The sequence below is a fragment of the Aedes aegypti genome, unplaced genomic scaffold (assembly GCF_002204515.2).
Source record: "Aedes aegypti strain LVP_AGWG unplaced genomic scaffold, AaegL5.0 Primary Assembly AGWG_AaegL5_hic_scaff_1747_PBJ_arrow, whole genome shotgun sequence".
NCBI classification, from domain to species: Eukaryota; Metazoa; Arthropoda; class Insecta; order Diptera; family Culicidae; genus Aedes; species Aedes aegypti.
Window position 1 is genome coordinate 1 of NW_018735209.1, and position 56,146 is coordinate 56,146.

Below are 56,146 nucleotides of genomic sequence, written 5' to 3' on the forward strand. Positions count from 1 at the left end.
AAAAGATAGAGAGATTATCATAGTATTAGTGTTGTCACTTATTCTGTGCAGGCAAGTTTTAATAGTAGAAACATGATACGGTTTCCAATCTCTTAGCGAAAACGGACATTCTTTTACAAAACTGGGACCATGTTTGTACAGTAGCCAGTCAGAAATTACCATATAGGCGTTTAAACGCCTAGAAATATGCGAACTTTCAGAACGAGGCCGCCGCCTATAGAAATGGTTCCCGGTCATAATCTACACCTCAATTTTGTTCGAATTATGTTTTCAAAGATTTACACTCGTCGTTGCAGGCGCTCTCTCAAAACAGAAAACCGGATCTATTCGATTATATGAAAAATATACACATGCCCCTTTCAGGAATAAATCTTTTGCAATGCTCTATCAAGAGCAAAGAATTGCGGGGAATAGCTAGGGGTCCAGTAACTCTGAGATTATTCCTAAAGTAATTTTGCTAATTCTTTGACACGGTAACTGTGCATAGTTGACTTGGTTTCTCTTTCCGAAACACACTAATCAAAGTGCTACGCCGTTTTGCCGCGGGTTTTAACTACGAGCGGGTAGTGTCATCTTAACCACTCTAATATATCTAGTTTGGATAAGAAGGTTTCGAACAAAATTACGCATAAGGTAAATCCTTGCTTAACTTTTGAAGATGAAATTCTCAACTTTATTAGCTTATGATAATAGCCTAGCAGATAAGGAGGAACGCACCATATCATCGGATGTGGAAATGTTTATCAAATATGATAATACGGCAATCGTAATATTTGTATGACGGTACTGCTCTTCGCCGGAGTAATTTCAGGTTACCGGCGGCCTGCCCGCCGCTTGACTAGCCTTGGATTTCTTCCTCGCTGATCAACGTTTGATGCACCTTCGACCCGGGATGCTGCGTACCCCTCGAAATTTATCCTTCCTTGACTTCTGGATTTTCTGAAACTTCTATCAAAAAAGCGTCTAGGAAATTTCGGTTCCCTCATATCGCACCACTGGTCATATTTCAAAACAAAATATTCGGGATTTCTGTATAATAATTGGGTAAAATTATTTTAAAGAAGTGTGTAGGAAGATAATACAAATTTTTCTTTATGAATACTTTAATAAATCTTTTCCCCTCCCAATTATTTTGGCTATTATGTTTCTTAACAGCTTCGTTTACCACTGTGTTAATTTAGAAATTTGGAAGTCACAGAAGTTTTTCCCTGGGTTTTTTTTTTTTAACAAATTGTCCATTTGAGATTCGAAGGCAGAAGACATGTTCCAAAACAAATTCTTTCGCTTCTCGAACGTTTCAAACCGTCGTAGTCGTAATCCGAGTCTCCGCCTTCCGGGTCGTCCAGATCATCATCATTCAGGGCCATCTCATCGTAGTACCAATCCTTGGGTAGAGGCTCTTCCTTAGGGGCGGGTTGATTCTGGTGGCTATCCTTGCTGTCGGCGTCCATAGTCGCTCCCAGCGAAGATTTCCTCCAGAAGTGATGCATTGAAGTCTGGCTCGGTAGTCGCTGCCACCTCTACAGTATCCCCTAAGGTATGCTGGAGGTTCCGCTTGTTTAAAATTGCTAAACGGCCGCAGGTTTTGGATTTTGGTCAGATACTTCGCTTGGACTTTCCGCCACCGTGATGATGGATATGTGTAGAGTTGACCTTCCGGTGCCCGGGCATCCGTCTACAGTGCTTCATGTACAGAGTACTGTGATTCTGCGCTACCCCAGTTTGCGAATCGAAGAATGGTAACCGCATCCTCCGTTCTAGGCATAATCTGGTGTTGAACGATGCACTGACTTCTAACGTTTCCCGATAGGTCGAATCTCGCATATAGTTTTCAATTTTCTGCAGGTTTGGCATCGATACTATTTGAATATCCACTCCACCTGACGAAGCCATCCTGAATAACTCCTCACTTGTTTGCGCTAACGATCTCTCCCTCCTAAAACTAGACTATATCCTACACTGCACTGCACCTTCTTCTAATCACCCAAACGACTATCAATTGCGCTGGAATTCTGATTTTGCCTACGTCTTGCTTTGAAGTGATTATCTCAATGACGGCAATGGCCACTGCGATAGGTTTCTATTTTTCGACTTTTTTCCCTCTGAACTGGCCTGCTTTGATTCGCTTTGCTCTCGCTCTCTCGCGTTAGATCCATTCAGCGGTCCAGCGCTAATAACATCATCATCAGCAGCAGTCTGTGTTGCATTCAAACGCTACGGAGAGTAGGATGAAGGAGGATGCAACGAAGAGAGTACGGGGGGCAAGGCGTTGTATTGAACAGCCAGCAATAGCGATCTGCGGCGGTGGCGGCGGCGGTAGCAATCCGAGTACCGTTCAAAACATAGAGGTACAAGTTTTTTTCTCCTTTACCGATTTTGCTGGTATTTGTGTGCGGAAAAAAGCAGCAGAAAATTACCGAGCCGTCGCCACCTTGGATGATTGGTGATAGCTTTTCTTCTGGTTTGAATTCAGGAACTCTCCAACCGGGACTTCACACTCGATCGATGTACCATAGCGGCCGGTTTGCGGTACTTCCGGTGTAAGATAAATATTTTTATCCGATTTTCCTATGAGATCGGTTTCTTCTTGGAACACACAGCCAAATGCCACTGTTACTCACTAAGAACGATTGACGGTTCTCTCTCTCGCTTTGAAGTCGCGAAACTCTTCTAGGGACCTTTTTCTTCTACCTATTTTCGTTGGTATTTGACAGATTTGTTGATAGCAAACTGCCTACAGTGAAGGAGCGAAGGCGACGGGTGTATAATGCAGATTCTCTGCTGAGAGAAAGTGAAGAAAGTCTAGGTAGGGAGCGAAGAGAAATAACTCCTGTCACGACAGTGGCGGCATCTAGGTAAAAAGATTCCAATCAAGAAGGCGTTGCTTCATCATCGAAGCTTCGCTCTCAAAAGAGACTTTCAAAATGGCGGTTTGACATTTCGGACCGTTCAAAACAAATTCCACTGGTACTATTTTCTTTAATGAAACACAAAACGTACAAATGGCAGCCCTTCCCGTTCCTTCGGAACTGATGCCAGATCCTATCGAATCAAAGCTTTCCAATCCAAACTCCACGTGTCGCAGCAGAGTTGAGCCTGATCCTCGACTGCACTGGCTACTGTCGCTTGTGCCTTCGCCGTCGCCCTGTTCGTCCCCAAATCCATTTCCGACCAGCTGCGATGGCTGAGCCATCAGGCATGGTTGTCGAGTGTTTCCTGAAATTTGTGGACTATTGGTCTAGTTTCCCAAAACAGCAAGGCATTTTTTCACTCACCTGTTATCAGTACAGCTATCAGATGAGAGATGTAGCTTTTTGCCAATCGGAGTGTTTCGATCTTTGGGAAAGCTTGCGATTCTTAGGTTCTGTGGGAATCAACAGTCGTAGATTGTTGAACGCTGAGTTGACACTGGAATTTAGAAATATATACATTTTTTAAGTTATAAAGTAATTTGAAACCATTGGATTTTGCAAATGAATTTTATGTGAAATTCAGATGACAGTTATTGATATTGTTAGTTGATTTTTATTACACCCTAAAATAAGTTGGAGATGATTCTTTTTTCAGTTTTTTGTCAGTATAATAATTGATGAAAAATATTATCATCATATATAACATGTTTGTGTAAGTTTAGTTAAAATGCAATGAATGTGTGAATATCAAGTTGATGTTTCCTGTAAAGTCATGTCCACAAGAACTCATTAACATTTTTTTTGTTTATGAATATTTGACTTACCCTTCTTTAACTATCCACATAAGATTCCATAATTCACGTCGCTTCGATTTTTTGAGGGTCAAACTCGTTATCACGAAAATACCGTTATATAATTCAATATTCTGTAGTATTCATCAGGTTAAATACATGACATTTGTTTATATACATTTCACAGTGTTGATAAATTAATATTAGGAAGCATCATAATGACTTTTATGTGTTCTTAACATGAATCAGGTATCAGAAAACCAATTGTGTTTGCTGCAATTTGTCCAACAATTTTGTAATAATTCGTTTGGATTTGTTTTGAACCGGACTCGCTTGAGCTTCTGCGATTAAATGCCTCGTAATATTGAGTAAGATGCGTTTACAAATTTTAGCAGAATTTGCATGGATGCAGGATTTATTTAGAATTCTAAACTAGATTTGTCGGTATCCTGCCCAAAAAAATGTCTGCTTCTCAGCTTCAATTTCGTTGTTTTTTTACATGTAAGGAGTGTATCGAAAGTAGTCGCAAACATTTAAAACGGTATATCTCAAGCATAGTTCATCTTTTTGAAAGCTTTTTTCACGCAAATCTTCATCATGTCATCAAAAATTGAAGCAGCTAAAAAAATATTGAATAACTAGCTTACCCAGCGTGGCTAGCCACGCTCTAACAAAATTTTACTGCGGAAAGCTATGTATAAAATCTTCCAAAGATTGAAAATGTTAATGTTTAACTGCAAAATGACAACATGGATTAATAAATTTCTCTGTTGATAACTGTGAAAGTGCTCTATAAATAATAAGCTGAGAAACATACTTCGTCAAAGTGGAGGTGTAACGTTAGAAGTAAAGGATAATGGTTATTATTTTTTTTTAACATGACCCGACAGTGCCACGCATGATAATAATGACCGCGAAATCGCCTAAATTTATGCTCTGACCTTACTTCATTGTGCACGTGGCCTTAATGCTGTTGTAATGTTCTAATCTAGAATAATTACATCTCTTATGCTGTTGTAGCGTTCCTTCAATTGTGAAACATTTCGAAAATTCCAGAACATTCTATGAATGAGAGAGAATAACATTGTCGAATATTCTACTGAATAGTTTTTGCAGTGTTCCATATGTATTGTTTTCTTTCAAAATCACAGTTGTTATGACGCATGGAAATATCGACTCATATAACAGGAATGCTTTGGAAAGCTGTTATGGGGGACCATCCTAGCAACTATGAAATTTTGTTTTTAGTATGTTTTTATTTTAACTGTAATTAAAATAAAAACTCGATTTGGCAAACAATTATCTGATTCATGTGTATATTGCTTTTCTACCTGTCACAACTCGTGTTTATAGGTTGGAACTGTTGAAATCCCTTCTGAATCACATATTTAATCCCAACCCAATCCAAGTTCGACCGAACTACAATTTGCTTGAAGTTGGTTTATTTACGATTTGATCACCGAACAACACGTTTAATCGAAGTCACACAAAATCTAGAACGATTCAAGCAAAATCGAGCGTTTTAACCAACCCATCATGTGTGTAATATCAATACATTCTGGAAAACTGCTCTTTTGTTGATTTCTTTCGCTTTGCAATGTGTAGCTTTTCAACGCAACATGAAATTTTTGAAATATATAAGCTTATATCTGCACTTGACTTTGTTCAACTTTTTTTTAACAGAAGTTCCCAAAAATGAAAACAACAATTATGAAAAATTCTAGAACAATCTACGAATAAGGAAGACATGTGTTCCATAAAATTCTAGAACATTCTGTCATATACATGTTGTAATGCTCTACAATTTGAAATTGTAATGTTCTGACAATCAAATTTACTGTTGTAATGCTCTAGAATTGCTGTTGTAGTGCTCAATGAAACTTTTCGGCGAAACATTCAAAGCGTTACTGACAGACAGACAACTCTGGGATTTTATATATATGATATGCAGTCTTAATATAAAAACAAAAAGGTTTATAAAGCATGGAAAATAAAATCTTGCACAAAATTACATTTTTGAAGTGTCTTCTGGAGATTCGATGATTTGTATTGAACAAAATGTATATCAAACAAAATAGGATGAAAAGCTTATTCTATCGGAAAATATGTTTACTGCACACAGCACGTAAAAAGAAATTCAAAAAAAAAAATAAATTATTGCTCTAAAAAAGCTCAATAATTGGAACAAGGTCGGTTTTAGAAAGTCACTTTTGTTTAATCAACTTTTGAAGCTCTGTCATATACAGCGGTAATTATATAGAGTAACATTTTTTGCTTACGTTACTTCATAAATATGCAAAGAAACTTTTCCAATCAAAAAACAATTTTTTATTCATTACAATCATTCGATATTAACATTAACGTGTAGAAAGAAAAAAATCAAAAAACGAGGTCCTTAAAAATCGACTTTTTTCGATTTTTGTATTTGCTTTTAAATGCTTGTTAATGATTTTCTCAACATATTGTTTACACGATGTCATGAGAGTTGTGGCACAGAATATATTAGCATAACCAAAAACATTTTTTTCTTAAAATTTAACACATTTATTATCATATCAATTTTTTCAGAGGTGTGCAAGATTTTCATCGACGTCTGTTAGTAATTTGCAAAATTATCATGCAAAATGCCACTTTCTTGAAACAATATCACCGCATCATCATTTTTAAATACATTGTAAAGCATTTCTGATCAAAACATTGTTTGTAGGTTCAACCCATTATTTTTGAAACTGTTTTGAACGTTTGCGACTACTTTTCGATACACTCCTTATGTGTACCTATGGCGCCCTGGTGTCAGCGAGAATTGCTCATTAGCTGCATTGCACAAAATTGGAAAATAATTTCAAAGTGTAGATAAAGCTGGTGTGCTACTCTTCCCCGAATGTAGATTCTCCGGATGTCGTTACCTCGAACGGCCTACTTCTCCGAAAAGTTTTTGGCATTTATACTGCCGTCATACGCATAATTGTCCCATGTTACATTTGGTGCATTTTGACTTTTTGTCATTAAACAGTTTATTTTTACGTATAGTTTTAGAAAACACTCACCAAAAATTAACTTTGTTCGGAAACTAAATGAAAAGCAAGCCAAGTCAATTTGTCCCATTGTTGAATTTCCACGCATAACTGTCCCACTACTGTATTTCTACGCATAACTGTCACACTATACAATTCGCTGCGCTGAACTCGAGCAAAATATTCAGTAGGCAGTTTTGAATTAGCTGGTGTTTGGGAACATTGTTTTGAACATCTTCTTATGTTGGCTTTACATCCCATGTGGAACACAACCCGTTTTATGTGTTTGAATTATCGGGATGCATTCATCATTCATGCGAGCCTGACGTCAAATTTGATTAAAATTTTCAATATCAAAATATTATTTCTCATCCGTTTTTCAATGAATTTCAGTTAAATTTTCAGGGTCGATCACAAAATTCTTCTAGTTTTTGGAACCGTGGTCATCGATTAGAAATTTATCGTAATTTTGGATTCATCACGGGAAGTACTGAAATATTCCCACTTGAAGAATCAGTAACCACTTTAATTTCGAGTGGCTGGCTTGCGACAAACCAACTTCATGATTTAGCAAACGAAATCTAAATAAAAATAGTTCGACCGATATTGGATGACTTGGCCACATGCTGGGTTGTTCCGTATACCGGTATACTGGTGGAAGTGGCCATTATATTGGCGACTCTGAAACCTGGCTTGCGACATATCAATTTCAAAGGTGGTTCAAATCAAGTCTTAATGTGGTTCAAATGTATTTGAATGACTTAACCACATGTCGGATTGTTCCGAATTCCCGGTTTCCTGGGGAAAATGGCCACTAAACTGTCGGTTCTAGCTGGCAACATTAAACTTCATAAATTCCCAAATCAAGACTAAAGAAGTGTAACTCAAAGGTTCTTGGATGACGTGATAACATGCCAGGTTGTTTTGGATACCCTGTTCCCCAGAGAAAGTGGCCATTACATTGGCGGTTCTGAGACTTGCGACATATCAAACGTGATCAATTTGCAAATCAAGTCAAAGGAAGAATAGTTCAAGAGGTTTCAGATACCTGACCACATACTGGGTTATTACGGATAACTGGTTCTTCGGCGCAAGTGGCAAATATGTTGGCGGTTCTTAAACTTAATTTGCGATGTTTCAAATATCATGATATTGAAAACCAAGTCCAAAGAAATGTCAAATCGTGTGATGATTTGTATCGTGAATTTTGAGTTAAATATTAATTCCGCAGAATAACCTTGGTGGTGGTTGGTCCCTAGTGATAAATCCTACCTCCGTTCTGGTCACGATCTTCAGATTATCGTGATTCGTCAACATTCTTATTGATAAAGTGGGGGGACAGGCTTGAAATGGGGTTTGAAAGAAAAGAATGTCAGAACAGGTATCCACCGGCGACGCCAAACGGAGCAACGTAATGTGGTGGGATTTGTGGATTGAATACTGATATTTTTTGCCAAGCATCAATATGGGTGACTTCCGAGGATAGCGAAACGTAAGAGGGGTTATGACAAGGGTTGTGGGTAAATCCATCACATTGGGGTTGTGACTCTGTGTCTTGTCAGGAATAGGGTCTGATTGATATCGTAGTATGCAATAGAGTTCGGAATTGATAGACAGACTTTGAGGAAAGAAGTTTTGAACGTAAGGCAGCAGCACCTTGGATCTTGAAGGGCGTTGGTCTGGAGAGTTGGGCAGCTGTTTATGCTGGGTTACATTACGTAGAAGTGGAATCTGTTTTGCTTCGCATAAAATATGGGAAGTATTTGAAAATGGTTTCTTGTTCAGATTGTGTAACGCTAGAAGAATCTTTAGCTCGGCGTTATATTAGGAGGTTATTATAGTGCAGGGTCGAAGAGAGGATGAATATTTGATCACTTAAACTTTACGCTGCAAGATATTCGTAGTCGTTTTTTCGTTTTTTTTCTGATGTACAGGTATAAACAGGTATATTTAGCCTAAATAATGAACAATCATACGCGTAGAGCCTACGGGTCATGAAGTTAGGATTGAAATCAAATAATATTGCGCATTTCTTTCACACCACAGGATTATCGCAGAAGTTTTTACATGTGCGGAGGTGCCGGTAGAGGTGCGCAATTGCGTCGAGTCGTGTCGGTGTTTTCAGCGGACTCATATTTCGCAAATCGAAGAATGAGTGCTCTGAGGGCATCAACATGATTCGATGCGGTCTCACACTTTTATTTGTGCTTTTGCACTTGTCTTATTAAATAGGAATACTTTGTGTTAGGGAAAGTGGAGGAGAATAAATTATGATTTATTAGAATTTTCTAATAGAGGCAGAGTTCACATGTTACTTAGGTATTTGAAAGCAAATGAGAACCACATTAAATAATAGATAAACACTAATGCTCATATTTTTATATTTTTATAATTTTCATTTCATCACGGTCCTCATTGCCCGAGCGGAGTCGACAAAACTCGAGGTGGATAGAATCGACGGAACTACGATACGGAAAAGAAACAGATGAGAAACTATCGATACATTTATTAAACTATAAAAATCACGTTTTAACGTAATAACTTTATTTCTTTCTTCTCGTTCCAGCAATCCAACAGCCAAACCATTTCTACTATCTTTTCATTTCCTCTTCGTTACATTTATAGTCCCTCTGGTACTGAATCGAATGGCGCATTCCGCTTTTATTAGCGCTGTCTTTGCTGTACGTTGAGCATGGTGTCGGAGGTGGTGTGCTCTGTAGAACATCTGATGTGCTACACGGCACGCCACTTCCGACATTTTGTTTGGTGTGCGGGATGGGCAGTGCTGGTGATGAGGTGGAGGCGCTATTCGGTTTAGTGGCAGAGGGACTATATCTATTTAATGTATCTGAAACTTGTGGGACCGCTTTAATTCCGGCGCCTGCTTGTGGAAGAACCCGGTGTGCTAAACATGTCCTATGTTAACGGGAGAGGCTTGGTAGGTCCTCATCCAGCCCGTGTCTAGATTGGCGGATAATTGTCTGCCAGGGGTGTGGATTGAGCAATTACAATTACAATTACAAATATTAATTCCGCAGAATAACCTTGAATTCGCAGATGAGTTTCTGTCAAGCCTGTAGCTGGGAAGAGTCGATGTAGGAATTTATTACATCTTATAAACTCTCTAACTTACTCATCCACTCTTTCTATCACTAACTCATACATTGTCTCATTATCACACATACAGAAAACTTTGTTTTCCATCTCATACTATAAAATCGTATTTCTTCACTTCCCCACACGTGGCTCCGTTTGGCACATGTCACTTGAGCCTTCATTAGGTTGCCATAAACATAGTCTTGAGGTTATACGTCCTCTTCATTCGGTACAATATATATACGTAAGAAACGGTCATCTACAGCAGTATGCTTAGCACATAATTGGTCACTACTATCAGTGGGACTGTTATGCGTAGAAATTCACCAAAAAACCTCGTATTTATAGGCATAACAGTCCCACTTTGAATTTCGTAGCTAAATTTACTTTTTTCCAGTAACACAAACTCTTGACTTTAATAAACACGCTATTTTTATACTATTGTAAAGATTTTAATTTAATTTACCACACACCTGGTCAATACGAGGCCTAAATGAGTTAAAATCTTTAAACGCGTTTTTCTCGATTGCATGTTTTAGAACATGGGACAATTATGCGTATAACGGCAGTATAATTGTCATAGCATTGTACATTGCAATGAATGGAATTGGCCATCATATAGGCGTCCTTGGCGCGGTAAATGGCTGGGCATGGCGTACCATTGGTACCTCGCGTACCTGCAGGAATAAAATAGACCCCTTTGTGCGGTCCTTAGCCTCTTGCCCAGCAACTCCTATCCCTACCTCCTCGTGGTACTGGCCGGGGTACGAGTAACCTTGGGGAAGATCGGGTAACCAACCCCCGGTGGGAACTTTGGTCGTATGCTGACAGGGAAGGGGGGGTTTGCTTTTTGCAAACCTGGAGCGTCTGTACTCCACGTTAGGAGCGGCTCACAACAGCGTCTGTTCCCCATGTCAGGGGCGGCTGATCATCGTCCGAGTGCCAGAGAAGGACTCTAAGCTAAACTGCGCACTATGGCCCTCCGAACATTTAGGGGGAATGGTCCTCCGGAAATCTAGGGGGTTGGTGTCAGGCCCTGCAGCCAACCGTAAAAACACATCAGCACAGGAACGTCAACGAGAGAATACGGACCGGAACAATCGGCAAAGACCACAGCGACGAAAATGGACTAGCGATTGGAAACTCGGTACGTGGAACTGCAAATCTCTCAACTTCATTGGAAGTACTCGCATACTCTCCGATGTACTGAAGACCCGCGGTTTTCGACATCGTAGCGCTGCAGGAGGTGTGCTGGACAGGAGCATTGGTGCGAACGTTTAGAGGTAATCATACCATCTACCAGAGCTGCGGCAACACACGCGAGCTGGGAACAGCTTTTATAGTGATGGGTGATATGCAAAGGCGCGTGATCGGGTGGTGGCCGATCAATGAACGAATGTGCAAGTTAAGAATCAAAGGGCCGATTCTTAACTTCAGCATAATCAACGTGCATAGCCCACACTCCGGAAGCACTGATGATGACAAGGACGCATTTTACCGCGCAGCTCGAACGCGAGTACGACCGCTGCCCAAGCCACGACGTCAAGATCATCATAGGAGATTTGAACGCTCAGGTTGGCCAGGAGGAGGAGTTCAGACCGACGATTGGAAAGTTCAGCGCCCACCGGCTGACGAACGAGAACGGCCTACGACTGATAGATTTTGCCGCCTCCAAGAACATGGCCATTCGTAGCACCTATTTCCAGCACAGCCTCCCGTATCGGTACACCTGGAGATCACCTCAGCAGACAGAATCGCAAATCGACCACGTTTTGATCGATGGACGGCACTTCTCCGACATAACCGACGTCAGAACCTATCGTGGCGCCAACATTGACTCCGACCACTACCTGGTGATGGTGAAACTGCGCCCAAAACTATCCGTCATCAAACAATGTACGGTACCGACGCCCGCCCCGGTACAATCTCGAGCGGCTGAAACAACCGGATGTCGCCAATGCGTACGCGCAGCATCTTGAGGCAGCGTTGCCGGATGAGGGCGAGCTCGATAGGGCCCCTCTTGAGGACTGCTGGAGGACAGTCAAAGCAGCCATTAACGACGCTGCCGAAAGCGTTGTCGGATATGTGGAACGGAGCTCAAGAAACGATTGGTTCGACGAGGAGTGCCAGGAGGTTTTAGAGGAGAAGAATGCAGCGCGGGCTGCAATGCTGCAGCATGGTACGCGGCAAAACGTGGAACGATACAGACTGAAGCGGAAACAGCAAACCCGCCTATTCCGGGACAAAAAGCGCCGCCTGGAAGAGGTGGAATGCCAAGAGATGGAGTTGCTGTACCGTTCTCAAAGAAACGCGGAAGTTCTATCAGAAGCTCAACACATCCCGCAAAGGCTTCGTGCCGCGAGCTGAGATGTGCCGGGATAAGGATGGGAGCATCTTGACGGACGGACGCGAGGTGATCGAAAGGTGGAAGCAGCACTACGATGAACACCTGAATGGCGCAGAGAACACAGGCACAGAAGGTCAGGACAGCGAAGGCGATGGCTACGTCAGCACAGCGGACAGCGGAAATCAACCAGCTCCCACGATGGGGGAAGTTAAGGATGCCATTCAACAGCTCAAGAACAACAAAGCCGCTGGCAAGGATGGTATCGGAGCCGAACTCATCAAGATGGGCCCGGACAGGTTGGCCGCTTGTCTGCATCGGCTGATAGTCAGAATCTGGGAAACGGAACAGCTACCGGAGGAGTGGAAGCAAGGCGTTATATGCCCTATCTACAAAAAGGGCGACAAACTGGAGTGTGAAAATTATCGTGCAATCACCATCCTAAACGCCGCCTATAAAGTGCTATCCCAGATTCTCTTCCGTCGTCTATCACCTATAGCAAACGAGTTCGTGGGAAGTTATCAAGCAGGTTTCATCGACGGCCGCTCGACAACGGACCAGATCTTTTCCGTGCGGCAAATCCTCCAGAAATGCCGTGAGTACCAGGTCCCTACGCACCATTTGTTCATCGATTTCAAGGCGGCATACGATAGTATCGACCGCATAGAGCTATGGAAAATCATGGACGAGAACAGCTTTCCCGGGAAGCTCACAAGATTGATCAGAGCAACGATGGACGGTGTGCAAAACTGCGTGAAGATCTCGGGCGAACACTCCAGTTCGTTCGAGTCTCGGCGGGGACTACGACAGGGCGACGGACTTTCGTGCCTGTTGTTCAATATTGCGCTTGAAGGTGTCATGCGGAGAGCCGGACTTAACATTCGAGGCACGATTTTCACGAGATCCGGACAATTTGTTTGCTTCGCGGACGACATGGATATTATTGGGAGAAAATTTGAAACGGTGGCAGATTTGTTCACCCGCCTGAAACGCGAAGCAACAAGAGTCGGGCTAATGGTGAATGCGTCGAAAACAAAGTACATGCTGGTTGGCGGAACTGAGCGCGACAGGACCCGCCTAGGAAGCAGTGTTACGATAGACGGGGATACCTTCGAGGTGGTGGACGAGTTCGTCTACCTCGGATCCTTGTTGACGGCTGACAACAATGTTAGTCGGGAAATACGAAGGCGCATCATCAGCGGAAGTCGTGCCTACTATGGGCTCCAGAAGAAACTGCGGTCAAGAAAGATTCACCCCCGCACCAAATGCACGATGTACAAAACGCTCATAAGACCGGTAGTCCTCTATGGGCATGAGGCGTGGACTATGCTCGAGGAGGACTTGCAAGCTCTTGGGGTTTTCGAACGCCGAGTGCTAAGGACGATCTTCGGCGGCGTGCAGGAGAACGGCGTGTGGCGGCGAAGGATGAACCACGAGCTCGCTCAACTCTACGGCGAACCCAGTATCGTGAAGGTAGCTAAAGCTGGAAGGATACGCTGGGCAGGGCATGTTGCAAGAATGCCGGACAACAACCCTGTAAAGATGGTGTTCGCCACGAATCCGGTCGGAACAAGAAGGCGTGGGGCGCAGCGAGCTAGGTGGATTGATCAGGTACACCAGGACCTGGAGAGCGTGGGTCACAGTCGAGGATGGAGAGAAGCGGCCATGAACCGAGGGAATTGGCGAAATATTGTTGGCGAGGCTTTATCAAGATAATTGATGTAAAGCCAAATAAGTAAGTAAGTATAGGCGTCCTTCTTTATTTGATTGGAGGTTCTTTCAAGTTTCTCAGCATTTTGGCAGCATGTGTTTAGTCGAGAATCAATCGATCACGTTTTTCGGATAAACAAATGTTTGGTTTAAATTTGCTCTCTTGAAAATAAGAGGCATAATTTAATTTCATCTCACAGGGCTGTTAATGGTCAGACAGCAAAATAATAGTGACTTTAGTGACCAAAATTATTATAATGGTGACCAAAAAGTGACCTAAAAGTGACTTCAAAACTACAAGTATTAGTCATAAATATGACTAGAAATGAAAATACGTTCTAGGGTGTATATTAACCAACCTACATTTTATGTGAATTTAGAATGTAGAGAACTGCAGTTATTGAAATATTTCTTAACAGTTATCTGTCCAGGATAAGAGTTGATTATCATAAATAGTCAAAAAGATGATGAATCGGAGCATTCAACCAATCATTTTTTTATGAGACGAACATTAGCTTGATATAGGTTACTATTTTATGTTTCAGATTTCAGTAAAAATAAAAAGTAAATCATCGTATATAGAATGTCCATTTACCGGTCATTTTGCTTGTCCCGGGAAATAGCGGGATTTCTAAAAATTTTAATAAAAACTAGTATTTTTGTTGGAATTGAAATATAATTTTAACTTTACAACTAAATTAAAACAGCGAGATTTTTTTTTCAGAATAAACAATTTAAATATAAATCTAATACAACAAATTTAGGGAAATTTACCTGTAATTTTAAATTACCTCAGGGTCCTCAGCCCAAGGCAAGGTTGTTGAATAAATGCAGTAAAAGAGTTTTGCAATCAAACATTTTTTTTAACATAGAGGTTTTAAACCTTGTAACTAGACTAATTAAAATATGTTTTACTTACTTCGTAATCCAGCCTGTTCATAAAAATAATTACCCATTTATTCTCTTTCCCTTTATGATGCTTTTCTATTGCACAATTATATTTGTCTGAGAAAAACAATTGTTTTGCATTGAAATTTACGGATTTTTCTTCAAATTTTACATTAATCTCGGGGATCCTGGGATTTTCGGGCTGGTATGCTTTATATCCCGGGAAACGGAAAATCCCGAAATATCTCAAATCCCGGTTTTTTTTTGTCCCGGGATGGACACTCTAATCACATACATGAACTCCGGAAAACAAACTATCATAGTTTTTATTAGCATAATTCCTTCCTTTTTAGCGTAATTGGCAAAAAATACTGAAGAGTTTAAAGTAGAGATACAAACTAAACGAATTATTTGAAGCATTTCTTAAACAAATCTGTGAAATAAATCAAAAGGAAAATTGTTGGTTGTACACAAAATTGTGGCAAAAATCGAGAATGAATTGCAGAACATTCTGATAAAAATTCATGTGAATTGTGGCAGAATTTCTGTGAAATTGAACTTATTCTTCTAAATAAACAACTCCAGAATATAGTTGACAAATGAGAATGTCGTGCATAAAGAATTAAAAAATGATTTCATGCGTATACTTAAAACATTTGTAATTCAAATGAACGTACGTTTCAATAAATGAATTATTGAAAACAATCAGATCGCTCAGTGGCGACTCTTAACCTCACGTTTTATCTATATACTATATATACGACCCTGAAAATGACGAACTTTGCACACATTTGAAATTCATGAACAGGTGGATTTGACGGGGAATAGCCACTGATATAACTATTGATGATTTATTATCGTTAAACAATGTTCAAGCATTCATTCTCACGTAACTTTTTGAAAGGACCTATCTAATATCGAGAAGCTCTCTTTGTTTACTTTCTCTTCAATCAATAACAGAGCCATATAAACCTCTTCTGTTACATTTTTGTATGAAACAATAGCCAAGGACATTGTTTTTTGATCGATTGTGAAAAACCTCCCAAAAGAATTGCACTGTTGTAATCGAAAAAAGAGAGATGGGAGAGAATATCTTATTGTGACATACGATGTTTAGAAAAGTTCAGCGAACATTATTAAAAAGTTTTTTTTTGTTTGGAAATAGTTAACCAACGTCGTGTAAAAAAGCAGTGTCAAGGGTTAGTCATTGGAAAAAAGTATAGTTTATTTGTTCGAATTTCTAATGCAATTCCTGAAATGATTTCTATCAAAACTAGTACAAGCTCCTGGATGAATTTCTGTAAACACTTTGAACTTGGTTGGTGTTACTCCTAATGCTTATCTTCCGGAGGACTTTGGATAATGTTCTTTCATAAGGCAGGTTTAGGATTCCTTCTATAGCCGTAGATTAGTGCAGCAAGTCCACTAATAATTTATTCAGCAGATCTGTCAGATATTGGTCCTGGTTTTCGTCAAAGTGTATTAAAATATTTCGGACTAAATATTCATTCCAAAGTCGCTTTCCAAGTTTTGCCAGAATCTTATACAAATCTTTTCCCAGAAAATTTTTACAATTTTCATTGGGAATGGTTACGGAATATTCATCTGAATTCTTCCACATAGTAAGCTGATAGTCTCTATTTTTCTCGAGTCAATAATCTTGACACTTTGATTTCTAAATCACAGTTGTCTTTATAATACCAAATATCTATTTCTTGCTGTTTGTATTTGAAAAGCTAACACAGTTGAAATTTCTTCATCATCAGATCATCATCAGTGGCTTAAGTGACAATTTTTCTGAAAAAAAGTGACTCTGATTACTAATTGACCAAGTTGGTCATTACAACTGCCATTTTGTAAGCCGACCATTATACTGTAGGGTGTTTCTATTAAACCACAACTACTACGTCACTACTCTGCCCATAACTGCATATTTGTAACATTCGACAAAAGTAGGCATTGAGTAAATTGAATACCAAGTGTGCATTTTATGGCAGTATGGGAGGAAACTAAAATTTAAAAAAATTACCGGGAACTCAAAAGTGCTTATTTGAGGCTAATATTTTGTACAACTCATATCACATACTAGGTGAATAGTCAGAAAATAATTCTGCTATAAATTTCATTGCTATTACATTACGAGGCTCATTTATAATCTCAATGTGACTGTTATGCGATTATAATTACCAATGTGACAAAACAACTTGGTATTTTTTTCGAATTTTCTAAAACAATCTCACAGATTTCAATAAGTTGATCGAAAGTATTTATCATTTGATGACTCTCCATGGTGTTAACTCCAATTTGTCAAAAATGTCGAATGTGACTGTTATGCAGTTATGGGCAGTACTGTCACCCCAAAGTTATTACCTAAGGGTAATTTTCAGAACAAAATATGATTTATAATCGCAGTGACGCTGCACAGCACCGTACTGCCCTTCTGTCCCGCGGTCCATAACGTTTCCATAGAACATGGTACAAGTAGGCGTTGTCCCCATTGGCGTAGGAACAGGGGGCCAGGGGGCCTGGCCCCCTCCAGAGTCATCCAGGCCCCCCCAGAATTTTTGATGATAATAAAAAAAATAACATGAAGCAAAATCTTCTGTTGTTCTAGTTGTTTGGGAGGGACTTTAACGCAAAGGTCATTCGTCCCTTCCAAAATCTAGATGACTCTTTTTATTCACAAAAATCTCTTTTCAGTAATTACGTTATTTCATGTTGTACTATAGTGAGAAAACCTCGCTTGTCTTACACAGCATCAGCGTGGCTGTTTTGACCTAGGTGAATCGCGCGACAACCGAAAGCTTAACCGTCCGGTTGTCGATGGATTGGTTACTATTAGAACTAGTTTCTTGTTGTTCGACATCTCCGTTGCAGAAAATACCGCGGTACAAAATAGCGTCAATATTTCGGAAATTTGATTTCCCAAAATTCTTTTTTTCTGAATAATGCTGTTTCAGCATAAAGCAACATATTCACTGCATTCTGATATCTCATGTTTTTCAAGGATATCCTGATTGAGACGTCCGGTGACCAATGATTTTCGATATGAGAAATTACTAAAGAAATCCAAACATTAGCTTCAAGCTGTATAATGTCCGAAAGAAAATGAAAAAAATAGACAAAATTATCAAAGGAATTTTTCAGACAACACATAGGGTTACCAATATATTTTAAACCCCTATATATTTTGGACCCCCCTGGGACATTTTCCTGCAAATTTACCAGTCGAAAGATCAACTCAATTCGCATGCCATTTGGAAAGATAGGACAATTCCGCACTTGCATCAAGCATTTGTACATAGCAAATGTGTTTATTCTATCTGAAATTAATTTAATTTAATCAGTTTATCCATGCAACCGTTACAACACGTTACCACACATAAATCGAAGCCGCCAGAAATTTTTCAAATATAAACAAAAACTATTCTCAAATTTCTGAACTAAAACCGTAGAATTTCTTCGGTTTTCCATAGTCAATTGGTTGATTAGACTATGGGCAAGCATATTATACAACCAGTGTCGTGGACTTTGTCACCAAACGATGAAAAATGCCGGGGGTCCAAAATATATTCGATTAGGGTCCAAAATGTATTGGTGTGTCCAAAATAATGACAAACAGTGCTTTCAATTATTTTCGACGTTTTTCGGATCCTACAGTATGGCCCATAAAAAAATGCGAAAATGGTCATATCATGTTTTATGGTAGTTTTTACATAGAAAATGTGAATGAAACATAAATATTATTCATTACTTGTATTGTTTGATCCATTTAGACTCAGTTTTTCGCTTTGGATATGATTTTTATCTGTTACTTTCACCTTACCAGAGAGGAATTGGAAGCATACCTTCAAATTTTATCATGCGGACGTCGAGTTCAATATCTGTGTGATGAAAGCTTCTAAAACATCAACGATGGCGTGGGATTCTTCCCAGGCCTTGTCTCCAGCATACGCCCATATTAAATGACAGAATTGGTTCATACCTGGGTAATTGGAGACAAACATATTTTCGAAAAAACGGCTCATTTTGCAGAGCTTTGATTGAACCTTCATATAAGTGTGATAAGCGGCTCCGTTTTGCTCAAAACCTATGAGCTAGTATTGATATAAGTTGTATCTAACCGATGGAACAAATTTCATCCTCAAAAATCTATTATAGGCCTCTGTATTTATTTTTTATTCAACCTTAACAAAAATAAAGACATATCAAACCTATAAGACGCAAATGCCCTCAAAACTATGACCCTGGCAAAATATTTTATTGTGATCATGAAAAACACGTTGTCTAAGAACTCCTCCATCTTCTGATACCAAACAAACTAAAATTTTCAACAATAAAGTGTGATTTTTGATGGTGGAAAGTTTATCACCAGAGTATACGACAGTCAGACGCTGTTTCTAGCTTTGGGCGGACAAAACCTTTGAACTTATTTGCTTTATAACATTATTTAGGACAGTAAGAAAAATATGACAAAAATTGTCCTGGATAGCGAAGCTGTGTCAGAATATACTACATTGGCCAGAAATTACATTCAGTATCAAAAACAATGAAAATAACGCTTGTGGATGCTATATTCACGTTCAAACAATTTTCGCATTTTTTTATGGGCCATACTGTACATGACTGTATGGGAATTGTTATCTCGTAGAAAAAGCTTTTCGCTACATTTTGGCATGTTCTGTGACTTGGTTACGCTGTGCAATTTATTAATTGGAACAAAAAACTAAAATCACTGCCTTAGGGGGTCCAAAATACGACCGTTACCCCTAGCGTGAATTTTTGTCGAAAAATAATGCTTAAGTTTCAAGGAATATCGGCATGGCATGAATGGCTGAAAAAATGTAACCAAATCGACTATGATCGATTTATCTCAACAATAATTTCTTTTGATTTTTGTTTTGATATTTTTAACATTTTTTGCATGAATAAATTTATTGCTTAAACTATATTTTTCAACAAACTTATTATATCATAAATTATTTGATTAATTTCCAACAGAGGTTGAGGTGAAATTTTTCGAAAAAAAAAAAATCGATATTTTTTATAGGAATTTGAGAAGGATGGCTTGAGAATTTTTCGCAAATCTCTTGGAAGTTAATCAAATAATTTTGCGGGACTTGTTCATTACTTTCAAAGCGATTTCCTCCTGGTGACAATCCATTCATTCTTTGTCCCTTTTTTATTAGCAAGTTGATTTTTTCAATATTTTTCCTAAAAATGTTATTACAAATTCTTTCCGCGAAGTTCATTTAAAAATGCTTTAGAAACGTTTCCAAAATACAAACAAATTGCGTCAAATGTCTTTCTATGTTTTTTTTTCCTAGAAATTTTGCATCAAAACCCCGGTTTATTCATGAAATTGGAAAAGAATTTGTTTTGGAAATGTCTCTTCCTTCGAATCTCCAAGGAAATTTGTTAAAAAAAACCTCAGGAAAACTTTTGCTTCCAAAAATTTCTAAATTAACACATGTGTAAACGAAGCTGTTAAGAAACATATAGCAAATAATTGGGAAGGGGGAAAGGATTTATTAAGATATTCATAAAGAAATTTGTATTGATCTTCCTTTACACACTTCTTTAGAAATAATTTTTACCAATTATTATCAGAATCGATATTCTGTTTTGAATATTTTGTGCGATATGAGGGCGGAATTTCTAGACGCTTTCTGATAGAATTCTAGAAATCCAGAAGTCAAGGAAGGATAAATTTCGAGGGTACCCGTAATCCGGGGTATCATTGATCAGCGGGGTAACATTGATCGGAATGACTTACCTCATCAAAAAGTTCGTATTATCATTTATTGATGAAACATTTCCAAATCATGAATGGTGCTTCTCTTTCTTATATTCATAAGCTAATAAACGTTAATATTTTTTGTGAAAATTGCGATTACCTTATGCGTAAATTTGTCAACTTTTCGAAATAATGATATTAATTGTTAAGGATGACACTACCGTAAAACGGGGTAACTTTGATAGTTTTTTCGGAGAAAAACTTCAATATTATGCATTCTGTGTCAAAGAATTACAATTTATATTTTTAAAACAAGTACTGACACCCTAGCTATCGATTGCTCTTGATAGATTGCCAAAAGATTTATTCTGAATGGGATGTATTATTTTTATATAATCGAAAGTCGGTTTTCTGTTTTGGGGTAACTTTGAAAATCGAACAAAATTGAATGAATTTCGGAACATTTATAGGGTGTTGCATACTTCTAGGCGTTTAACGCTATATGGAAATTTCTGACTTAGATTACAAAATGGTCCCAGTTTGTAAAAATGCTTTTCGCTAAGAGATTTGAGACCGAATTCATGTTCTACTATAACTTGGCTGTCAAGAATAAGTGACAACCTTATTATGACTTTTGGCGTAACACAGCTATGCTCCTCAATCACTCAATCATACCACACACACTCCAAATCATTCCACTCATTCTCACAATTGTAATACACAGTAGCTACACTCATCTCTTTTAGAGGCTCATTAAAGAGCATATGATCGATCCAATGTAAATTATATTTTAAGTAATAAATTGACCATAGTAACGACCACACGCATCCCTTCAATCGGAAAGCTAAGGAATACCCCAAATTTTGGTGACCCGACGTGATCGGTACCATAAAGTCGCGAGTTTCTTCTGCCCGTAGCAGAAAGTTCGTAAAATCCGCCGCGTTTGCGAAAATTCAGAGCCACTTTTGTGAACCAAAATCCACTAGTGTGTGAACTTTTTGCCGTCGTCGACAATTCTGAAGACGAATAAACAAAGCCTTCCCGGTTCGTCGTCGATCGCGACAAAGTGAGTGAACCCACTATAATCGCAAAAATGGATATCCGGAATTCGACGCGATGACATCGACACCTGGTTCATGTGCTTAGAAGCGCCTTCAGCGTCAACCAGTGAAAGTGGACAAACAAAAATCAACGCCATCATGTTGCACTCCGGTCCGCGCGCCAAGTTTGTGTATAGCACAATAGCGCAGTGTAATGACGCCAACAACCAACGATCGCTATGAAACATCAAAAGCCGCGGTGATCGCTCACTTCCAACCATCGGAAGCACAAAGGGTTAACCAGCTTGCTATCTGGAATCAACACCCGGTGATCAAAAAGCCCAGCATCCTTTTGTCCGAAATGCGGTCGACTTGGCGGGAAAGGATGCACTGATAGCGTGCTGATGAATTGTGGTTACGTGCTTTGCCTACAACAGTGCGTTCTATCATCGCCGCCATGCCAACCGCCACCCTGGACGAACAAGCGAAGGTTGCCGACAAAATCATGGAAGCCCCGAGGAATGAAATTTCGGCAGTCCAGTCATCTACTACCCCGCCAGCGCTGCCGACCTGGAGCAGCGCATCGAAGCATTATCCCAACGCTTGGAACAAGTCCTTTCTGGAAACTTCCAACATCGTCAGCGAAACCGAAATCGCTCACACAGACCGATCCTCTGGACGCCATAGATCATCGACGCCATCGCAGCCGAAGAATCAACGATGGATTTGTTGGTTCCACTATCGTCATTGCGCCCAAGCCAAGAAAGTGTGAGAACAAAAAGGCGATAACCCAAATGTTGCCTGCATTTTTTATGACGGAAAAATCCCTGTGTACGTTTCGCCAAGAAAAAAATTAAAATGCGTGCGATCCCCCTGATTGCACGGAAAAAGCCAAACCCCTGTTTGAATCATCTATCCCGAAGAACCCAGCTTTGATCTGAACCACCCCTCGCACATACGTCGCATCCACGTTCACGACCAAAAATCGACCCAGTCCTTCCTTCGTCGACACCGGTGGCGGACATTTCCGTGATTCCTCCTCGCCTAGGAAAAAGTTCCCACCCTGTTAAATCGAGACAGCTCTTTGCTGCAAATGGAAGCCCGATCCCAACCTATGGAACTAAAACGCCTCACCATTAACATTGGCCTCCGTCGTCCTTCGAGTGGATTTTCACGATCGGCCGATGTGAAGTCGCCAATAATAGGTGCAGACTTTCTCAAACACTAATGATTTTGCTTGTGGATCTGCGAAACGGCAAACTTAGTGGATAACACCACGCGCTTGTGTATCAACACCATCAAAGCAGATTCCGAATCAATTCGCATCTCCACTTTCCAACGTGAACAATCCCTTTGCCGCAATATTGAAGGAATTTCAGGATATAACTGTGTTGAACATGCGTCATCAACCAACCCAAACGAAAACTCTCCACCACATCATCACTACAGGTCCGCCAGTTTTTTTGCCGTTCCCGAAGACTTCCGATGGACAAATTGAACGAAGCCAAAGCCGAATTCAAATTCCTGATGGAGCAAGGGATTTGCCAGCCCTCCAAAAGCTGCTGGGCCAGCCCATTGCACATGGTGCGAAAAAGCAACGGGAAGTGGAGACCCTGCGGAGATTATCGGGCCACTGAATGCTATTACTGTTCCCGATCGTTACCCTATTCCGCACATTCAGGATTTTTTCTACGGTCCTACACGGTAAGAAGATTTTTCGTGTATCGACCTGCAACGCGCTTACCATCAGATCCCTGTCGCGCCGGAGGACATCCCCAAAACAGCGATTACAACCCCGTTTGGCCTTTTTGAATTCAAATTCATGACCTTCGGCCTGCGTAATGCGGCCAAACCTTGCAGAGACAACCTTCACGAGATCCTAGGCGACCTTGACTTCGTCTTCCCATATGTGGACGACTTCATTATTGCCTCGAAGGACGAAGAAGAACACAAACAACACCTTCGTAGAGTTTTCCAACGGTTACGTGAAAACGGCCTGGTAATCAATCCCAGCAAGTGCCAGATCGGATTACCGAGCGTGGAATTTGTGGGCCACCTGATAACCGCCGACGGCATACGATGAAACGTTTCCTAGGCACCATCAAACTTCTACAGGAGATTCATCCAGCATGCCGCAGAACACCAGCGAATCCTGCAAAATATGATCCATGGGAATGTGAAAAATGACCGAACACCGTTAGAATGGGACGAATCCACCAATCAAGCCTTCGAACAATGCAAAAACGATCTTGCACATGCAGCTCTTCTGGCACATCCATCTCCCGAAGCAAAACTAGCTCTCGAAGTGGATGCCTCTGGAACTGCAATAGGCGCCGTTCTCCACCACTCGATGAAAGCGGCCTACAACCACTGCATTTTTCTCACGCAAACTAAGCGATGTCAAACAAAAAGCCAGTACGTACGACCGCGAACTTTTGGCTATGTATGAAGCAGTCAAATACTTCAAAGATCTGATAACCGCCAGGGAATTCTGTATCTATACAGACCACAAGCCTCTCGTTACTGCTTTCCAGCAACGCTCAACCGAGCAACACCAACACAGCAACGGCATCTCAGTTTCATCAGCGGAGTTTACGACCGATATTCGCCACGTTCCCGGCGAAGCGAATAAGGTTGCTGATATGTTAAGCCCGAATCAGCTCAATCACCACCACTATCGATTTCGACCTGCATGGCTGCACAGCAAAACGACGATCCCGAGTTACAGCAGTATTTGAAATCACCACCACAAGGCAGCGGATTAATACTCAAGGCACTCAAATCACCTTTGTCATCCTTACCCATGTACTGTGATATCTCAACAGCAGCCATCAGACCTTTTGTCCCGAAAGAATTTCGTGCCTCGATCATCTCAAGCCTACACAACATCTCACACCCTGGAGTCCGAGCAACAGTTCGTCTAGTTGCTGATCGTTTCGTCTGGCCGTCCCTCAGGCGGGATTGCAAGCAATTCGTCACACATTGCATCCCGTGCCAAAATCGAAGGTACACAGACACAACAGATCACCTATACTGCAGATCAACACCCCGATCGAGAGATTCGCTCATGTACACATGGATTTGATCGGACCCTTACCACCATCTGACGGGTTCGTATACTGCTTAACACTAATAGACAAATTCTCTCGTTGGCCAGAGGTTCTCCCTATTCCCAATATGACTGCAGTCACCGTAGCTCGAGCCTTCATTAGTGGGTGGGTCGCACGATTCGGAGTACCCATCCGAGTCACTACCGATCTTGGTCGGCAATTTGAGTCCGGCCTATTTCGCGAACTTACAAGAGTATTGGGCATCACTCACCTGAAGACGACGCCCTATCACCCTCAAGCCAACGGGCAAATAGAGAGAACGCACCGACAGTTAAAGGCCGCGATCATGTGTCACTCCAACACCAAGTGGACAGAATCGCTGCCAAATCGTGCTTCTTGGTATGAGATCCTCTCTGAGAGAGGAACTGCAGGCATCATCTGCAGAGGCTACATACGGGACAACACTTCGTTTGCCTGGAGAATTTTTTTCCGAAGTTCCCACTAAACCACTAACACCAAAAGTGGTTATGGATCTCAAGTTGACCATGGCTAAACTTCGGCCGACACCCATGAGCAACCACTCCAAGCACCAACCGTACATCCAGAAAGAGTTAGCTGCCTGCTCGCACGTTTTCGTCAGAGTTGGCGCTATCAAGCCGCCACTTACACCACCATACGATGGACCCTACAAGGTACTACGACGGAAAAAGAAAGTGTTCATCATTGAGATCAAGGGTAAAAAGCAGGCTATCTCCGTCGATCGCCTCAAGGCAGCACACATCTCAACCACCGAACAGCAACCAATACAGCCAGCAGCAACTACCATTGACCCAGCGTCTCCATCTAGCCGAGCTCTAAGCAAGATGAACCAGTATCATACAGAACCAAATCAGGACGTCATGTTAAGATTCCCCGTAGGTTTTGGTAAAGGGGGGAGCAGTGTGGCGTAACACAGCTATGCTCCTCAATCACTCAATCATACCACACACACTCCAAATCATTCCACTCATTCTCACAATATGTAATACACAGTAGCTACACTCATCTCTTTTAGAGGCTCATTAAAGAGCATATGATCGATCCAATGTAAATTATATTTTAAGTAATAAATTGACCATAGTACCGACCACACGCATCCCTTTCAATCGGAAAGCTAAGGAATACCCCAAAACTTCATCAAACAGTGATCGTAGAACAGATTGTTTGTATCCGTTGCAAAAATGTCAAAATCTTATAAATTTTTAAATATTTGCATATAAATCCACAAGAGCACTTGATTCCAATGAAAATAGCTTTGACATGAAGTGTCATACTAACACTCTTTTCTTTTGCATTAATTTTGCTTAACTGATTAACAGAAACTTCGTTATTTCGTTTAATATGTTGTGGGTCTTGCATTATCAAAGTTACCCGCATTATCAAAGTTACCCCGTTTTACGGTACCAATGATTCATGTCTCACATAAGTTCTGAAAACGATATAAGCAAGGAAAATGCTATTCTTACTAAAAATGAAATCGCCGAAAACGATTCCGTTGTCAAAACTTTTATAAGTATGCTCAATTAGGCAACATTACCGAATTACTGTTAAGAATGTAAATTTCGCCTAGGAAATTGCCTACTTTTGGGCGTATTCCGTGGTTCGAAGTGTTTTTAATTTTAAAAAAACTCAAAAAGTAAATGACTTGTAAGCATTTAGCCTTCATATTCGGATTCAGGGGCCATGATTTAAGTAAGTAACGACATTTTCAGTATTACCGAACGTTGTTTATATAGGTGATCAATGTTACCCCATATCAACTATATAAAAAAATCGCTTAAAACATTTTTTTCAACATGCTTAAATCTTTCAATAAACAAAATACAGTGTATAGTCTCGAGCTATTAGTGGCAGTACTAGTTTTAAAAATATGAAACCTGTAACATTTACATTTTCAAACGAAATATTGAAGAAACATTCAGAAAAATGATCAATGTTATCCCCGGATTACGGTAATTTCTAAAGTAGATGCTGATGAAAATCTTAAAAAAGGTAAATTATAGAAGTTTGAAAAATTACAGATTATTTAAACGTATAGCTCCTGATTTCTGAAAGTCCATCAGAAATTCCTCAACAAATTTTCAAAATAATGGACAATATATATTTGGTAATATTTTTAACAAATACCGGCAATATTTTCGCGTTAAACTTCTACTGTATTACAAAATAATCGATAATAGACCCTTCAAAAAAGTTTGTTTGGAATTTCTTAAGGTAGGAAAAATGGATTCTTTCTACATCAATATATTCACCATATAGTATCATGAAACTTTGGAGTTTTAACATCAATTTTTCTTTATTAAAAAATAGACGAGGAAAAAGAACAAGTTTTTTTTTGTAGTTAATCCTACAAGGACCACTCAAGCTTTTCTGTGCGGTACATTGTCAACAAGGTTCAGAAATTCTATGGTTCAATTCATGAATTTTACGACTCACGATAGTATTTTTTTCTGAATTATATTTAAGCTGCAATTATAAAAAAATACCACCAAAGTTCTTGCAAATCTTTTTTGATATGTGTTTCTCTATAAATCTGATATGGAGTGATTCGTGGAGGAGTCTGTTAAGCAATCCCTAAAAATATTGAAAAATTCATGGAGTAATTTTTTGAAACCAAAAAAAATAGAGAGTGGATAATATATAAGGATATTTTTATATATTTTTATTTATGGAAAAATTCTGAGATCACCATTCGAAAAACAAAATGAAGTTATTTCTAGAATTTAAAAATAATACTTGATGGAACTTCTGGAGATTTTTTTTAGAAATATTCCAGAAAAATTGCAAAATGTTAGTTAATCTGAAAAATAAAATTCATCATAAAATTCCAAAAGAATCTTTAGTGCAGTTTTGAAGAAAAAAATCTCTGTAAAAATTCTTAGCTGAATATCTGTTTTGGGGACAATTTTAGGGAAACAATAATATAATTCTCTAAGATATCCCTGAACAAATTACTCTGGAAATCTTTGAGTATTTTCGTGGAATATTTTTGGAAGAACAGTTAAATGTATTCCGTCAGGAAATTAATAAGTAGATTAGAATTCTTCAAACATTTCTTTGTCCGACATTTTGAAAAAAAAAATGAAAAAATCAAGAGAGTTTGAAAGGAATGCGGGATGTTGCTGCTTGATTTTAGAGAAATCTTAAAAATAATTATCTGTGAAAAAATGCAGACCTACGGAGAACTGTTCAGAGAAACCATGAATAACATTTTCCAATTGAATTTTTTGATTGCTCATGAAATTTGTATGGAATACTACGAGGAATCCTTAGAGTAACACCTGGAAGATTTTTTTTCGGGAAGTCTGGGTATTTTTTGCTGTGATTTTTTTCAAACAATCCTATAGAGAAACTTTAGCAACAACTTTGAAAGCAAACTGTTGATAAACTTTCTGAAGTATTCGTGGGATGAATCCTTGCTTGGTGGTCTTGAAGACATTTTTCATAAAACATTTAATTTATTTTTGTTTTATTATTTGGAGAAATCCTCAGTAATTCCTGAATATCCTAAACGAATTATAAACCAATAACTGGAAGATACTTTAAACTAACAATTGGAATTTATGTGTAACAAGTACTCCAGGAGAAATGATTACAAGAATTTATAATGCAATATCTGACGGAATTCTTCAAGATATTTTTAAACATTTCGACAGAGATTCTTCGAGAAGTTTTCTAGTGAGATCAGAAAGTCTAGGAATGATATTCTGAAAACTGGTAGAGGAGTTCTTGAAAAGTACGAAATTTCCCATGGGTATTCCAAGAGGAATCTCTTCGAAGCACATGGTTTAATCGTGTGATTCGGTCATTCCTTGTGATTTTTTGCAAGAATTATTGAAAGATTTTTGGACTGGATTTCAAAAAGGATGAATTTGTAAATTTAAATTTACAAATATCACTGATGTGCTGCACAATTAGACGAAATAACAAATAAATAAAATTAATACAAATCTATTAAAACTACGAAATTTGTGATCTTGATTATTACGACCGACATTACATCTGTAAAATAAGTATATGCTAGGACCCCCTAGGCCCCCTCCAGAAAAAAATCCTAGCTACGCCAATGGTTGTCCCATGTTCTATGGAAACGTTATGGACCGCGGGACAAATATGTGTAGAACGGCAGCGTATTCCCTCCTCCCTGGCACTGTAGACTACACACTAATTTCTTCTTGTTTTTCGCAAAGTATATCAAGAAGCTTAGCAAGCTTGTGAAAATTGAAAAAAAGGCAGCAGGTATAACCACGCAATAATTTTTAAAAATATAAAACTTTTAACATTTGCATATTCAAAAGAAAAGTTTTTAAGAAATATATGAAAAAAATGATGAATGTTATCCTGGAATACGGTATCAAAATAAATTTTAAGAAATAATTGCTGTATTGAATTGACAAGATGTTTTTTGAAGGTTTATAGAAATGATAATTCATGGAAATCACTATAATATTCTATTCTCTAACGCTACGCTGTTACATTAAAAATGGCATAAACTTGCCATTTTCGCATTCGTATGGCAGGTACGAGATACTCTATGCCCAGGGAAGTCAAGGAAATTTCCATTACGAAAAGATCCCGGGCCAACCAGGAATCGAAACCAGACACCTTCAGCATTGCTTTGCTTAGTAGCCGCGGACTCTAACCACACGGCTAAGGAAGGCGTAAAAATTGTTCTAGAAGAAAAACATTCAAGAAAAATCTCAAACCTATTGATATTAACAGATTTAGAACATATAAACCAATAACATCTGTTATCTCTTGTAATATCGTAAGGACGAAATATAAAACTAGCAAAAAACCGAAAAATAGTGAAAACCAATACTGAAAATAAACCATTTTATTCGTTTCCCCCCCTCCGACTTTTTGAAAAATTTGAAGGGGAGGGAGGTGACAAAAGTAAAATTTCAAATTTGTTCCGGCCTTAATGGAGTGTTAGTGAAAGCCTCATCTTCGATTCATAACTGTGGTATCAAAGACGAAATGCCCTTCCAAGCATGAATCAAAGCTTCTAAGAAAATTATAAACATTTTATTTTCCAGGCCTAGATAAAATAGAGGTAATGATATATAGTTTTTCGTTTCCGAATTCCGTTAGAAGAAGCGCAAGTTACATAAAACCGATGATACATGGTCGAGATATAAACTTTACATTTTAACACTGTTCCTTAGGGGCTCAACTGACATGATCGATTTTTCTCCATCGTTTTTTTTTCTACTAATAGATTCGTCAAATTGAAGAAATCTTCTATCTATCTATCTATCTATCTATCTATCTATCTATCTATCTTCTATCTTCTCGATATAAATAAATAAAAAAATGGTGTTTGTATGTCACGAAATCACTTACGAACGGATCAGTGGATCTGAATGATTCTTTCTCCGTTATGATTGTCACGGGTTCCGACGTGTTTGTGTGTATAAAATTCCAAAGGTTATTCACAGGGAAAGTCGGAAAAACGAGAGTGAACGGAACTGTAATTGTGTACGGGATAAACCATAGTATTTGTCAACAGCCTACTTGATGGCATCCTATAACACGAAAACATGTTACGGAAAGTGAATCAATTTTCTGCGATAATTCAAATAGAGCAATGATGAAGAACAATCGATGAATGCAGATAAAACCTAATGAATAATCAGTGTCGATTTCAGCAATAATTGATAGCGCATGTAACTTGAACATCCACATACCTATGCGTCCGGAAGCGCTCCCTTGCATTAGCCTGTGATCGTTGATGATATCCACCGTCTGCCGTGTCTTCCATTTGTGAATCCCTGCCGAATCCCATATCACTTGCAGTGTCACACGCCATCCCCGCCGTCAATTCCGCCGCATCTCCAAAGAGTTCCTCGTACACACTTTGCATAACTTTCTCCACCCGAGCTGCACTACAGGTGGCTCTATTCTTTGCGGTCCTTCGACTTCTAACAGCACTCATCGCGTCAAAGTGTCACCGTACTTTCCAAACTTCAAAACACATCCTTTCTGTGGCGAACCGCGATCGGAACTGATCGCACATGATCACGCAATCAGGCCAACAAGGCCACACTTAACTCTAACGCTTCGTCTAGTAAGCGAACACTTGTTAAATGAATTAAGTCGTTAATGAGCAATAAGTGATGAGTGGGAAAAGAAGATGCCGCACTACTCTGAGTGAAGCCGGTGCCCGAGATCTGGGGAAAGGAAGTTCCTTCCACAAATATATGGATCATCACACCAAGCAATCATCATCAGCAGCATCGAAAGCGTGAATGTGAGGAGGCGTTTGTTTGTTTTCTTTGCTGCTTGGCTTCTTCGGGATCGGAGATTCCTTGCAAGTGATACCACTGCTGCCTTGTTCGGTCGATACTCACTTACGGCTGATCGTTGTCTATTTCTGGAGAAAATTTATGACCTCTTTACCGGAGTCGGTTCACAAGTGTCACGTGTTCACAGTTTGGGTGCGGGCAGTTTCTAATTTGCGGGTTTGTTATCCTATGTAAACATCGAGGAACGGATGTTTCGTTCTGATTTATTGCTGGTTGAATCGATGTCACGTTAGCTGCACCGCAAAATCGGGTGAAGTTCTTACAAACAGTGTAAAATTGTTGATTTTTCTAAACCTTGTTTATTATGGTGGTGGATGGTAGTCACAAGCTTTTAATTCTAATGTATGGATCAACACATGGTGACAGCCTAAAAGTATAAGCAGGGGTCTAAGGTGAAGATTAATCGAAGCCAAACCTAAAATTTTCAAGAGCACACATCTGAAGAACCAAACATCTGATTAAGCTGCAAACTTAATCGATTGGTCACCTTAAAGAGCTCCCGGTGCCAGTGGCGTAGCTAGAGTTTTGTTGGCCCGGTGCGGAGCTAGATTTGGGGGCCCCTCAAATAGAGCTTTGCAAAATATGCCTTTTATTCGAAAACGTTTGACATTTAGAAGAAACTTTCGTGATTGAAATGTAAAAAAAATATTATGCCGGTAAAAATTCACCCATTCGAGGGTATAGCCAGGATTTCCACCTTGAAGTAATTTTTAAAAGGTCTTGTAGAATTTAAACACATGTTTCTGTATAAGAGGATCTTTAAAGATATTCTTGGATAACTGTCTCTTTGTTGCACAGTATTTAGTAGTATGCTCATAATTATTCCTAGTTTTTTTTTTTTTTTTTTTTTTTTTTTTTTTTTTTTTTTTTTTTTTTTTTTTTTTTAAGGCACTCCGTGCTCGTGGCCACTACTGTGCCGGACTCAGTTGATTTTGTAGCTTATTTACCGATACAGATCTATTTTCAACTTATCTATATTTACATCTAGTTTCACTCTCTCCTACTCTTTTACTCTCACACCGAGCAGGTAGGAGAGAGCTCTGCTATTAATGAGGCTAGCTGCCTGCGAAGAGGGTCAGTTTGTCTCAGTCACCTTCTGATACTGACGGAGGATGGATGTGCTCCCCAAAGCACGGTCCTCCGTGAGGCGTCTTCTGGTGGCTGGACGGGTTTTTTGTGGAGGGGCTGGGAATCGAACCCATGACCTTCCGCTTATGAAGCGAAAGCGTAACCTCAAGGCTACAGACCCCCTCTATGGTTATTCCTAGTTGAACTCTTTAAAGACTGGTGAAACAAATCTTGAAACAATTCATAGGAAAATATCTTATGATTCCTGAATTTCATGTATTGCGCTTATCTCTAATTTTTTGTTGTTGCTTTTGATGCAGATCTAGGATGCAATAAAGATAAAATGTTTGATATTATTAAAAATATTATTATACGAGGAATTCCCAGCGAAACTCATAGAGGCATCCTTACAAAAAATTTTGAAAATATACATTGAAAAAATAACTAGCAGAGATACTTCTAAAGTAAAAATATTTTCCTGGAACTCTGTTAAAATTCCTAAAACTCTCGGATTTTTTATATAGTCCTTATCAAGGATGAAAATCTTGTGATCATAAAAAAATCCATGATGCCTCGCGTTGTTCTTCATCATGCGATCATAGCAACAACGATTAACTTTTTGTCGTCAAGATATAACAACAAACTACGCTCTGTGTTGCACGTGTGCTAGTGATTATCTGTTGTTAATAATTTTGAGGATTTTTCCACATTTACTCAATGATCTACCACCATATATGCTGTTTGTGATTCTATAACCATTCGGACATTGGTTGAGCGATAAATAATAGCGCGAATGCGACTCCTTATTAAAAAATTCTTGAAAAAACTGGTAGAATCGCTAAGGAGTTTCTGAGGAGATAACTGTTTTATCACTTGGAGAACTCCTTGTTGTAGTAGAGGAATCCAAGAAAGGCTCTCTGGAAAATATGAAGGGCCGAATCTCAAAGGATTTACAATTATCTGAGGAATTGAAACTACTAAAATAAATACAAAAAAAAAAGAAATCATCAGATAAATCTTAAGGGGTATATTTTAACTGAAAAAAATTATTCGTTGAAGAACCCCTGAAGTAATTGGTAAAAGAATACTAGACAAAATCAAGATATTTTTTCATAAAGGGAACATCAAGAAATCCCTTCAGTGGTTTTCAGATGACAATGCTCAGAGATCTCCTCAATGGAATTCTTGATTAAAAACTTGGTAATTTTTTTGAATGATTCCTGTAACAATTCTTGAAGAATCCTTGAAAAAATCCAGGTAGAAATTATTGGAATCTTTGCAACTTCTTTCTTCTTGTAATTTATTCAAAAGTCCCTTTATGAATTGACGTCTATTTAGGAACGCCAGAGAAATTATTACTAGCAATATTCAAGTGATTTTAGGGAAATATTTTTTTTTTTTCAAAATCACAAAAATATGCTGGTGTCATTGCTTAGAATATTCTACAGAGTTTATACATATACGCTGGAAAATGTTTCAAAACGAATTCTTGGAAATATTTGCTCGTATTTTCAACAAAATCTTAGACGAATTCACTGGATACGGATAATAAAAAAAAATTGATTAAATCCTCATATAAATTACCAGGCAAAATATTTAAGAATGTTCTGATGAAGGTCGCCCGAAAATAAATTTATATAATTTCTGGTAGGTATTTTCGGGTGATTTAAAAAATGGGAATTTAATTGAATTGGCCACTTTTGGGACCACCGGGTGTCCCCTAGGGAACCTATGATTGGGGACAATTGGAATTGAGCTCAGTTGCCCTATTTACGACAAGACATGAAGAACAAACTGTCGCATGATATGTTTTGGTGGAAAAATCGAAATGTCCCCAATGATAGGTTCCATAGGGAACTATAAGAGATCCCCAAAGTAGCCATTCTAGTTAAATATCCATTTTCGGTCTAAAGTTGACCTATTCATGACTAGACATGAAGAATGAGCCGTTGCACAATGAGTATTGGTGCTCAATTCCAATTGTCCCCAATCATAGGCTCCCTAGGGGACACCCGGTGGTCTCAAAAGTGGCCAATTCAATTAAATTTCCATTTTGAGTCTACAGTTACTTTATTTACGACAAGGCATGAAGAAAGAGCCGTCGAAGTCCGGGAAATTCCGGTGGTCCCAAAAGTTGCCACTGCAGTCAATTATCCATTGTAGGTCTACAATAGCCCTATTTAGCACGAGACATGACAGTCGCACGATATGTATTGGAGTTCAATTTCAATTGTCCCTAATTACAGGTTCCCTCGGGGACATCCGGTGGTCCCGGAAGTAGTCACTGTAGTCAACTATCCATTGTGAGTCTACAGTTGCCCTATTTACGACAAGATATGAAGAATGAGCCGTCGAATGATATGCTTTGGTGTCAAAATCGAAATGTCTCCTATGCAAGGTTCCCCCGGGGCACTTGGCGGCGCCATGAGTGGCCAAATCTATACAAGACTCATTTTCAATTTATAATAGGGTATTTTATGATAAGCTAGGAAGAAAACAATATTGCGCGACATATTTTGAGTGAATAAATTGTTTGATCCCAATTCGGATCCACTACCGGCACCGATTCCGGGTAAATGGCCATATCTTGGTTGTTTCTGGACCGATCTTAATACTTGGTGCACCAATCGCTTCAGAATTTGATCTTCTATCTTCATGTGTAGTAAAATTTTGATTTTTTAGCCGAGACCTTTGCTAAAAACACGTCATAATTTTACTGCATAAGACATGCTTCCGGAAACCCGGATTTGGATTGGATTTAAATTTGGATTGGATGTCGATTGAATTTGGATTGGATTAGAATTCGATTTGGATTAGATTTGGATTGGATTGAATTTGGATTGCATTTGGATTTGAATTTGATTTGGATTGGATTTGGATTGGATTTGGATTGGATTTGGATTGAATTTGAATTGGATTTGGATTGGATCTGGATTGGATTGGATTTGGATTCGGATTAAATTTGGAGTCGATTGAATTTTGATTGAAAATGCTTTAAATTTTAAAGTTGGATTTAGATTGTATTTGAGTCGTATTTGAATTGGATTCAGATACTTTTTGTATTGGATTTGGAATGGATTCTGATTTTAAATGGATCTGAATTTGATTTGGATTGAATTCGGATTGGATTTGAATTCGATTTGGATTAGATTTGGATTGGATGTGGATTGAATTTGGATTGAATTTGGGTTCGATTTGGATAAGATTTGGAATGGATGTGGATTGAATTTGGATTGAATTTGGATTGGATTTGAATTCGATTTGGATTGGATTTGTATTAGATTTGGATTTGGATTGGATTTGGATTGGATGTGGATTAGATTTGGATTGGATTTGGATTGGATTTGGATTGGATTTGCATTGGATTTGGATTGGATTTGGATTGGATTTGGATTGAATTTGGATTGGATTTGGATTGGATTTGGATTGGATTTGGATTGGATTTGGATTTTATTTGGATTGGATTGGATTGGATTTGGATTGGATTTGGATTGGATTTGGATGGATTTGGATTGGATTTGGATTGGATTTGGATTGGATTTGAATTGGATTTGAATTGGATTTGGATTGGATTTGCATTGGATTTGGAATTGGATTTGGATTGGATTGATTGGATTTGGATTGGATTTGGATTGGATTGGATTGGATTTGGATTGGATTTGGATTGGATTTGGATTGGATTTGGATTGGATTTGGATGGATTTGGATTGGATTTGGATTGGATTTGGATTGGTTTTGGATTGGATTTGATTGGATTTGGATTGGATTTGGATTGGAATTTGGATTGGATTTTGGAATTGGATTTGGATTGGATTTGGATTGGATTTGGATTGGATTTGGATTGGATTTGGATTGGATTTGGATTGGATTTGGATTGGGATTTGGATTGATTGGAATTGGATTTGAATTCATTGGATTGGATTGGATTGGATTGGATTTGGATTGATTTGGATTGGATTTGGATTGGATTTGGATTGGATTTGGATTGGATTTGGATTGGATTTGGATTGGATTTGGATTGGATTTGGATTGGATTTGGATTGGATTGGATTTGGATTGGATTTGGATTGGATTTGGATTGGATTTGGGATTGGATTTGGATTGGATTTGGATTGGATTTGGATTGGATTTGGATTGGATTTGGATTGGATTTGGATTGGATTTGGATTGGATTTGGATTGGATTTGGATTGGGATTGATTTGAATTGGATTAAGATTGGATTTGGATTTGATTTCGGATTGAATTTAGAGACGATTGAATTTTGGTTGAAAACGCTTTTAAATTTTTAAGTTGGATTTAGATTGCATTTAAATTGTATTTGGATTGGATTTGGAATGGATTCGAATTGAATTGGATTTGGATTGAATTTGGATTAGATTTGAATTCGATTTGGATTAGATATGGATTGTATTTGTTAATTATTATGATAATTAGGGATATAAAGCTGAAACTCTTTAAATCTCTTCTTGCTTCATTTCATTTATGGAGCGGAATTTTTACTAAACGCTTCTGCAAGATCCATCGATCGATTACGGGTTGTTCTAAATAGCTATGTCAGGTACGTCTTCAATTTTTCACGTTTTTCTAGTGTTAGACATTTACAAAATCAGCTGCTAGGAATTTTTTGAAATTGCGTACAGTTCTAACAGTTACCTGTATGAGAAATTGCAGCTATTCCGTAGTTCTAGAGTCAGAAATTTGATTTTTCCACGTTGCAATACATCGCATTATGGAAACATTTTGTTTGTGAGGGGCATTAGCAACTCTATTGATCGTCAATTTTGCCCTGCCACTAACCTGTATTTAACCAGCAAATGGAATTTACAATTAACAATTTACTGAACTTGACGGATTTTCATCGGTTTTGCTTGAATAAATCATATGGATGTTTATTTTTTCAAGGACAATTGGAATTTTACCAAGGATTTTCCCCTGAAACTCTTCTACGGCTACAGGGATTATACTATCATGGGGCACCCACTATTACGGGTTGTGTTAATTTGAAGCACATGCGAAATGGAATGACTTAAAATCGTGACTGGGCGACCCATAGTGAGCAGTGTATCTCCGAACAATTCAATAGATTCTTGAAAAATCTTACTACGCTGTATCTACGTAGTTTTCTGCTATATTTTTCTGAAACAGAAATCCTGAAAGTATTTCGAGGTTGAAGTACAGCTTGATATGCTTTCCTCCAAAAAATCTTCCAAGAATATCCTAACAATTCTTTGAGGTTTAGAATTTATTAAGATTTCTAAGGACTTATTACAAATTTCCCGTTTTTATACCTTGACCTACCAAGAACCCGAATATACCAAACGCTCAATCATAAAAAATATTATACAGGGAATTTTTAACGGATCTCGTCTCCGGAATCTTTATGAGATTCTGGATCATGGAGCAAAGTAGCAGAATCGTTAAAGTATTATTCGAGGATTTTTTTTTATATCCGACGAAAAAACTAAAGTTCTCCTCAGAAAAAAAATATTGTGATTTGCGAAGAAATTTTGGAATATGTGTTTAAGTACCCAAGTAACCAAAATGCACTTTAATTCGCCTTCCATGCTTATATATAGCTTTTATAGAGCTGACATACCCCTTATTAGCTGTATAACAGCCTTATAAGCCCAAAAATGTGAATTAAATTTAGCAGGTTTGTTGTTACTTGGCAATTTGTAGAAGTCGTTAAAATAGTTCCTGTATATTTTTGGACGAGCTCAAAAATAAATTCCTTAAGAAATTCCGTGAAGAAACGTAATTCGTGAAGGTGACGAATTCTCTAATAAAGACTTGTATGTTTTGAAGTAAACATTGCAATTCCTTGCAAAATGAACGATCCTTTGTGTCTTAAGAACAATATCTTCTTTTCCTATTGATTTGTGCAAATGTTTGAAAAGAGCTTACTTGTGATTCATTTTGCAAACAATCTGAGAGTGAGAAACTTCAAAGTACGTTCTGAATCTTTTATGGGTGGGATTTGAAGCAAAAAAAATCCTTGCAATAGTCTCAGTAAAAACCCAGGAGACATATCAAGAAAAATGCTTCGAACTCCTAGAAGAATTTGTGAAGATTGCATGGGAAACCATTCGGAGAAATCCTGGTTGGATGAATTTTGAGACAAATTGCCGTAATGCTTGGAAAGATTCTTGACAGAAACTTCATAATATTTTTTTGATATTGTGAATGCAAATTCTGTTATGGTTTCTTGATGTAACATTTGGATGATATCTAGTGAGATCTTAAGATTGAGCAATAACTTTAGGTTGAGAAATAATCAATTCAACCCGAAATTAAGGTACCCTTTTGATTCATATTCCGAATATTTAAGGCATACAGTGACTTCAAATGCATCTGATAGGCATGAATGAATTGATATTTGTGAAAATTGCCAATAAAAATGTTTATTGAAACTTGTTTAGTATTTTTTTTTTACGTAAAAGTGTGGAACAGCATTTTGATTCAAATGCCGAACACTGTGTTGATTCTGTCTCATATTCTTAACTGCACGAATAAATCGTGTTCAAATTAATAATTTCTTAAGTCTTCTTCAGTGTCAGTTACTTGTATCCACGCATATCTGTCAAAGATAAGCAATTAGGGCGGAATTAAAAGATACAAGGTACTCCAATCTAAGTTTTTGTTTCTCTATTGAGATTCTGCTCAGAGGATTCGAATACATTAAAAAGAGCGGTACTTCTTGTACATAGACTTCTCAAACCTAGACTGCAAGCGTAAAAAAAACCTGAAAATTTGTGTCATAATCTAAAATACAACTTCTACCAGGTTGAAAAATTTCGATTGAAATACCCCAGACGGAGAGCCAATCACGGAAGTAAACGTGGTGAAATTGCTCTGCCGAAAAACATTCGAATAGTCACGTATTGCGGAGGGTGCTGCGCTCAATGTTTGTCCGGTTCTCCTGCTAGCCTCTATGTAGATATACAGTACTGGCCAGAATTGAGTACGAATCGAACTTTTTTCCATGCAAAATAGTCACATTTGAAGGTTTGGTTCTTGGTTTTAGTGTTCCGATTGACTTTAAATTTTCACCGTAGTTCGGAAGCAACTTGAAATTTTCTCAAATGGAACTTTTCATATACAAACTTACAATCTATGAAAAAACTCCAATTTTAAACGAAATTTGCAAAATTTCTTATTACCAATAATTTTGAAATGGATGTATTAAGAGCAATATACCTTAATCGTTATATACCTTAAGTATTTCAATTACAGTTTGCAGCAAAATTGATTGTTCTCAAAACATTTCGAAAAAAAAGTATTGCTCTTTTTCGCAAACTGTAAGATCAATCACCCAAAATTTTGTACTTGAAAATATTGTGAGTTTTGAGCTTTTGGCTTTGATACATGATCATCATTTTGAAGGAAAAAAGAAAAATGCATACTATATTCTGTCCAGTACTGTAGGCAATCCAATTCCGATCCATGTTTGCTTGATGTGTGTAATTTGATTGGGACGTTTTACAACTTCCGTTCTAGGGTTGCCGTTCGCCATACGAAATCGGCACGGAAAATTCAAACTCAATTATCACCGTTTTTTTTCTCTTGCTCAAACCACGAAAAGCATTGCATGCAAATGTATCGGCTTTATAATGGTCGTCATCATTTATGCAGACCTGGCTTAGATGCCAATAAACGGGACGTAATCATTTTATCGCCAACGTCTTTTTTCGTCCACTTCCTTGGTTGGGGGGCTGGAGAGCGCTTATCTCGTTATCATCAAAGTGGGCTGATGTGTTCCCAGTACGCTTACAGGGTAGCATTTTCCAAGTGGAGGATAAGCAGGATATCCTTTCTAAGTGATTGTTTTGTTCCTTATCGCTTTAGGTCGGCGTCGTTCTTCAGCCCGTTCGTCCATTTGTGTGAGTTACTGTGCAAATAAGGAATCTTGGTTCTTGTTAATGTTTCTGTTGTGCGGACAAGTATCAATTTGATTTTTTCAGGACTCTGTAGTATAAGTTGACTTTGTTAAAAGCGTGTAGAATCTTCGTATGTACAACAGGAAAATTGTTGAAGGCTAATTTAATTTATTACACTGCGGAACACATCTAAAGCACCAAAATACCGCTATTTACTTAATTGCTGAATGCATTGTCGTTCTCAAAAATATCATGGCACGTTCAGTTTTTGAGATATTGATAGTTGAAAAGGCAAATTTGACTCTTTCAGCCAACTTGCATGCAAGTTTACCAACTTGTATGGCAATATAATTGCCTAATTTGCCACAGAATTCAAGCTTCATTTGTATAACAATACTTATCAACAACGTTCATAATTCTTTCGATGCTCAAAAGTTTTTGTTTGATAGTTTAGAAAAAGTCTTGTAATTTTTCATGTAAGAGAAACGAAGAATTTTGGCATGGTGACTGCAAAACATATTGAAACAATCGATTCAATCTAAATTTAATCATGCAATTTCCATCAAATTATATCTGAAATTAAAATTTAAGTCCTAATTCTGCGTGCTTGGTGGATTAGGCCACTGAAAACTTTGATAAATCATACTTAAATTTGATGTAAACGTCAATAAAAAACAGTATTTAATACAACGTACGTTCTGAGTACGGCATCATATACATCATCCCCAAATCTACTAGAGACAAATAATTTGATCCTTGAGACACGCAAAAATGTAATTTTTGTTACGCTGTGTTATTGGATGGATAAAAGTAGGTATGTGAAGACTGTTCATTACATAAAATGCATACATTGTGCATGCTATATTTTTATTATCTATGAATGGAATCGATACCTTTTTTTTATATATCTCTACGATGTTGTGGAAATATAAAATCCAACAAAATGCTTTTGGTTGCACAATTAAATTGTTTTTTTCTTCACAGCAAAACCCCACATTTAAATGAAACCGTAGCGTAAACGCATAGCTATTCGACAAGACCAAGCTGAGAGTCGTAGGATCGAATCCCACCGGTCGAGTAATTTTTCGTAAGGGAAATTTTCTCGACTTCCCTGGGCATATAGTATCTTCGTACCTGTCACATGATACGAATGCAAAAATGGTTAATTGCCAAAGAAAGGTCTCAGTTAACACTAAAGCTGAGAAACCGGCTCTGTCTCAGTTGGGACGAACCGACAAAAGAAGAAGAAAGTTTTATGACTGTCAATAAAATTCCACAAATCTCTGACACTAGCTCCCTTTACTGATTCATCCATTCCAGAAAAAAAAAACAAAAGAATATTTGCATCTCCTAATTCAAACGAAATCGACTGAAATTTGGATCGAAGACTTTTTTAGAATGCTAAATGCTAATCATTGTATGAGTGTGAACCTGGAATTGAATTCGAAGAAAATAAGAGTATCTCTTAATTATTCCTATCTGCAACAAATATGATTCACAGCTTATCAGGAGAACCTGTTTATTATCTATTGCTACTGATCCAAATAGATTGAGTAGCTTACACTTACAGTATTGGACAACACATTTTGCAACTTTTTCGATTTTCCACACTAAATGACCAACTTTGGTAAGCTAGATCTCAGTTATTTATGGACCGATTCGAATGAAAATTTTCGCAGAACATCAGACATAACAATTTTAGCATATATTTTTGAGTGGTTTTTCTAATCACGAGTTCAAAAGCAGTAACGGTATGACTAAAGTGAATTTTTTGACGATATTTCTTAATTGACCAAAACTAGACACATTGAAGGAATAGCTTCAGGGTATCTTCAGCAAGTTTATTTACTTATTTATTTATCTCGATATAAAAAAAAAAAACATCGCACAGACAAAAATAACTTATAAACTAATCCTTAACTTGAACACATTTTTGGACATTACAAAATCAAAAATATCAGCTACTTCGTTGAAACGGATACAGCAAACCTCTAGAGGATTGGTATTCCATATGCAGTACGATGGAAAGGTCGGCGAAAGAAATCAGGTTCACGAGTTGATCTTAGAGGGGCGTTGAAACGAAGTTTACATAGCAAATCGGCACAATCAATGCGATCAGTCAAGATATCGAACACGAGAGCATGCGCTGAGAAAGATTCTTCTGCTTGATAAGGTGGGGCAAATTTATCATAAGCATCGATTTTCGTAAGGTGGTAAGTTGGCCCTATCTCTCCAAGACCTCTTAAAGCGTACCGCACAAAAATGCCTTTGAATCCGTTCTAATCGCTGGATGTGTACTTCATGGTATGGGGCCCACACTTGTACGCCATATTCCAAAACACTACGTACAAGCGAGCAATATAGCGTCTTTAGGCAGTACACATCTCTGAACTCTTTCGAGTTGCGTTTCAGAAACCCCAACATAGCGTACGCAGGGTGTCTATTTCCTGGAAAAACCTGGAAAACCTGGAATTCTCAGGGAATTTTATCCAACCTGGAAAAAAACCTGGAATTCTCAGGGAATTTCGGCTACACTCAGGGAATTTTTTTTAAACAGTATTAAATGGTAGAATATGTCATTTTTGTGACAAAACATTTCCTCAATCAAAAAATTTTTCGGCTGCGCCGCTATCAAAACACTAGTTGACATAGTCAGTCCTTATAACGATTTTTAATTAATCAGCATAAAACATGTTTAGACAAGTAATCAGTACTAAGACTGCAAATTGGTAGAGGCAGTTGATAAGTTTAAAAAAAAAACACTACAAATTTACATTTCTCAGGTCAGCAATTTATTTTAGAGTCTTGATCACCATTTTAATGCAAAACTGCAGTTTTGGTTATGGTCTCTAAAGCCTATATTTTAATAAAAAAATCTAGGTCCGTTGTTGATGTCCATACATCTGAATCCAATTTTAAGGGAAAGGATATTTCTTTATTAAAATCGAAAAGACTATTTTTTCATATATGAATTAAGGCTAAGTAGCCCGTCATTCGTTTTGACAACAATGATGACTTTTCAGCTTGCATTTCAAAGTGATAAAACTTAGTCTTGATAGTTTATATCGACTTGAAAAAGTATCACAAAAAAAAAGGAGAAGATCCAGCCTTGGCTTTTGGAAAGGCGCAAAGCAGTCCGGATCGAAAGAATCGGATTCTCCAATGAACAGCAGGAAACGATGTCACATTTTTCCAGGGGTTCAAATCCGTTTCAAAAGGGTCGAACATTTCTTAAAGACGATATACATTCCGTTATTGAGAGACGTAAGACGACACGAGAAGGTTGGCAAATTGATTTACTGGCGAAGCGCTGGATCGGTTCGGAACTCTAAATCCGGTAAGGTAGAGTAATTTTCATTTTTTTACTCCGTCGTGCTTCCAATGGGGAAGCCCATGGGAATTCAATGTCTTTTTAGTCTCGATGGAAAACGGGAAGACCAGCAGAGATGCTTTTGAACTGGCGCTGAGTTTATTTTTCATGCGCTTCCATCTTCAAATAGATTGTGTGTTACGGAGCTGGCTCGATTACAGAATCATATGAAAGCGGGGATCGGTAGCGACTTTAGTGTCTTGTAAATAGGGAGCTTGGGAAACCTTTTGTACCCACTTTGCTGATTACCACGTAGCGCCACGCCCTTGCCGGCGTATTGTCGTCTTGTCGGTCCTGGGCGATCTTCTCTAGTTGCGAACGTTTTAGGGTCGCCAGGTCTTCTTCCACTGGGGTACAGTCAACGTATTCGCGGTTTCTTCCATCGAAATCTACCTCTACCTGGCTCCCTGCTGAATATAATTTTTCGCAATTCGTTTCTTCCGGCATTCGCACTAAGTGACCGTTCTTCCTTAGCCGAGTCCGCGGCATACAAAGCAAAGCCATGCTGAAGTGCTTGGTTCGAGTTCCCGGCCGGTCCAGAATCTTTTTGGTAATGGAAATTTCTTGCTTCCCTGGCATAAAGTTCATCGTATCTTGCAGCACGAGATTTATTTATTTTATTTAGTTGGTTTTCGTCAATTAAATTTGATAAAACTCGTTAGGTGGTCGTCCATTAATGTAGGTAAGGTTACGGGGAAGGGGGGGTTAAGATTTCTTACGGCGCCATACAAATTATTTTTAATTTCATACAGACAAATCTTACTATGGGGGAGGGGGGGTCTAAAAACCGCCAAAATTGTCTTACCGTATTTAATGGATCGCCCCTTAACAAGTGTTACGCAATTTACTCGGTCCATGGCTGCGTCTCTCCAACTTCGATTTTGGCCCACGTTTCTCCAATCTTGTTGCACTGATCAAGCCACCTCCTCGCTGTGCTCCTCGCCTTCTTGTTGGCAACGGATTACACCAATCTTTGCAGGATTGTTGTCCGGTATCCTTGCCACACATGCCCTGCCCAGCGCACCCTTCCGCTTTCACACACTTCTAGATACTGGGTTGCCGTAGAGCCCTAGCGAGCTCATGGTTCATTCTCCGCCGCCACCACACCGTTTTCCTGTACTCCGCAAAGATCGTCCTAAGCACCATCGTTCAACACTCCCAAGTGCTTGATGGTCATCTTCCAGCATGGTCCTGCTTCATGTCATAAAGAGGACCACCGAGATTCTTAATAAGCGTTTTGCATACATGGTACATTTGGTGGCAAGGCAGGCCCTGGATTGGGGGGAGGGGGGTGCCAAGGGGGCAAATGCCCCGCCCCCCCGATAGAGGGGCCCCCAAGGATGGAAAATTTAGTGCAATAATATTTGAAAAACTTTGCACATATGTTTTCTTAAGACATATTTTTCTTTTAAAGTATCTGAACTGCATAGTATGTTTAGTCAATTATTTCCTTGAATGATGTACAAAAAAATATTAATGGTAAAGCCAATATATTCAAAATTCTTATCGGGTTACGCTTGGATTATTGGAAATTGGAAAATGCGTTTAACGTTTTTGGCAGGATCTAAACTTATATGGCTTAAACCTGTAGAGTAACTTCTCAATCCAAAGAATTTATTGCTTTCCTATTCTGAACTCTATAACTTGAACATCTTTGCAATGCTATCGCGGAACTTGAAATGAAACAGAAATTCTTTTTTGATGCGGCAATCATATTTATATAAACTTCTCCATGTTAATATAGTTCTATAGTTGATGAATTTTTTAATCAGTCAAAATCTTAGAGTTAAATTAGATAAATCCATAGAAAAAATTACCTTAACTTTTTTTTTTAAATGCGACAACAGAGAAAAACATTAAACATGTACTCAATAGAGTCACGATCATGAAAAAAAAATATTTTTATAATCATGTAATACATGTATAGACTGTCCAAATTCAAATACGGCCCAGCTAAAAGGATTAAAACTAGGTCAGAGAAAAAAATGGATGATTGAAACTAAAAATTGATGTAATAATGCCGGAGGACAGAAGTAACTTTTTATTGAAAAAGTTAAGTTATTGATTTCAAAAGAAGTACTTTTTATTTGATTTCAGAAGGATTACTCTCGTAAATAAAGATTTCAATGAAAATGACATCATTCCAATAAACAATAAAAAAAGTTCCAAATATCAACTAGTGGCTTTGTTCTTTTGGCTAAATGGAGAACATAACTAGAGTGAAAAAGTACAATGTTCTTTATGAGGGGGTTGAAGGCTATATATGAGGAACTCGGCTTGATGCTTTTCAATCAATTTTTCCACCATACAAATTTTTTTTCTCTCTGTTCGGATGCGCCACTGCGACCAGTAGTTTAATCTATTGTGCCATTACCGTATCCTTAGTGGTACAGTGCAGTCGCATCTACTCCATTTCCATTAGGTAATGAAGTATCGATTTCTGTACAGTTCTTGTTTTGATTCTCAGATATTCGATAAAATCACTATGATGGGAAGGTCCCGCTATTACACCTTCATAAAATTTACATTCTCAGCGAAGCGCGCGGCCCCATTAGCAAACATAATCGATTAAATTTCTGAGGAACCAAAGCTGGTACTTCTGATATTTGACCATGCCAACGGAACTCTAGTCAATCCTTGTTTCGCTTTTATGGTTTAGTCCCAGAAAAATACTAGAAAAAAGGGGCTTTATGCTAGCAAGCAAAACTGATCAGCTAGAAAATTTGTTCAGTAATAGAATTCACGTGAGTCCTATGAATTACCAGTACACAGTCCCCTTGTTAGTTAGTACTCATGGCTTCAAGTGTAGTCTCGGGACTGACCAACTCCGAGTCTTTAACCATCTGATACGGTAAAATAGATTTAAATTTTAAGAAACTGTGTACAGTAACAAGAACTATTGTACCGCGAATCCTTGAATTACGCAGAAACATATTAACCCTGCCGACAACAAAGATGGACTAGGAGTCAAATGGTAATCTTACCCCGTAACGCACCCACAAAAAGGTGAATCTTACCCGCGTTACGCGGTTAAACCATACAAAATTATAAGAACCCAATACACAACCAATCTTTGACGAATTGAAAAAAAAGAAAAAAAGAAAAAAAGTCTGTGATCAAATTTGGATTCTAAAAAACTGATTAAAACAAACACTTACCGCCTTTGCAATCTTAGGACCAAAACATCTAATTCAAAAACCAAATTCAACGCGTTAATTGTGGAACCAAGCCTGATTTTTTTTATTAAGGGGACCCTTTTATGAGATCTAACCCGGGCCCCCCGAAGCCACAATCGGCACTGTGCGAGGTGAATCATTCTTCGACGCAGCTTCTTCTGGAGGCCCATAGTAGGAGCGACTTCCACTGATGCATGCGTCTCCGTATTTCACGACTAAACGTTGTATCAGCCGTTAACAAGGATCGAGGTAGACGAACTAATCAACCACCTCAAAGTATCCCCGTCTATTCGTAACACTGCTTCCCAGGCGGGCTCTGTCGCGCTCCGTTCCGCCTAATAGCATGTACTTTGTTTTTGACGCATTCACACACCAGGCCGACTTTTGTCGCTTCACGTTTCAGGCGGTGTACAGGTCTGCCACGTTCCAAATGTTCTGCCACACAATATTCCATATCCATCGCGAAGCAAACAAATGACTGATCTTGTTGAAAATGTACTCGGTTATTGAACCCGCTCTCGCCATGACTACCTTCTAGCCGCGGATGTGAACAGCAGGCACGAAAGTCCTCACCCTGTCTAGTCCCGGCGCGGGATTCGAACGAACTGGAATTTACACCGAAATCTCACGCTATCCTGCACACCGTCCACTCGTTCTCTTATTAGTCTTGTGAGCTTCCCGGGAAAGCTGTAACTCGGCCATGATTTTCCAATAGCTATTTTCGCGGTCGATGCTAATCATAGTCCTTTGAAATCGATGAACAAGTGATGCGTTGGGACTTGGTAATTCACGGCATTTCTGGAGGATTGGCCGTACAGTGGTAAGAATAAGGTCCGTTGTCGAGCGGCCGTTGATGAAACCAGCTTGATACTTCCCACAAACTCATTTGTTTATATTGGTGATAGACGACGAAGATAATCTGGGATAAGCACTTTGTAAGCGATTCAGGATAGTGATCGCACTGATAGTTTTCACATTCAGTTTTGTCGCCCTTTTGTAGAATGGGGCATATGACCCCTGCTGTCCCACTCCTCCGGCAGCTGTTCCGTTTCCCAGAATTCTAACAATCAGCCGGTGCAGACAGGCCTGCAACCTCTCCGGGCCCATTTTGATGAAAGTTTCAAGCTCACATACCATCCTTACAGCGCCTTGTTTCGTGAGCTGGTTGATGCATCCTTAACTTCCCTAATGGTGGCGCAGGTTGATATCATTTCATCCGCCGTGCTGACGTAGCACTTGCCTCCGCTGTCGTGGACCCTCGGCGCCTGGTTCTCCGTGCCATTCAGTGTTCATGCTAGTGCTGCTTCACCTTACAATCATCTTCACGTCCGTCCGTCAGATGCTTCCCGGTTCCCCTTTATTTCCCTACCAAACCCTTTTTCGGGGCTTTGCGCGGCACCGGAAGGGCGCTTTTCTTTGGGGGGGCGGGGGGAAAATGGCGTTTAAGGGGCTTCCTCAGTAGACTTTGCGCGTTCTTGTGAATGATGCAGCTGTTCCATTTCTTCCACATTCCGCTTCCTTCCAGCGGTGCTTTTTGTCCGGAATAGCGGGTTTGGGTGCTTTCGTCTTTCTTTTATATCGCATCCACTTTTGGTCGCGTTCCCTTGCTGGCAAACATGCCAGCCCGCGCTGCCATCCTTCTCCTCCAAAACCATGCCTGTATTATTTCGCCAAACCATCATCACATGTACTCCTTTCCACTACCGACGATGCTCTCGGCTGCGTTGTTGATGGCTGCTTTTATGGTGCTCCAGCAGTCCTCAAGAGGGGCTTTCGTCAAGCTCGCCCTCTTCCGCAACGCTACCTCGAGGATGTATGCGCGTATGCGGCAGCGGACGTTCGGTTGGGCCAGTCGGCACAGATTTAACGAGGCGGGCGTCGATACCGATACATTGTTAATGGCGGATTGTTTTGCGCAGTTTCAACCATCACCAGGTAGTGCGTGGGAGTCAAATGTTAGCGCCACGATAGGTCTGACGTCGGTAATATCGAGAAGTGCCGTTCCATCGATCAAAACGTGGTCGATTTGTGATTCCGTCTGCAGTGGTGATTCCAGGTGGTATCGATACGGGAGGCTGTGCCTGGAAGTTAGGTGCTGCGAATGGCCCAATGTTCTTGGAGGCGGCAAAAATCTATCAGTCGTTAGGGCTGTTCCGTTCGTCAGCCGGTGTCGCTGAACTTTCCAATCTCGCCGGTCCTGAACTCCTCCTTCTGGCCAACCTGAGCGTTTAAGTCTCCTAATGAAGATCTTGAACGTCGTGGCTTGGGCCAGCGGTCGCTACTCGCGTTCGAGCTGCGCGTAAAATGCGTCCTTGTATCATCAGTGCTTCCGGAGTGAGGGCTATGCCACGTTTATGATGCTGAAGTTGAAGAACCGGCCTTTGAGCCTCGAACTTGCACATTCTTTCGTTGATCGGCCACCACCCGATCACAGGCCTCTGCCATACACCATCACTAAAAAGCTGTTCCCAGTCACGTGTGTTGCCGCAGCTCTGGGTAGATGGTATGATTACCTCTAATGTTTCGCACCATCGAACCGTCCAGCACACCTCCTCAGTCGCTAACGATGTTCGAACACGATCTCAGTACATCGCGAGAGTATACGTGGCTCTCGATGAAAGTGAGAGTCTTGCAGTTCCACGTACCGAGTTTCTAATCACTAGTCCATTTTCGTCACTGTGGTCTTTGCCGATTGTTCCGACGTCCGGTGATCTCTCTATCGTTGACGTCCTGTGCTGGTGACTAGTTTTTTACGCTGGCTAATGCGCCAGTCGGTCCTGACACAAACCCCTCTTGATTTCCGGAAGGACCATTCCCCCTAAAATGTTCGGAGGGCATAGTGCGCAGTTCTAGCTTAGATCTTCTCTGCACTCGGACGTTGATTAGCCGCCCCTACATGGGAACAGGACGCTGTTGTGAGCCGCGCTCCTAACATGGATAAGACGCTCAAGGTTGCCAGAGCAACACCCCCCTTCCCTGTCAGATAGCGACAAGCTCCCACCGGGGGTATGCGTTACGATCTTCCCCAACGTTACTCGTACCCCGCCAGTACCACGAGGAGGTAGGGATAGGAGTTGCTGGGCAAGAAGGCCAGAGGACAACACAATGGGTCTATTTTATTGCCTGTAGGTACGCGAGGTACCAATGGTGCACGCCATGCCAGCCATCTTACGGTCCAAGACGAGATACGAATATGCGAAAATGGACTTTGGGCAAAGAAAACTAATAATAACTGGGCAAGTGCTCATAAAGAAAGCTAAGCCGTGAAAGCAGGCATCTGTCACAAGTACGGACTATATGCCAAGAAGAAGATAAGAAGAAGAATAAGAGAAGAAGAGATATCCAGAATGAAATGTTGAACTGGATTCAGTAAAAACCTAAAGCTAGCAAGGTCTCTTCCATTGAAATATAGATTTTTTTTGGAGGCTACCAGCCCTGCTATAAACAGAGAACAACTATGAGAATGGATAAAGTGGCCTCTGGCGACGAACAGCGTTATGAATTATTGGCATCTCTCACTCGCTGGGCCTTTCTTCTTGCGAGATGACTAATAAAAAGAAGCCCGAGACAAAAATTGAGACGATAAGGATTTTTCTGGGTAGTTCACCGCTTTCATCGCTGCCCGTTGTTGAGTGGAGTATGTTGAAACCGTATCAATCTAAATCGGCATTACAAACTGGGTGCAAATCTTGAAACATTTTTTGCGGACAACACAAAGCCCCCAAAAGCTACTACAAATCGCTACCGGCAAAAAACCGCCGAAACGTTGACGCTCCAAACCGAACTGGAAGGGATATATTATTCATAGGAAATGGATAAACCTTCAATAATTCAATCTAAAACAGCAATAAATGAACTCGATTTTACAAGTCACATGATTGAGTATAAACTACCAATAAAAATAAACATAAGAGCATTTGAGGAAGTAAAAGGTAGAAAATATAGCATTTAAGACTTATAACATTATTAAGGAAAGAGCTGAAAATAAGTATTACAATATTATAAATTTCAAAAAAAAAAAAAAATTTGCACCAACATTTTTGTACTAGCATACATTTCGTTTTTATTGGAAACTTATTTAATAATAGTGCTTACTTTTAGTACATTTTTGATTAAGCGTTCATCAACTTTTAGAAAGTTTAGACGGTTTTTGACCTAATTTAGTGCTAATTATTAGAATTTTCATAGTTAAATTGATTTTTTTTTGCTAATTCTAATTGATTTTTGATTACTTTTATCGATTTACCAGTAAAAAAATTATGTTGCTTCTATTATTATTTTTTGTCTACTTTTTCGAATAAAACATGGAATGTTTTCCTTTCTTTAAATTTTTAACATTGTGCTGCAACTGAAGCACCAACGCCGGGCCAAAACATCCGCGTGGTTTTCGGTTCATGGCGGGTTGTGCGCAATCGTTTGTTTTAAATTAACGAACATGATTCATTTGCGGGTTGTCGGTCGCTCACTTGGTACTTTGCCGGACACTACAAAGCGAAAGCCGCACGGCCATCAGATCGGCGCCACCACCACCAGACAACAAATCGGTTGCTTTGTTTTCCCGTGGCCCTAAGAGAAATCCAATCGCGTAAGCCAAGAAAATCAATCGCAAATAACTAAAAACGAATTTATTCTCGTGGCAAACTCAAGCAATTGTGCGATATAGTTTTAGAGCCCTATTTCAATTCAATAATTGACCGTTGGCGGTTTGCTGGATTAATTCAACTGTGGTATGGTTATAAGGTCACCTAATCTGCCTATTTTTACGATTCTGCTTGCATGCACACCAAGGTGTATAAAGAGTATCAATTCGATGAATTGAAGTTAATCCTAAGTTCAATTACCAAAGACGAAATAAATACCTTGCAGTAGCCCAATATTTTATGGCGCATGGGTAATAGATCAAAACTAGAATACTGTGAAAGTTGTATTGCGATCTGTCAAACTTAGTTACCAAGAGTAGTACCAAGGGATTACTAAAAGTGGTAACCATTTTACCAAAAAAAATAATGAAGCTCATGTGTTTAAAAAAAATGGTGTGACACTTGGGTTAATAGTGTAAATTTAATAATCAAATCGAGTCTAGTACAGACACTGAAGACTGCCTTACAGTTGAGGTCAAAATACGCGTATCTGTCAAAGGATACAAACTTAGTGGAATTAAATGGCATAGTACTAAATTCGGTTTTTTCATCTACTTACTATGTCTTTATTTCATCTTTAGTATTACATGTTGAAAAGGGAAGATAGTGAGCAAACTCAAACTTTCCTTCAACGATTTCCATACCTCTCTTCAAGCATAAAGAATCGCGTTGGATCACCGCCACTATTCATGATAGTAATTTGAATAATCCATAAATTCCTCTGCCTGCTGCCGTGATGGCGAGAGACGTCGTCGCCACAAGGCCGGAACTGCAACCCGACGGCGGTGTATGGGACGGGCAGCATCCGGTTGGTTGTTGTTTGCGAAAACTGTTGTTATTCGTTGGTGGTGTTCTATTGAGCGGCCGCCACCAATAGTTAGGTTTGTTAGCCAACGTCCAAACCGACAGGACCATAGGAACACACGTGTAAGCAACTGAGGAAAAAATTGAAGTCCGAAAGCATGATGGATCACAGAGGCTTGGAACGAACCGCAGGAACAGTGGTGAAATCATGCGGTCCAGATTGGTCCATACAGTTATGCGAAGTTGGATAATTCACCTATCACAGTGATCACTGTAATAAGCACGATAATTACTACCCAAAAAGCATAACTGTCCAATATTGATTTTCGTACCAACCTTTTTTTCATCACAACATTAAATTCAATATATACTTTACTATGCATATAAAATTTAACAAACTTTATTCTAAAATGTTGTGGAAAAAATATGAATTCAATGTAGTCTCGAATTGAAAAACAAAGACATAATAGTTTCAAAGTCCAGCCGGGCATTCTTTCTTTATTAGTATCATTCCAAACATTACATTCATTATTTCTTATACTAAGTGTTCTGTGTTATTAGACAACACTAATCATTTAATTTGGTAACACATATCTAAGATTTTATTAAATTTTGTTAACAACAAATTACATTTAATTGCCGTAGCAAGTTCAGATTTTCTACAGGTGAGTTGATTTCACTCGCTTATAAGAAAAAAAAAACGTTTTGAATATACTTAAGCTACTTAACCTAAACATATAATGCATTAATCGTGGCAATAGAAGATTGTAAACGATTTTTGCCTGAAATTATTAATTATTTATTTGACATTTGTTCCAATGTTTCAACATGGGATATTCTATGTAACTCATTGGTACTATACCAGGGAGGAAGCCTCAGAATCATTTTCAAAATTTTATTTTGAATTCTCTGCAGAGCTTTCTTCCTGTATTACAACAGCTAGTCCATATTGTACAGCATACAACATGGCTGGCCTGAAAATTGTTTGAATATCAAAAGCTTATTCTAAGACAAAGTTTTGATTTTCTATTAATAAGGGGATAGAGACATTTTATATATTTATTAATTTGGCTTGAATGCCCTCAATGTGATTTTGAAGTTAGATTCTTATCTAGCATGAGCCCTAGATACTTAACTTCATCTGACCAATTTATTGGAACCCCTCTCATCGTGACAACATGTCTACTTGAGTTTCAAATAAAGAGCTTTGTTTATGTTGGAATATTATTAGTTGAGTTTTGGAAACATTAGGAGAAATCTTCCATTTTGCAAGTATGAAGAAAACATATCCAAACCTTTTTGCAATCGACTACAGATGACACGCAGACTTCGTCCTTTGCGAAGTGGCCTGTGTCATCCGCAAACAAAGATTTTTGACATCCCTGAGGTAACTCAAATAAGTCAGATGTGAAAATATTGTATAATATTGGTCCCAAAATGCTGCCTTGAGGAACACCAGCTCTACAGGAAGTCTTTCAGATCTGGAGTTCTGATAATTAACCTGAAGTGAACGATTTGACAGACACTTTGAATTATTCTAACAATGTGTGTTGTAAAATTAAAGTTTTTCAATTTAACATTCAAACCTTCATGCCAAAACACTGTCGAATGCTTACTATGTCTAGAAGAGCAGACCAGTAGAAATAGCCTTCAGATTTGTTGGAACGAATCAAATTTGTAACACGTAAAGTTGATGAGTGCTCGAATGTCCATGGCGGAATCCGAACTGTTCATTGGCAAAAATTGAATTTTCGTTGATGTGGACCATCATTCTGTTCAAAATAACCTTTTTCAAAAAAGTTACTGATGGAGGAAAGCAAACTGATTGGACGATAGCTAGAAAGCTTCTGCCGGATTTTGTCTGGTTTTAAAATTGGAACAACCTTAGCATTTTTCCATTTGTCAGGAAAATATGCTAATTGAAAACCTTTGTTAAATATACCATCTAAAAATGATAAGCTACTTTCTGGAAGCTTCTTGATGAGGATGTAGCATCATCGCCAGGAGCTTTCATATTTTTGAATTTTTTAATAATAGTTCTCACTTCTTCCAAATAAGTCTCCCAGGCATTTTCGAAAACGTTCTCTTGATTGAGAATATTTTCGAACTCCTGAGTAACTTGATTTTCAATTGGACTAGTAAGTCCTAATTAAAATGTGCGCGCTTTCAAACTGCAGAGCAAGTTTTTGAGCTTTTTCGCAATTAGTTAGTAATAATTTGTTTCCTCTTTCAATGCCGGTATTGGCTTCTGAGGTTTTTTTTTTCAAAATTTTAGATAATTTCCAAAGGGCTTAGAGCCAGGGTCCAATTGAGAAATCTTATTTTCAAAATTTTTGTTCTTAATTGTGCAAAACGTTTCTTGATTTCTTTCTGCAAATCCTGCCATATAATTTTCATAGCAGGATCGCGAGTACTTTGAAATTGCCTTCTCCTCACGTTTTTAAGACGATCAAGAGTTTAAGATCATCGTTATAATCACGGATTCAAATTTTATACTTCACATTTCGGAATTGCAATGCTCCTGGCTTCAACAATGGAATTTGTTAAAGTTTCAAGAGCATTGTCAATATCAAGTTTAGTTTCTAAGAAATGTTAACATCAAGATTAGAGTCAACATACGTTTCATATGTATTCCAGTCGGCTCGTAAATAATTAAAAGTGGAGCTGATCGGATTGAGAATCGCTTCATGGGATATTTGAAATGTAACAGGGACATGATCAGAATCAAAATCAGCATGAGTAACTAATTGGCTACAAAGATGGCAAGAGTCGGTTAAGACCAAGTCAATCGTAGATGGATTTCTAGAGGATGAAAAACATGTAGGGCTATCAGGGTATTGAATTGAGAAGTATCCTGAAGAGCACTCATCAAATAAAATCTGCCGTTGGAATTACTTTGAGAATTATATCATGACCGATGTTTGGCATTAAAGTCACCAATGACAAAAAATTTTGACTAATTGCGAGTCAATTTTCGCAAGTCAGTTTGGAGCAAATCAACTTGCTGTCCAGAGGATTGAAAAAGCAAATAGGCAGCTATGAAAGTATATTTACCAAGTTGTGTTTCAACAGAAACACCTAAAGTTTCAAACTTTAGTTTTAAATAACGAAAACAGTTGTTGTTTATACGCCTATGAATGATGATTGCAACTCCCCCACATATGATCGTCACGATAAACAAAAAAGTTAGGATCTCTTTTGAGTTTAGATCCAGGTTTTAAATACGTTTCGGTAAAGCTTGCAACTCACCAGACAAACGATAGGTGTAATTAACAACTGCCCTACGGTTTTATGAAGAAGCGATCAACTACGACCAACATGTTGAGTTATGTTTCAACTCTTGTGGAAAAAATGGAAAAAAGACAGCAAGTCGACGCTGTGTATGTTGACTTTGTTAAAGCTGTCGATAAAGTACCACACGTTGTTGTAGTTGAAAAACTCAAAAGAATGGGATTTCCAGACTGGTTAACGAAATGGATTTTTTCTTATCTCACTGGACGCAGTTCTTGTGTTAAATTTGGTGAGACACTCTCAGCTCCGTTCCAGATTGGATCCGGCATACCTCAAGACAGCATCCTAGGACCCTTGCTGTTTGTGCTATTCGTCAACGATCTTTGCACGATGCTTAAATCTCCAAAATCTTTGTATGCTGATGATCTGAAGTTTTACCGGGTAATCTACGTTAGTAGATTGCTGTGCGCTACAAACCGACATTGACATGCTTCTGAAATGGTGCGATTCTAATGGAATGGAAGTCAACTTCAATAAGTGCTGTGTGATTTCATTTTCTCGATCACGCACACGGTAACTTTCGATTACAGGTTAGCAACAACAAGCTTGAACCGTACACACACGGTCAAGGACTTGGGGATTCTGATCGACAGCAAGTTAAGGTTCACAGAACATATCTGCAGTAACGGCTAAGGCGTACCAGGGTGTCTACTCATTTACAGAAATGAAATTCCCTGAGATTTTCAGGTTTAAAAAATAAATCCAGGTTAAAGAAATTTTCCAAAATATGTGAATAGTTAATTTTAAGATGATTAAAAACTTTTTTTTTTCAAAAAAATGTGGTTTCTATTTAATTGCACGAAAATCAAGTGTTTCTCAAATGATATGAAAGTGGTTTTAAGGCGAAGTAGGCCGTCATTGAAATTTGTACGCAACGTTGATGATTGTTGCTTATTCATCTCACGATTTCGAGTCAACGAAAATCAGTTGGTTTTGCACTGACACAGCTGAAAAAGTATCAGAATACTTTATGCATGTTAGCGCGTACAA

The 56,146-nt window shown here is 38.8% G+C and overlaps 1 protein-coding gene across 1 annotated transcript; it reads right to left on the reverse strand.

The window, feature by feature from the left end:
• Positions 1-2,851: 2,851 nt before the first annotated feature.
• Positions 2,852-30,707, reverse strand: LOC110680671. The gene is given in 4 exon segments (XM_021856462.1): positions 2,852-3,216; positions 3,276-3,339; positions 3,342-3,408; positions 30,312-30,707. Coding segments are annotated over 4 exon segments (744 nt in total). The 5' UTR covers positions 30,560-30,707.
• Positions 30,708-56,146: the final 25,439 nt, after the last annotated feature.